The sequence below is a fragment of the Astyanax mexicanus genome, chromosome 3 (genome assembly GCF_023375975.1).
Source record: "Astyanax mexicanus isolate ESR-SI-001 chromosome 3, AstMex3_surface, whole genome shotgun sequence".
Classification (NCBI taxonomy): Eukaryota; Metazoa; Chordata; class Actinopteri; order Characiformes; family Acestrorhamphidae; genus Astyanax; species Astyanax mexicanus.
In genome coordinates this window covers 61,990,206-62,062,294 of record NC_064410.1, presented here as the reverse complement: position 1 = coordinate 62,062,294, position 72,089 = coordinate 61,990,206, and the positions used below count along the sequence as shown (strand labels likewise).

General features: G+C 36.4%; 3 protein-coding genes across 5 annotated transcripts; 2 read left to right on the top strand and 1 right to left on the bottom strand.

Annotated features, from left to right (window-relative positions):
- Positions 1–17,566: 17,566 nt before the first annotated feature.
- Positions 17,567–24,849, bottom strand: fam221a (family with sequence similarity 221 member A). The gene is made up of 7 exons (XM_022665332.2): positions 24,696–24,849; positions 23,421–23,594; positions 22,037–22,227; positions 20,899–21,105; positions 19,633–19,731; positions 19,464–19,523; positions 17,567–18,923 (listed from the first exon to the last, which is right to left on the bottom strand). The coding sequence occupies exons 1-7, from the start codon at positions 24,758–24,760 to the stop codon at positions 18,901–18,903; spliced, it is 819 nt and encodes a 272-aa protein (XP_022521053.2). The 5' UTR covers positions 24,761–24,849; the 3' UTR covers positions 17,567–18,900.
- Positions 24,850–26,699: 1,850 nt separating this feature from the next.
- ccdc126 (coiled-coil domain containing 126) lies at positions 26,700–40,963 on the top strand. The gene is made up of 3 exons (XM_007240681.4): positions 26,700–26,990; positions 31,995–32,441; positions 40,594–40,963. Exons 2-3 carry the CDS (start codon positions 32,207–32,209, stop codon positions 40,830–40,832), a joined length of 474 nt encoding a protein of 157 aa, XP_007240743.3. The 5' UTR covers positions 26,700–26,990; positions 31,995–32,206; the 3' UTR covers positions 40,833–40,963.
- A 9,471-nt stretch (positions 40,964–50,434) lies between these two features.
- On the top strand, positions 50,435–68,998 carry tra2a (transformer 2 alpha homolog). Of its 3 annotated transcripts, none has more exons than XM_015603479.3 (9): positions 50,435–50,628; positions 53,423–53,535; positions 55,199–55,361; positions 57,131–57,181; positions 59,489–59,677; positions 60,620–60,735; positions 65,501–65,656; positions 67,308–67,378; positions 68,460–68,998. In XM_015603479.3, exons 1-9 carry the CDS (start codon positions 50,593–50,595, stop codon positions 68,468–68,470), a joined length of 906 nt encoding a protein of 301 aa, XP_015458965.3. In that variant the 5' UTR covers positions 50,435–50,592; the 3' UTR covers positions 68,471–68,998. The 3 variants fall into 3 exon arrangements, with proteins under 3 accessions (XP_015458965.3, XP_007240739.3, XP_007240738.3); XM_007240677.4 differs by having other exon boundaries at positions 53,402–53,535; positions 55,202–55,361; XM_007240676.4 differs by having other exon boundaries at positions 53,402–53,535.
- Positions 68,999–72,089: the final 3,091 nt, after the last annotated feature.

Sequence of the window (72,089 nt, the reverse complement as noted above, 5' to 3'; positions counted from 1 at the left end):
TCCAGCGTATTGTGAGGACAGCTGATAGGATCATCGGCGTCTCTCTCCCCTCCATCACGGACATTTACACCACCCGCAGCATCCGCAAAGCAACCAGCATTGTGAATGACCCCACCCATCCCTCACACGAACTGTTCTCCCTCCTGCCTTCGGGAAGAAGGTACCGCAGCATCCGGTCCAGCACGACCAGATTCTGCAACAGCTTCTACCCCCAAGCCATCAGACTCCTTAACTGCAGAGACTGAACTGATGGTTTTTCTGTACATGCACACACACTCTTACCCCACTTACCCCAGAAAATGGAAAGCACTAAAAACCCTACTACCTCACTGGACTCTATTGCACACTGTGTAATAGAGGTAATTACTACCTCACTGGTCTTTTTTGCACACTGCATAATTTGCACACTGTCTTGTTATTTATTATTCTTTGTCTGTATTGTGTTGTATTGTCTGTCTGCACTTTTGTACTGTTGCACTTATTGTTCTGTCTACACTGTGTTTATGTGCACCATGGTCCCTGGAGGAACGTCGTTTCGTTTCACTGTGTACTCTGTATATAGCTGAAATGACAATAAAAACCACTTTGACTTTGACTTTGAATTACAATTAAATGTCAGTTTAATATATTAGTAATGGTGTCAATCAATGGGGAGCGTTGACAAACAGCAGGTTTAAGTTTATTTTTACTCTCCTTTCAAAAATTATAACAGTGTACTATCTTTTACTACTCTTTTACTATCGTTTACTAAAGATATGAGCTTTTGAAGATTTAGCATGAGTTAATCCCACAGGTTTAATGCTTGAACACTTAAGAATCGAGACTTGAGACTTACTTGTGGCGTATTCCCACCTGTTCTACAGAATGATTCTCCCATTTAAGTGTGGTGTTAATTACAGCTTTCAGAAACACAACTCTGATCTTAAACTTCAGTGTTACGGTTGTTTTTGGCCTAATTATAGACTTTTATCACAAAAAGCCAAGCTGAACACAAGGTCTTCTGTAGAAAAAAAAACAACTACACTCTTAAAATAAAGGTGCAACAAATCAGTGATGCACATTTCAGTGATGCTATAGAAGATTCACCTTTGATTCCAAAGAAAACCATTTCTTTCATAGATGTGAATTTCTTCGTGAGTGTGAATAAGCTGTTTAAGGATTAAATATCTTCACTTAAAGTAGAATGTCAAGGTTGCATCCATATGATCACCAGGAACTGAAATTGACGTGATGTCATCCCAGTTATATATGGTACAAACACTTCATATAAAGCAGAATTTTACCTACATTCAGCTTTGAATGCGAGAATAGTGTTTATTTTAGCTCCTCACTGCAATCCAATTAATGCCTGAATACTGAAAACAAAGGCCAGCCTGATTCCACATTTCAGCACATTCAGATCCGTTAGCACAGGAGCTAAAAGTAGGCCGGACAGATCCAGCCTCTCTGTTTTATTTCCTCAAACAGAATCAAAGCAGAACGCTGCTAATTCATGCTTTAATTACAAGGTGATTCAACAGCGTAAGACCATTAGCTCTTACTATTGGGACGGGATTAGTTTTATATGAGGTGGTGAGATAACAGAATTGTACCACAGGTTTATGATGTACTAGAGTGGATATTGGATTTATGCAGTGGTGTTGATGTGATGTAAAACTATCAATAGAAACATTCCTCATGTCAGTCAGGGGAATCATATTGACCGTGTTGGTGGGGGAGGGTCTATCAGAGTCTCTCTCACTCTTTTTTTGTTAATGTTTAGTTTTTCAGTGTGTTATATCTCATGGAGTTCCTTCAGCAGTGCTGTTACTCAGTTTGCAGACCCGTCCCAAATCACTCCCTACACCCTGCACTGCTCCTAAAGATTCCACTCTCTGGTGAGGTCTACAACATGCAGTGCTATTGCACAGGAGTTCTACAAGGGCATGCAGTTCCTTCAGCACTCCTGTTACTCAGTTTACGGACCCGTCCCAAATCACTCCCTACACCCTGCACTGCTCCTAAAGATTCCACTCTCTGGTGAGGTCTACAACATGCAGTGCTATTGCACAGCAGTTCTACAAGGGCATGCAGTTCCTTCAGCACTCCTGTTACTCAGTTTACGGACCCGTCCCAAATCACTCCCTACACTCTGCACTGCTCCTAAAGATTCCACTCTCTGGTGAAGTCTACAACATGCAGTGCTATTGCACAGGAGTTCTACAAGGGCATGCAGTTCCTTCAGCACTCCTGTTACTCAGTTTACGGACCCGTCCCAAATCACTCCCTACACCCTGCACTGCTCCTAAAGATTCCACTCTCTGGTGAGGTCTACAACATGCAGTGCTATTGCACAGGAGTTCTACAAGGACATGCAGTTTTAAAGTTTTGCTATTACGGAAGCAAACGTGTTAGTTGAAATATTTAATAAAATTTTCTTTGGCATAGGCCCCATCGCCACCCAGGTCTTAATACATCTGGGACAAGCTAACCCCCTGGACATCCAAACGGGACCAACCTGGAGGCGGTGGGGAGAACAAGGCATCCGTGTCTGAAAGCAGCAAAGGTACTGAATGAGAATTTGTTATTTAAAGGTAGAAGGGAGCAGCTGATTGGATAGGCAATTAGGTAATGTAGCATGAGAGTCTATAGTAGAAATTAAAGGAACACAATTTTAGGAACACAGCCCATTTCTCCATTTACCATTTTTAAGGTGGAACAGAGAATTCATATAAGAATCCAGGTTTAGTTTTATGTGGACTGTTTGTAATGTCTGCACCACATAAGCAGAAATGTATAAAACTCTTAAGCACTGAACATCTACTGCAGACTCAATGTAACATGCACAGTTTTAACCTTTTTAAGGTGGAATTGAAAATGTGAATATCAAGCTACACGCTTCGTACTCTGGTGGCTGTAGTTAGCATAGTGAGGAATTAGTTGCTCATATAGTATACAGGTGCATCTTTAAAAAAATAGAATACCATTGAAAAGTTACTTTATTTCTGTAATTCAGTTCTAAATGTGAAACTCATATATTATATAGATGTATTAAACACACAGAGTGTGATCTATTTTAAGCGTTTATTTATTTTATTGTTGATGATGATTTTGGCTTACAGCCAATAAAAACCCAAAAATATGTGTCTCAGAAAATTAGAATATTATATAATAAGACCAATTGGTAGTTTTGGCAGTACTGTGGGCAGTGTGCCAAGTCCTGCTGGAAAATGAAAACGCATCTCCATAAAAGTTTAGACTTGATAATAAAACACAGTGGATCAACACCAGCAGATGACATGTCTCTCCAAACCATCACTGATTGGTGGAAACTTCACACTAGACCTCGAGCAGTTTGGACTGTGTGTCTCTCCACTCTTCCTCCAGACTCTGCTCCCTTCATTTACTTTAAATGAAATGTAAAATTTACTGATGATCAGTGATGGTTTAATGGAGAGTCATGTCTGTCATCTGCTGGTGTTGATCCACTGTGTTTTATTATCAAGTCTAAAGTCAGTGCAGTTTTGTTTTCCCAGAAAAAAAGCCCTATATCTTAAATCTGAGGCACTTTTAAAACAGATTTTTGGTCAAATCAAACCAATGCATGGTTGGTGTGAAAACACACTAAAATACTCTTTGTACCAATTAATACACTCTAATAAACAGGATGCTGATCATGAGTTTCTTTCTTACTCTCTGCTTAATCAATCTAATCGTCCTCAGAATTAAACTGGATGTCCAAACAGTTTCGATAGGCGAACTGTAACCTGCTCAATCTGCCCCTGATGTTAAAAACACTCCCCATTCACCCAGCTGCTGCTGCCAGACACAGATGACGGAGGAGTGGGCTAATTGAGAACATCAGTTTACTTCATAAAGCAGAAGGACGTCGCTGGAACAGAGAAAACCTGCTCAGAACGAATCCAATCTGATGGGATTCAGAGAGGCTTAGAGTGACTCATCAACACGGAACAAGGAAGGAGCTCCGAACCCAGGTTAAAACGGTTCATCCACGTCATAAAACCATGTAAATATTCATCTAAACACTAATCAGAGACGATCAAAGCATGTTAATACATGTGATAATCCACGTCTATTAAAGCGTGATCAGGTAAAATGGGACGCTTTACGGTAAACATCAGAATATCATATATTATTATATATATATAGAATATTCAAATATATAAAAAGCAATCATCCTACAGACCCATAACTCATGAGATTAACACTTAAAATAGTCCTTCTGATCTTCTGCACTTCTACATTTATTTATTCTGCTGTTTCAATCAGTATTATTATTAATCACAGGTAAATCAAGTCCAGCCCTAGGCTATGCAGTGAGCCTGTACAGGTGAGGTTGTTTGAACTATAATAGACGATAATGAAAAAAAAAAAAAAGAAATAAATAAAATGCTTCTCTGGTGAGCTTTTGTTTACATCCCTCCCCCTGTCTCGCTCTGCTTGACTTTAGTTTCCACACATTCTCATTTTTCCACCCATTCTTGGGCTCCCTATCTCCTTATAAGGGCATTTTTCTTGGCCGTGTCCCAATTCACTAGCCAGGGCAGCGGCTTTTTTTTGTGCTTGATCTTGTTTACCCAACACCTCTGTTAGTAACCCAGCCCTCTCGTTATCTCCTGCGTTTGTGTGTCTTCTTTTCTCTGGTCGTGTGCGTGTTTTTGTTAATTCATGGTCTTTGTGTTTGGGTCTACACTGTGACACATAAAAGTTTATTTGCTTTATTTTCATGGAAATAGATACAAAATTAAAATAAAATGTCACTTTAATATATTAGTAATTGTTCCAATCAATTAAATGGAGAGAGCCGACAGGAAGAGTTGACAAACGGCAGGTTTAAGTTCATTTTTACTCTAAACCATTCAGCAAATATAACACTTGATGCCAATTTACTTTTTAAAAATTCTGCTTTTTGGCTAAAGGTATGAGCTGTTCTCAGGCTACTTGGCTCCTTTCTTCTTGGGTTTACCTGCTTTGAGATCAACTGTTCTGCAATTGGGTTCAACAACCCTCTGGGCTGGAGAGCTACTAGTCTAGTGTAGCACTCCATCACATTACACTTCATTTTACAATTTTTTTTATTTTTTGCCACGTAATGGTTTTAAAAATATCTGGCATATCAGCCGATCATATTTCAGTTATTAATGAAAAAATTTGGTTTAAGGTTTAATGTCGGTTTAATAGGAAGGAACCACTGCAACAGTTCATACACATACATATTCCACCAACAGCTGTGAGTGATTATTATTAACCAGTGGAGGATAGTGAACTATAGATGAGTCATTAACCGTGCAGCTTGATTTAGGGCGTGTCAGTGTGTCTTTGCTATCATAACAACGGGAAAAGTACACCTTTGCTCAAAACACTTGAAACGCACAAAAGGCATGTACTAATTCTCTTAATTAATCGTGGGTGTGTTTAATTTTGGGCGTCATGTGAAATAACCCAATCAGAGTGACACTTGCTCATCATTTCCTTTAAGAGTTAGGTGAGCTCTGACGGATTTGGTGGATTGCTATTTTAACAGTGCAGCTACCTGGACATGTCCAACAAACGTTTCTTCTCAGCAGAGGAAACTGAGCTGCTGGTTGACGCTGTGAAGGAGCTCCAGCAGCTCATTTACGGGAACAGCAATTTATAAGTTATTTTATTTACTATTCTGTTTATTGTTGATGTAAAAGTTGTGTTGCCAAGATAGCGATGAACGTCTGACTGTTGGCGTCTGTCTAGGTTGTATTCAGTCAGTGGAGCTCCTGTGTTTTCTGTTGCCAAGATAAACAAGCAAAACTCCAGAAATGTACCTGAACACACCTCATTTCCAGAACACCACGCCCATCAGTGTAGATATATTCAGAAGCTCTGCGGCTGTTTAAACCAGGCAGGAGGAAGGAGTGAAAACAGACTGTTGTTGGGGTGTAAGATAGCAATGAGCATCTTTTGAGAATGAGAATAGTTTTCTCAGTGTCTTGAAGGAAGGAGTTCCTGGAGGTGCTGAACAATAGTTGCTGCTTTTCCTTCATGCTGTGAAGCTCCAGCTCATCCCAATTAAATCACCTCAAATCACCATCTCAGTTCCTCAGGTTTAGATCAGGGGATTAATGTGGAGCATTAACACTTTTTTACTGTTTACTAACAGTTTTCATGTTTTTCCTATTAATCTATAATAGAACATAAAAATTAAATAAAGAAATAAAGCATAAAAACATTGAATGAAAAGGTATGTCATTACTCCTGACTGGTACTTGTCAGGGTGCGGGGTGCAGGGAGGACGAGGAGGCGGACGCAAATGCAAACAAAAGGGATTTATTAAAGAAAACAAATACAAACTACACCGGGATTATCAACTGAAAACAGGACTGAGGAAACAGGGTAAACATGGAACACTGACAGACGTTAAACTTACAAGGATCGACACCGGGGAAATGGAACACGGACCTTAAATAGAGGTGCACACACACAGGAAACATGAAACACCTGGGACGAAGGGGCGGAGTTACAGAAGAACACAGGTGAGTGGAAAAACACTGGGAATGAAACACAGAGGAGCCGGGTCACATGAGAGACAGACACGAGGAACAGGTAAATAAACATGACACTAGACAGGGCAACAGGGCAAGGACCTTACAGTACTGGACAAGCTGGTGAGTTTATTGGCGTTATATGATCAATAGGCAAATGAATTTAGAGTTTATAATGATGAACTAAAGTCAACATGATTCTAAAATACAAAATAAAGTGTAGAAGTTTGAGAAGTTGCATTAAAAGTCATATATTGGATAAACGGTAATACAACTTTGAGGAAGATTGATTGGAGATAGTGGGAAATTATTAAATAGATTTGAATGTAATACACTTTTAAACATTAAAAAGCTTTTCCATTGGTTAATAAAATCACATTCAAAATTCAAACCCATCCTTAACTGAGAGGAATCAATTATGTCACGCATTAAAAAAAAGATGATCTAAGTTTATATTAGTGCACTATTTTAATTTATTGTGGGCTGAGCTATGAAATCAATAAATTAATACAAATTTGGAAAATAAATATATAATACACATTTAATAATATTTTCTTATCTTTTTAGTTTTCCATCCCCACAGATACAGGTGCCTCTCATAACTCTCTCCAAACAAACCATCACTGATCATCAGTAAATTTTATATTTCATTTGTAAATCAAGGAGCAGAGTCTGGAGGAAGAGTGGAGAGACACACAGTATAGACCTAATATTTCCCTCTGCTACTGACAACTTTTATGGAGATGTGGATTTCATTTTCCAGCAGGACTTGGCACACTGCCCACACTGCTAAAAGTAGCAATAAATCTTATATAATGTTCTAATTTTCTGATACACTGATTTTTGGGGTTTTTTTTGTCAGTAAGCTTCATAATCATCAACAATAAAAGAAATAAACCCTTAAAATAGATCAATCTGTGTTATTAACCCTTGTGTGGTGTTCGAGTCTGTGGGACCCGTTTTCATTTTTCATCAAATGATACTAAAAAAATATTTTTTCTAACTCAAACTCATTGGCATTGGCTCATTTTTTTGTGAAAAAATATATATTAAAACACATTTTCGATAAACACACACTGTACACCCCCCCCCCCCCCCCACACACACACACACACACATTTATATTACATACAGTATGTTTGGCCAAGGGCTAATAAACATTGCTTCATTTGTAAATTCGAAACTAAACAAATTTTCTACTCATATCTTGAGTTTAATTCATTTTCTTTTACATTTTATTAAAAAACTAATAAAAAAAGAGTAGCACTTTTTGAAAGAAATGTAACATAAGAAAGGTAAAGGGCAAATATTAACCATGTAAGCTGTTTATATTGCTTGAAATTTAGGTGAAGCAAGCATGTGTAAAGCATTTTAATGTAAAATTGCTTAATTTTTCTGAATTAAATACAAGTAACAAAGTAAACGAGTAACAAAAATATGAACACCACACAAGGGTTAATGTATCTATATAATATATGAGTTTCAAATTTTCTAATCAATTACTTTTTAATGATATTCAAAATTGTTGAGATGCGCCTGTATATCCAGTCAAAAGTTTGGACACATCTTAAATTCAGTGTTTTTTCATTATTTTAAAATGTTCTGTATTATAGATTGATACCAAACTCATCCAAACTATGAAGAACAATTCATGGGATTATTTATTAAACAAAAAATATATTATAATGTATTCTTTAAAGTATCTCCTCTTGTTTAGATGATCAGTTTTGAACATCTCTGCTGGATTTTCTCAGTCAGCTTTATGAGGTAGAGTCACCTGGAATTCAGGCTTTCAGTTAACAGCTGTGCTGAACTCATCAAGAGTTAATTACTTGAATTTCTTGCCTCTTAATAAAGTGTTTGAGAGCATCAGTTAAAGTAAAGTAGTGAAGAGGTAGAGTTACAGGTTTACAGTGAATAGTGAATATTTGAGTAATGTTCTAATCCAGATTATGAGAAGCGAGAAATACTCAACTAAATAAAGAATACAATTACTTTAAGAAAAAAATTAAGATCAAGAACTTTGAAAGACCATCCAAAAACATAAAAATGATGAAACTGGCACTCATTAGGAAACAAACGTCAACAGCTTCACAGATAAGAGCACCTAAAAGCTTCTTCACAGAGTATTTTATTGGTTTGTTTAACACTGTTTTTAAGTTACTACATGATTCATTATGTGTTCCTCCAGTTTGATAGATCACTTCACTTTTCAATATATTTTCTATGGTACTGTATATAAATAATAAACTGTAAAAATGTAGCAAACTTTCTTTTTTCTTGTATGAAACAGCATTTGCATTTTTATGTGTAGAACAGATGTTCATTATCTATTGTAAATTAGGAGCAATCTCACTCAAACGTATATGTTTTAATTATTTTATTTTTAAGAAAGAGTAATGTGTGCCCAGCTGCCTTCAAACTGCTTTTATATAATAATCCGTCTCTCCACTGCAGAGTTTAGTGCGTTTATATGGTTTTATAATTAATCTGTATCAAGGCAAGGCAAGGCAAGTTTATTTATATAGCACCTTTCATACACAACGGTCATTCAAAGTGCTTTACAAATTAGAAAATACACAGAGAAATAAAAAAAAAAACATGTAAAAGATTAACAGTAAAAATGGAAATAAAAACTAAAATAAGAATAAAGCATGATTGATTAAAACATGATTAAAACAAAGAGAATTAAATTAAAAACATGTAAAAGAACAACAAGGAATTAATAAGAATAAAGCATGAATAAAACATAATATAAAAGTGCCGTTACAGAATAAAAGTGGGCGGAGCTGCAGTGTTTTAAGCTGAGCTGAAAGCCTGATCAAACATGTAGGTTTTCAGTCTGGATTTAAACATGTTTAGTGTTGGAGCTCTTCTAATGCTCTCTGTTAACTGGTTCCATTTAAGAGCAGCGTAGCAGCTAAACGCTAAACGCTGCCTCTCCGTGTTCAGTTTTTACTTTAGGCGGCTCTAACTGACCAGTTCCTGATGATCTGAGAGTTCTGCTCGGCTCATACTGCTGGAGCACATCAGATAAATATGCTGGTCCTGCACCATTAAGACATTTATAGACCAGTAACAGTACCTTAAAGTCTATTCTGTAACAGACTGGTATCCAGTGCAGTGCATCTCTATAGAGCTATAGAGCCATCTCTCAACTGGTGGGTCTGGCCCAAAAAATGGGTCGCGGACATTTAATAAAATAAAATAAAAAAAATATATAAAAATAATTAATGCTAATTTGTTTTTGAATTCGTCCCAAAATAAAAGACCAGTACATTCAGTTTTATTTATTTATTTATACATTTTTACAAGCTGTCTACAACCCGCCCAGAACGTGCCCACAACCCCTGAACCATGAGTTGAGAATCGCTGTTTGAATCCATGTTATGGCATAATTAGTCTTAAATTAAAATTATTAATTTTAAGAATAAATGAAGGTTAGTTAATCCAAAAAGGAGAAGTACTGAAAGTATCCTCAAGTGTCCAACAGTCACCACAAAGACCATCGACAACGTTATGATGGAACTGGCACTCATCAGGACCGCCCCCAAAAATGGGTCTGGGCTCAAATGGGCTGAACAAATGTATTTTATATGTTTTTAAATATGTATTTTTATATTAACACAGATCTGTCTTTGCTTTAAAGCTTTAATCAATTAAGGCCACAAAATTAGGAAATATATTTATTATACATATTCACAAAATATATTTATTTTTAAGTTAATGTAATTTATTTTATGCAGAGATGTGATAGTAGTTGTCATGTTCCTCCTCATTTTTTTTTTAAATTGCTCTTAAATGCATACATACGCATGCATATTTATGTTTAAATGAGTTTTTGTTTAAAATGCTATTTTACAAAACTGAATTTGTATGGTTTGTATCTTTATAAAGTGGGATGCGACTTCTTCAGTACCTGAATCAGTCCTGAACGTTAAGAGATCTGAGCAGAGCTGAACACTTCTTCTCCACATCTGCTTTAGATGACCAGCACGTGTTAAAAACATTAACAAAACACCTCACGCCGATCTCAGCCCGCAATCAGACGCCTATACGATAGCCCACTGTGATAAACACCGCGTAAGTAGGCCTGCTAATTAGAAATTTAACATTTCTCTTAACGATAACGACATGCAAATCAACCAGTCTTCAGCCTCAACAACTGCCAATTAAGCAGATCAGAAAAGTTCAGATGCTGAAAGCTCCTCGGCGTCTCTGCTAATAGCAATCTGCTGCTGCACAGCGCCGCTGAATTAACCTGAAAACAGATGATGTTCAGAAGCAGCGACGACAAACAGGAGCTGGATTGTGATTCAGTGCAGAATAAAACAGAAAAAAAAACATAATTTCAATTAAATTAATATAAATCAAAAGCAATTTGGACAGTATGGAAAATGTAAAGTAATGAAATGCAGTTTCATGCAGTTTCTTACATTTACTTTAACTTTTATTCCATTGCAGGCACCACTTTAAAATCAGGCGTCTTTATAAAAGGTTATAAACAGTTTATAAATGGGTTTATTAATGTTTATTAATTAATCGTTTACCAAATAGTGATCCCACATTCATTTACACTGTCAAACCTCAGAATCGCATTATTTAGTGTTACCATACCTAATAAAACTATATAGTAGAAAGTCAGATTGGTCTTTTAACCTTACAAATATTGTATTTTTAGAGCATTTATTTGCAGAAAATGAGAAATGGCTGAAATAACAAAAAAGGTGCAGAGCTTTCAGACCTCAAATAATGCAAAGAAAACATCATATGTTCATATTCATAAAGTTTTAAGAGTTCAGAAATCAATATTTGGTGGAATAACCCTGGTTTTTAATCACAGTTTTTTTCATGCATCTTGGCATCATGTTCTCCTCCACCAGTCTTACACACTGCTTTTGGATAACTTTATGCCACTCCTGTTCAGTTTCTATTGCAGAGGTTTTCAATTTGGTAAAATCAAAGAAATTCATCATTTTTAAGTACATCTATTTCTGGATTTAGGGTGTGTAGTTGTGTCTTTGGTATTGTGAGAACTCAAAAAAAACACCTTGCGTGGATCAAAAAGTGCAAAAATCATGTACTAAATCTCTTAATCAATCATCGGTGTGGTTAATTTTGGGCGTAATGTGAAATAAACCAATCAGTGTGTCACTTGCTCATCATTCCCTTTAAGAGCCGGGTGAGCTTTGACTTTGGCGCGTTCGTATCTTAACAGCGCATCGCTTTTGCAGCACGTCTCAGCAGAGACAGATACTGAGCTGCTCGTTCACACTGGGAAGATACACCAGCAGTTCATTTAAGGAAACAGTATGTTATTTTATTCTTTATTCTGTTTATTGTTGAGTTAAAAGTCGGGTTTGCGCTCTGCAAAGGAATGGACTGTTGTCAGGGTTTTAATCAGTCAGTGGAGCTCCTGTGTTTCAGAAACATACCAGGAATTTACACACCTTACTTCCAGACGACCATGCTCATCAGTTTTTTTTTTTTGGTTTGTTTGTTTTAAACTATTTCTAATGCTATTAGAATTAAATAAACTGTTGACGGGGTGTAAGATAGCAAAGAGCATCATGATGTGCCTTGAGCAGGTAGTACAATAGGGCCCTTAGTGTCTAATTAAACCACATCTGTAGCCATTTACATATCTGCCTGAGACAGAACTGCATGTTAAGCATATAGCTCAGGTTTATAATCATTGCAAAGAAATAAAATTCATGGTAAATGGTATAAATGCTTCATTTATTTTAGATATTTGCATGGATTTTCTATACTGTCCCGACATTTTCCAATTGGGGTTATACCTTCAGCCTCGAAACAGGGCTACAAACAACACAATCTCAGCAATAAACAAATAAATACACCTGTCTGAGCGTCGCAGTCGGCGGTCTGACCTGGATTCTATTGAAAACTGAAGCACAGCTCCAAACTAATCAACCTACTGACCACAGTCTGAGCGGCTGCACTCAGGGTGAATGGGCAGTAGCTGAAAATTGAGGTTTGCTATACATTGATGGACGCTGGCCACAAACTTATTCAAGCAATAAAATGTTCCAGACAGTTTCAAGTACTGTTCCCAACAGCCTAACAGCCTTTCTCCGGTTCTGTTTGTGTGGTTATCATATAGACAGACAAATACACAGCTCCTGAATTTTTACCAGAAAATAAAGGATTGCTCACAGAAAATTATTGCAATTATTATTATTGGAATTATTGTTAACATGTTTTTGTTATACGCATGTTTTTTTCCTTTGTATTTAATGGAACAAAACAAAAAACTAAAGAAAAAAGCCAAACATGTATACAATTTCACTCAAAAACCCCAAAATGAGCCAGACAAAATAATCGACACATTGCTTGGCAGTTCACTTCTGTGTTATTTGTGCGAATAACTCATCAGTGTTTATATACTTTATCCAGTAATTCAGCTAAGAGCTAAGAAACAAATAGTTAGAATTTGTCTATGAAGGAAAAACGCCACCAGCCAAGTACAATAAAGATATAATATAATATAATATAGGTGTATGTTTAGAACAGTTCTGTTTACACTAGTTGAAAGTAAAATTAATTTTTGGGTGGATTTTTACTTTCTGGACCTGGACTACCCACCTCTGTGTGTAAGTAACTATAGGTTTAAATAGGATCTCCGGTGGATTTGGTGTTTTAAAGAGACTTAGCAGGGCATTATTAGACGTGTTGTAAAGTAACATATGACATTCCAAAGACTGTTATTGGTGCAAAAATCTCTTTATTTTACAACATTTCTAACTGTTGTCTGTCTAGCTGCCTCCTGGTGTTGCAGTGCTGTTAGCCAATCAGAGCCAAAATCCTATCCTATATATATATATATATATATATATATATATATATATATATATGATACTAAAACTGAGGAGCTGTACAGTGTAATCAGTGGCGGACTTAGCAATTTGGGGGCTCAAGGCGAATTTAGCTTGGGGCCCATCAATAAAAAAAAATATTGATCAATAAAATACAAAAAATATTTAAAATGAATAAAAAATAATTAATATAAAATAAAAAATAATTTAAAACACAATCAAAAGCTATCTAATAGTGCGCAGAATAATATCAGTTTCAGTTAGTTTCAGTTTCAAATAATTGAAACAGCTCCTCAAAACCTCAACCTATACTTTATATTTGACAATATTTGATTAACTTTACAGGTCCTCACTCTTAATTTATTTAACTAAACTGAGTTTTCAAATTATTTCTAGCCTCGCGCTGAATTCAGTCCCGCGCTGCCGAAGAGAGAGAGAGAGCGAGAGAGAGAGCGAGAGAGAGAGCGCGCGGGCAGCGCAGTGCAGCGGCGCATTTTGCCTGATTTCTCTTAATTAAATATCAATAAATATGTGAATTTAATATTTTTTTACTACCATATATTTTACTTCACTTGATAGGATCTTATTTATTATTTTTTTTAAATGCAATGCTGCGCGTGCTTTCCATGTGACTGACGCTAAACTGTTTGATCCAGCTGTTATTTTATATTATGTTATATCAATACCATTTTAACGTTTTTCGTTTCTATGTTTTGAAATTCGTTAGATTGTATTTTTGTCAACATTTTGGGTTTATTTTCGTTTGTTATTTTTCTAATAAAAATAATAGAATTTACATAATTTAAAGTAAGTCAATTACTTTTACTAGTTACGTTTATAGTGGGGTAACTCCGTTAGTAACTAGTAAATATAACTGATTTTTCAAAGTAAGGTGCCCAACACTGGTTGACAATGCGCAAGTTTCCCGACCCACAACGAGCAAGGCTTATTCTATTTGCCTGAATAACATGAAATGTTTAAAATTAACACAGACATGTAGAAAAAACGAAGACAAGCTGTAACCTAGATATAAATAATAATATAATAATAATAATAATATAATAATAATAATAAATAATAATATAATAATATGCCAATTAGGCATATTTGTAGCAGTAGGGTATTTTAATTTTCATCCCTGACTCTAATTCATTTAAGTTATATACCTGATTTGATATTTTCCCATACAATCCCTGCTAAAGTTTTAGGTGAAGGAGACCCAAAGAAGGTCAGTGCATGTTTCTGGAAAATCAAAAAAGTGGGGATGGTTCATAAATGAGGATATGGCACCTCCTCGTCCTCCTCCTCCACCAAAACCTTTGGGTCCGGTGGTGCTGACACACTAAAAAAGCTTATCAGTTTTGGAAGAGCATCTGTTTTTAGTTTAGCTTCTTCCTTCTTTTTTCTTTTTTCGCTCACATCCTTGTACACTTAATTTCACCTTAATTCCGTCTTTCACAAGCAGCGCGTTCGCGGTTCACCGGCATGACCACAAGGCATGGATGGAATATTCCATTTTAACGCGAAAGAGAGGGGGTGTGGACGGAATCTGTATTTCTTTGTAATTTATTGTGTTATCTTTGTTTCCATTTTAAACACACAAGAATCACCATTTATGAACTCACTATCTGTGAATTACTGTCCAAAGGGCCCCAATTACCAGCTGTAGGCCTATGGGAATTTGCAGCTAAGTATGGGGCCCCTACAGTGGGCTGCAGTGGGAGGGGCCCAAGGCAGTTGCCTAGCAATGCCTCTATGCAAAGACCGCCTCTGAGTGTAATTCAGAGTAAATCAGTGCAGAGACTCATGGTAGAGTCTCATTATGTTCTTATTCCTCCTGTTTATGATTGTTATATTCAGAAAGCAGGTCATGTGTTTGCAGCAGAGCGGTTTGGTGTTGATTATGTAAACAGCACAGTAACAACTGCTCCATCTATTCAACACTGAAAACCACTTCAGCTGATAACAGACCATTTTACTGCCTTTATTCATCTTCTGGTTACCACATAATTTTTACTGTTTGTCTGTCCCTCTGTCTATCTATCTATCTATCTATCTATCTATCTATCTATCTATCTATCTATCTATCTATCTATCTATCTATCTACTTAGTGATTTATCTATCCGTGTCTGTCTCTTTATTTAATTGTTATATTTTACTTATTTACTGATGTTTACATACAGGGGTTGGACAATGAAACTGAAACAATAATTTTTTGTGGTGACGGACAGTTCTGGTGGAAACAGGAGAGTTGAGGTGCACATTGAATTCTGGGTGATTTGATCAGCCGTGGTTTTATGTTTTTTGGATACAATCCGGGTTAGCACCCGAACATCCCTTTCAGACAGCTTCTTCTTACAGCGTCCACAGTTAATCCTGTTGGATGTGGTTGGTCCTTCTTGGTGGTATGCTGACATTACCCTGGATACCGTGGCTTCACAAAGCATCACAAAGACTTGCTGTCTTGGTCACAGATGCTCCAGCAAGACGTGCACCAACAATTTGTCCTCTTTTAATGTTGTGTGCATTGCAATATTTAGAGCAGAACTGTGCTCTTACCCTGCTAATTGAACCTTCACACTCTGCTCTTACTGGTGCAATGTGCAATTAATGAAGATTGAACACCAGGCTGCTCCAATTTAGCCATGAAACCTAAAATCCCACACTAAAATGATGACAGGTGTTTCACTTTCATTGTCCAACCCCTGTATGTGTGTATCAGTCTGTCTCTCTGTCTGTCTCCTTATTTATTTATCTGTATCTGTGTCTGTCTGTGTTATAAGTGTATTTAATAGGCAAGCCGTTCACCATGCATCTTGATTTATGGTATGTTAATGTGTCTTTTCTGTCATAACGACGGGAAAAGTATGCGTTGTGTAGTGATGTAGTGACTTTGCAGAAAGTTGGTTCCTCTGTTCCTTATTTTACACTGACAGAGCACAGAGTCGCTGTCGTTCTCAGTCTCTTATACTGTGTTATAATATCACTGACAGTTGGCTGTGGAATATTTAGTAGTGAGTAGTGAGATTTTTACGACTGGACTTGACTGTTGCACAGGTGCTGCATCCTATCACACGGTACCACAGTGCTGGAGTTCACTGAGCTCCTGAGAGCCTGAGACCCATTCTTACATTACTAATGTTTGTAGAAGCAGTCCCAGCATGCCGAGCTCCTGCTTTTATTATACAGGTACAAGAAAAGGTATGTGAACCCTTTGGGATTACTTAGATTTCTGCATAAATTGGTCATTAAATGTTTTCTGATTTTTGTCAAAGTCAGCTGACACTCTAGGATTCTTCCTCACCTCATTGATCATTCTGCGCTGCTGTGCTCTTGCAGTCATCTTTACAGGACTTTACCACGCCTAGGGAGAGTAGCAGCAGTGCTGAACTTTCTCCATTTGTAGAGCGTCTGTCTTACCGTGAACACATGAACATTAAGACTTACTTAAAGAGATACTTTTCATGCAAGGTAACAATTCTTGAACGTAAGTCTTCTGAGAGCTTGATCTTTCGTGCGAGGCATGATTTAAATCAAGCAATGCTTCTTAAGAACAGCAAAACCAAACCTGCTGTATGTTTTTTTTATATGGCAGGGCAGCTTTAACCAACACGTCTCAACACAATCTCATCACATCCTTCCTCCAATTAGCTCTTAGAAAAGTCAGTAGTCTAGGGGTTCACATAATTTTTTCCCCCTCACTGTGAATGTTAACATGTTGTGTTCAATAAAACCATGCAAACATATCATTTATTGTGTGGTTTTAGTTTAAGCAGACTGTGTTTGTCTATTGTTGTGACTTAGATGAAGATCAGAACACATTTAATGACCAATTTATGCAGAAATCCAAGTAAATCTCAAATGATTCACATAATTTTTCTTGCAGCTTTATACCTGTGAACTTAGAAGAGATTGGAGGAGTTGTATATTTGTACAGTGCAGATCCAGTACGCTGCAGTATTGCTGGTACTGGTGCGGCTGGTGTGTATTGTAGTGAGCTGCAGGAGTCTGACAGAGTGACAGGGATAAACAATAGAGCAGATTTCTGTCTCTGATAGAGAAATTATAACTCATAAACTGCATTGTTCTGCCTGAACAGCATTCAGAGGAACACAGAGACAAAAGCCTGTATAATGATGGCAGTTATTGGGTAAGAACATCATGTGAGATCGGAAGGAGCCTGTGGATCACTACTGACCTCTTCTGGATGAAAGTATATTTAATTTATTATTTTTATTCTTGTAAAACAATTTATTTATACATTTCATAACATTACACAGAGAAATAACATTTATTTGCAGTTATTTTAGTGCAGTATTTGAGTGTCATCCACACTAGTCCAGTACCTGCAGTGATGTATTACCCATGTAAAAACTGCTTTTATTATTTTATCTTTATCTTTATCAATGACTTTATTACTCTAATTCTAATTCTCTTCTCTGCTGAAACTGAGACTCAGTTCTTAATCATGTTAATCTGAGCTAAAGGCTAAAGCTGCTGTTTCCATGTGGGTCAGCCAAACGTCTTGCCAACAGTGTTGCCAACTCTGATTTACAGGACATTTAATGGTGCATCTTAAAAAATGTGAATATCATTAAAAAGTTACTTTATTTCAGTAATTCAGTTCAAAATGTGGAACTCATATATTATATAGATGTATTAAACACAGAGTGATCTATTTCAAAGCCCAAAAGTCAGAATCTCAGAAAGTGTGAACATTATCCAATTGAATTAGACCTATTGCTACATTCAGCAGTGTGGGCAGTGTGCCAAGTCCTGCTGGAAAATGAAATCCTCATCTCCATAAAAGTTATCAGCAGAGGGAAGCATGAAGTGCTGTAAGATTTTGTGGGAAAACAAAACTGCACTGACTTTAGACTTGATAATAAAACACAGTGGATCAACACCAGCAGATGACAGACATGACTCTCCAAACCATCACTGATCATCAGTAAATTTTACATTTCATTTAAAGTAAATAATGGGATCAGAGTCTGGAGGAAGAGTGGAGAGACACACAGTCCAAACTGCTCGAGGTCTAGTGTGAAGTTTCCACCAATCAGTGATGGTTTGGAGAGACATGTCTGTCATCTGATGGTGTTGATCCACTGTGTTTTATTATCAAGTCTAAAGTCAGTGCAGTTTTGTTTTCCCACAAAATCTTACAGCACTTCATGCTTCCCTCTGCTGCTGACAACTTAGCAGGATTTCATTTTCCAGCAGGACTTGGCACACTGCCCACACTGCCAAAAGTACCAATTGGTCTTATATAATCTAATTTTCTGAAACACTGATTTTTGGGTTTTCATTGGCTGTAATCCATAATCATCAACAATTACAGAAATAAACGCTAAAAATAGATCACTCTGTGTTTAATACATCTAGATAATATATGAGTTTCACATTTTCAACTGAATTACTGAAATAAAATAACTTTTCAAAGATATTCTAATTTTTTGAGATGCACTAGTGTATAAAGCTCTATCAGAGCTGCAGGCTTTTCCCTTCTACCCTTATCAGCGCTCCACTGGACTTCACGTCCTCACGTTTACTGTTCTTCTCTTTTCTGACCTGAAACAGGAAAAAGAGGAGAGCTGGAGAGAAGAGTTTTACACTAAACAATAAAACAGTACCTATAAACAGAAATACAAATATTAAAAATAAATCATGACTCTTAGAAACTAAGAAGAATACTTTATAATATCTCAAACATCAAAAAAACACTTTTTTTAAATGAGACAGGAATTGGATCAAATTATCGTTTTTGTTAGATAAGTGTTGTTGACCATAGATACACACATAATAAGGTAAAACAAAATGTTAGTGTATTGTATAATTCAGATTATAAACCTTAAGTTTTTTTTTTAGTACAGTTTCATTTTTATTAATTAATCAATTCCATTTGTTATCAAAATAAAAATAAATTGTAATTTTAGGATAATAAAACCAATATATTTTGATAAACATTTTTTAAAATCACTGAACAAAATTTTATCCTGGGGGTTGGGCGCCCTCTGTTGGCAATTACAGAAGGATGCACAGTTACTGATATGAGATCCACCCTGTGCATAATATATAATACAGTGTTATATAAAGAGCATGTAGACTTACTCTTTCCTTGGCGTCTCTCATTATAACCCATAACATCTTCACCCGTCTGCTTCAGGTCTTCTGATCCATCACCACCAAACATGAACACAGAAAGACAGATCTTTACTCAGGCTGATCTGATTCATCATTACACAGGTTTAAATAATGATAAATTGAGATGTTTTCTTACTTGAGGTCTCTGATAAAGCTCTATAAGCTCCATAAGCTCCCTCAGGTGCTGTACCCGGCTCAGCTTGGGAAGGTTGTGAGACGTCATGTGGAGAAAGGCCTGTTCACACAAGAAAAATACAATAAAAACAAAAAAGACTGCTTACCCTGTGTGTCAGAGTATTTAAAATAAATGTGCTTTGTCAGTTTGCAAACATCTGCTGTTCTCAGAATCAAAATACTGATCTCTGGTCTTTCCACTGCAGGTGTGGAAGCTATCTGCTCCCAGTGCTATGTGTGGGGTCAAGTGATTGGTTCATTTTGTATTATGACACTTCCACTAATGCTGTTACTTCAATTTCTATCAGTATATCAAATTGTCAGCTTTGATACTGACTGCATGCAGAAACATCTTCTCATACCAGATTGGCTGCTGGTTTGTAGGAGGAGCTCCTAATTGGTGAAATGCTGAACCTCTCAAAAGCTCTGTTCCACAACGCTTGAGTGTTTATATCCAATAACAATAATAAAAAGTAGCACATAACTGAACTTTAGTGAAAATATACAAAAAAAGTTATACATGGAATTATGCAATTGATCCACAGTTCAGAAAATGTTAAATCCTGTGATAATGAGCTCTTCTGGTTCTGGGTGTGGACCTATTTATTCGAGACAAATCTGAAAACATCCTAAGATTCTGTTTCTATGATCTGAAAATCATTGGTTCGAATCCTGGGAAATTATGCTTCTCCATCAGCAGCCAGAGTCAGAGAGAGAGAGAGAGAGAGAGAGAGAGTACTGTAGGTCATGCTGCTTGTCCATCAGCAGCCGGAGTCAGAGAGAGAGAGTACTGTAGGTCATGCTGCTTGTCCATCAGCAGCCGGAGTCAGAGAGAGAGAGTACTGTAGGTCATGCTGCTTCTCCATCAGCAGCCGGAGTCAGAGAGAGAGAGAGAGAGAGAGTACTGTAGGTCATGCTGCTTCTCCATCAGCAGCCGGAGTCAGAGAGAGAGAGAGAGTACTGTAGGTCGTGCTGTTTCTCCATCAGCAGCCAGAGTCTGAGAGAGAGAGAGTACTGTAGGTCATGCTGCTTCTCCATCAGCAGACGGAGTCTGAGAGAGAGAAAGCCTGCCAAAGTATGGTGCATTGATTGGCAGTATTTGGTAGTATTTGTGCTGGTCTTTACCCATCCAAGTGTTGGGGGCATTATTAATAATAGGTGGAGTTTATAGGAATTGAAATTGGGGAGAAAATGAGATAAAATGAGTAATAAATTTGTACTGCATTACCTGAGCCACTGGGGTCCAGTCTCAGGTAGCCTTCTGCTAATGAGCTGAACCCAGTCAGGCCGCCCATAGCTGCGTATGGCATGTCCATGCCCACCGGCAGCCCCCGTGCCTCCCGCTGAGCTCTGGTTTCTACCAGTGTCACGTGGGCGTGGCCCGGTTCTCCACATCCACAGGTGTATGGGCTCAGAAACCCAGTGCAGGTGTTACCTAAAACATTTAGAATACATTTGGGAATTTAGGGGTCAGTAAGAAATGGCAATAATTGTGGAAAAGTATTGGAACATGTGAATGTCAGGTGTGTTTTGTTGGCCAGGTGTGTCTTGATGCATTGATTATTTAAACAATAAAAACAATTGCGCTAAATATCTGAATGCTCAGACTGCAAGAGAATTCTTTGGGTGAAAAACAAGCAACTGTAAAGCTGAGAGAAGATGGAAAAACAATAAGAACCATTAGAGCACAAATATAGTTCATAGCCAGGACAACCGATTGAAATGTCCTGAAGAAGAAAGTCGTCACTGGTGTACTAAGTAACAGATGTTGAACAGGGTGACTTTAGACTTTAACAACCTCCAGAGGGCAGGAATCTTGGACATATTAAACTTTTCTGTTCATTGAAGACTTTAACTATATTTTAACTCTTACGCTGATATATATACAGCTCTGGAAAAAATGAAGAGACCACTTCAGTTTCTGAATTAGTTTCTCTGATTTTACTATTTATAGGTTTATGTTTGAGTAAAATGAACATTGGTGTTTCATTCTATAAACTACAGACAACATTTCTCCCAAATTCCAAAAACAAATATAGTCATTTAGAGCATTTTTAGATTTTTTTAAAAATAATTTTTAGATTTTTAGATGCAGTTTTCATGCATCTTGGCATCATGTTCTCCTCCACCAGTCTTACACACTGCTTTTGGATAATAAAGTTATGTCTTTGCTCCTGGTGGACAAATTTAAGCAGTTCAGTTTGGTGGTTTGATGGCTTGTGATCATCCATCTTCCTCTTGATTATATTCCAGAGGTTTTCAATTTGGTAAAATCAAAGAAACTCATCATTTTTAAGTGCTCTCTTATTTTGTCAGAGCTGTATACAGTATATTCCTGCTAGCAGCCTGATCTATATGAAACTCACACTTCCTGCACAGGTGATGTGCAGCTTCACTGTGATCACTGGGCAGGTGTTTGCAGCGGCAGCGTACGGGCTGGGAGCCGCTGCGGTGGACGTACTGGTAGGATCCACAGCGACAGCCCTGAACTCTGCAGGGTAAAGCGATGGGCGTCTCCTCTGGAAGCTCCTCAAAATCCGTCTGATGCTGTTTAAATCTGTCGGGTAAAAAGTGTAACATCAGAGAAGCTGGAAAAGCAACAGGATGTGTGTGATAACGACTATGTTCAACTCCACAAGACCTCAGAAGATGTCCAGAATTCATTAATGCTCTATTTTAAGCCTTTTAAGCCTTTTCACTACCCGATCCTTTGTTTTTACCGCTGTGCTCCAGCAGAGCATGCACTACAGTAGTGTTCTTTAGGTGTCATTAAATAGAGAGAACATACAGAAATGTAATTTCATTGCAAAACTAAGTATAATAGACATACAGAAACATACTAACTATTACAGTTCCCTCCAAAAGCTCCAAATATTTGAGATTGACATTAAAAGATTGATATAACACAAAAGATCAACATTTCAGTTTTTATTTCCATGTATTTATATCTAGATCTGATACACAGTTCAGGACATAGCACCTTCTATTTGAACCAACACCCCTTTTTTATTATGAGTATAAGTATTGAAACATATTTCTGTCAGGTGTGTTTTATTGCTTAGGTATGTCATGATACATTAATTATTCAAACAATAAATGGCTGAATGTGGGTTTTATCTGTTCAGACTGAGCATTTATAATTACAGGAGTATGAAACATGAAAACCAGAGAGCTATGAAAGTCTATGGGTGAAGCTAAGAGAAGATGGAGAATCAATTAGAGCCATTAGAGCACTAATAATGTTCATGACCAGAACAACTGTTTGAAAAGTTCTGAAGAAGAAAGTCATCACTGGTGTACTAAATAACAGATGTAGATCAAGGAAAAGCGCAGCAGCTGATGAGAGAAACATTGTGAATTCTGTAAAGAAAAAACCTAAAACAACTATTGTGTTTAATTGTGAAGTGGGCGGAGCCTCCACGAGCATAAGTTAGTCTTGGGTACCCATAACCTGGTTCTCCTTCGTTGGACGGCTACTTTCGGTAGGCACTAAAGATTGCATACCGGGAACACTATACAAGACCTACCTGATGCTCTGGAGATGTTCTGATTCAATCATTATCTAGAACCTCACAGTTTGGTTCTAGTTCAAAAACAACATGTGGATCAGCACAAAGCTGCACCTGTGAGCTGATGTATCAGAACCGAGTCATTGCGCTTTCCTCCGAGCGTTAGCGCTGTGATGCTACTCAGCAATGCTGCATCAATGTTTTAATGTTATGGCTGATTAGTGTAAATAAGAATGCCTACCTGTGTGAACAAAAGCAAGGTGTTTCCGGTCCTATAAGCTTGCAGTCTATTTTCCCGGGAACGCCGAAGCTCACATACAGCCGGTTCCTCGCTCTGATCGGTAACACCCTCCTTTTATACTCCTCATATTCAGCCTCGGAGAACAGTTTCCCACCATCATCCTCCCCCACGATTCTTACACAACACAGAATATAACAGGATATTAGGACAAGACCTTTAGTATCAGTGATTCTTACATAAAAAACTAAAGCCTGTATTAATGCATCCGATATCAGCTCTATTAAGCTCAGTTTATCACTCGATCCTTTGTTTTTTGACCGCTGTGCTCTTCCAGAGAATAAACCACATAAGCTAAATCAGAACATGACTCATAGTTTTAGTGTTGTAAATATATATTCAGTTGTATACGAAATTTGCAGAAATACTATATTATTATACAGAATTAAATATACTAAACATAGTGAACTACATTTACAAAATCTTTAAAACTAAATATAAACACATATTAAATAAACTGTACTAAAAATACTAAATATACAGAAATACATCAAATTTACTGTAATAAAAATACTAAATATACAAAAAATACTCTAAATACATAAATACTCTAAATACATAAATATATTAAATATACTGTACTCTAATACCGAATATACATCAAATAAAAATACTAAATATACAGAAATATATTAAATATATTGTACTAAACATATTAAGTGTATTAAAAATACTCAATATACATAAATATGTTCAATATAATGTACAAACCTAAAAAATTAATAAACTAAACATAATAAACCCAATGTACTCTATATAAAGGTTTAAAATACTGAATATAATGTAAGTTTAGTGCAGAGCTCAGTTATTGTTATGTTATTGTAATGTAATGTTATGTAATGTAATGCAGTGTAATTTGAAGTAGTGTAATGTATTGTAATGTAAAGTAATGCAGTGTAATGTAGTTTAATGTCATGTAGTGTAATATAATGTAATGTTATGTTATGTTAAAGCAATGTAATGTAATGTTAATGCAGTGTTAATTTAGTGTAATATAATGTAATGTAACGTTAATGTAAGGTAATGTAGTGTATTGTCAATGTATTATAATGTAGTGTAATGTAATGTAATGTAATGTGATGTAGTGTAGTGTAGGGTAATGTAATGTAGTGTTAATATAATGCAATGTAATGTAATGTTAGCATGCTGTGGCTAATCAGATTAAGTTCAATTAAACTCTGTAATAAATCCTCCTGATTAATAACAGGTGATTAATACCTGCGGTATTCCACATACTGATCTACTGAATCCGCCGCGCTCTGACTGCACCTGATTTTCTCCATTTACAGGGAAACATCAACAGTTAGCAGCTAAGCTAAACTCAGGTGTTTGGGCTTTCAGCGTTGCTAGGCAACAGGCTTTAGCACGTCCTGAAACAGAAGCGAATACACCTAATAAAAGTCTTTAGATAGATAGTTATTTTCATATTGATTTGTATAGAAAACACTCATTTAAATAAATAAAAAAGTAAATAAAAAGTGTAATATACATATATTGTGTTTATCACTCATATGTAGTTATTTATTCACATTAATAAAAACGGGTAGAGACTAAAAAGACTAAATCCTGTATACATTCCTAACAAATTAGTTAAAATGTTTGTAATAATTATTTTTCATCATTTTATGCAATCTTTTTTCCGTTATTCTAGTATCTATATTTGTTACAGATCTACAACATAATAAAAAAGCCAGGAGGAGGGCTTGAATACACCAACTGGATTCTAAGAGCTAGTACAGACTATGGCTTAAAATCCTTTTTATTTTATAATACAGCTTATAATACGCTTTTAAAAAATCTAATATGGTCACATAAATTATGTTTGCCTTTTTCATTGCTACTATCATACATTTGAACGTAAATAATGAAACTCCTATTTGGTGACATGTTAGTTTTATTTAAAAAAAATAGTTTAACATTAGATTTCTTTACAAATAATAAAAAAAATATCATTAAATATATATATAAAAAAACATATTTAATTTTAACTATACATTTCCTAAGAAATATATAGATAATATTTTAGTGTAACTTTAGATTTCTTATAAAATATAAAAAAAGTCTGGATTTGTTTGTTTTACAAATCACCCCGTAACACAAACAAACACCCAACCCAACCGGAATATCAGTGATAAAATAAAAGTCCCCGATTGAGCCTGGGAAAAACACTCATAAATACATGCAAAATATTTTTTAAGCATAAATAAAAATTTAGTGCATAGTTTCATGTTTTATCATTAAAATAACTATACGTTAAAAACTAATTTACCGGACTTTTTCAGTTTACTTAAAACGAGTGACGTTGCTGTCAAGCGGCGCGCAGTAAAGCCGCGTTCAATAACGGGGATGTATCTAATATTATTATACAAGCAGCGTTCATCCATATAGTCCTCCACCATTTAATCACTGAGATTAAATACAGGGCAGATTTTATAATAAATCTTTCTGAATTATTACACAGTAATGTGAAACAAATATTGTATTAATAAATATTAAATGTTTAGTTTACCTTTAGATTCCCTTAGAAACATAACAAAACAAATCAGTGTAACTTTTTGTTAGAAAAAAAAAGAAATAAATGTTTTGTGTAACTTTAGATTTCTTTATAAATATAAAAAAACATTTTAGTGTAACTTTAGATCTTTTTAGAAATATAAAAACACATTTTAGGGTAACTTTAGATCTTTTTAGAAATATAAAAAAACAGTTTAGGGTAACTTAATATATTTTTAGTGATATACATTTGTTTGTGTGTAACTTTAGGTTTGTTTACTAATCTAAACACATTTTAGTGTAACTTTAGATTACTTTAGAAATTAAAAAATATATATGTGTTAGTGTAACTTTAGATTTGTATTACAAATATAACAAAAAAAACATTTCAGTGTAATTTTAGATTTCTTTAGAAATATAAAAAAGTTTAACTTTATACATTTTTCCAAATAGGAAAAACATTTTAGTGTAATTTTTATTTTTTATTTTAATGTATTTTTTTAGAGATATAAAAGAAATCGCATTTTTATTTATTAAATATAAAAATATATATTTTATTGTAACTATAGATTTCTTATTAAATTAATTAATTATTTCAGAGCACATTTTTATTATAAATCCTTTAGAGTTATAACATATTACTGTGAAACAAATGTTAAAAAAAAAAAAAACCCGCACAGAAACGCTGTGCAACAAGTTTGTTGAACGCGGCACGGTCATAAAAGTCCTCCTGCTGCTGCTGCTGCTGGTGGTTGTTTTGTGGAGCTGCTGTGTGGCGGAGGGCCGCTGCTTTACACGTGCTGTTACTGCGGGTTTACTGCGGGTTTAGCGGTTCTGCTGCCGGTTCTGAGAGTCGGTACCGGTTCTGTAGAGCCGTTATACGGTTCTAGATGTCGGTACCGGTTCTGTAGAGCTGTTAGAAGGTGAATTATCGGGTTCTAATGGATCTGTGAGGCGCAGAGAGCGGAGCAGCGTTCACTAACAGATCCTTCACAACTCCAGCTCTGATTATTATTACAGGTAAAAACTCATTTATATCATTTATTTTATTTATTTAATAAGCTGCTACTGTTTTATTACAGTAAATACACCGGTCTGCAGGTGCTTTCAGCTTTAAACACATTTAAACGTCATATAGCTCGTTTAGCTAAACGCTACAGTTTATACTGTCAAACATACCTAACGTATAACTATATACAGCTCTGGAAAAAATAAGATAGCACTTAAAAATGCTGAGTTTCTTTGATTTTACAAAATTGAAAACCTCTGGAATATAATCAAGAGGAAGACGGATGATCACAAGCCATCAAACCACCAAACTGAACTGCTTGAATTTTTGCACCAGGAGTAAAGCAGCATAAAGTTATCCAAAAGCAGTGTGTAAGACTGGTGGAGGAGGAGAACATGGTGCCAAGATGCATGAAAATCAACTGTAATTAAAAACCACCAGGGTTATTCCACCAAATATTGATTATTTCTGAACTCTGAAAACTTTATGAATATGAACTTGTTTTATTTGCATTATTTGAGGTCTGAAAGCTCTGCATCTTTTTTGTTATTTCAGCCATTTCTCATTTTCTGAAAATACATGCTCTAAATGACAATATTTATATTTAAAATTTGGGAGAAATGTTGTCCGTTTTATTCAAACATATACCTACATATTTGTTTATATGCATATACATAGATAGATAGATAGATAGATAGATAGATAGATAGATAGATATAATGTAATGTAATATACAGTGAGAGTGAAAGTATTTATTTACTCCCTACAGATTTTGAAATTATACAAAATATCTGAATAAATTTATAATTTATTTTATTAAATTATTTACATTATTAAAAATATTTTAGTTATGAATTAATTAAATCCAACATAATACAATCAAGAACATTCAAGATAAATTAAAACATACAACCAAAAAGGTTTTACTAGCTAAAGAAAACGGGTATTAGAGGCGTCCAGACCCAGTGTACAGTGTGTGATGATGCGTGTTAAGCAAATCTATTGGGTTACATGATAACAGAGCTGATCATTTATTCAGGATGATGTTCTGAAGCCTGTTTAATTATTAGAATATGGCCATTATTAGTTATGATAATCTGGTGTTCTGTTCAGAAGCCTGGTAGTACCCAGCGCACACCCTGCACCATGCTTCACAGATACAGTGTGAATTATTTGCATTAAGTTCTTCATATTGTTTTTTTTTCTATTTGGTGGTGTGAGTGAACGGCTGAGGTCACGGCGGGGTCAGGCTGGGTCAGTCTGGTCGTATATCTCTCTCTCCTGTATATTTAATGTCCTGCAGGACCACGGACAGCTTCTGATTTGTGGCTGGATGAGAACATCAATATCATGAGATCCTACAATGCTGGAATATTGTGATGCAAAACTTTAGAGGAGGAAAAAGAATCTAAAGTTTTTTTTGCTCAAAATCACTCTTACATAAAGATGAAGATCTCACCAGCTCTATTATTATTATATTTTCAGTCCCGTTCATAATGAGCTGTTAAAGGGCTCTGTCACTTTTATGCAAATAAGCTGATGCTAGCCACTCCCCATGTTTACACTAAGTGTTTGCCACACCTAAATGTTAGTTTGTGCTAAATGGCAAAACAAGAACACGCTAGCACAAAAATAATTTAAAGTTCTTACATCTCTCTTATTTGTTGACCTGCAATGGACAGTAGCTACAGATTCCTCTCTCAAAAGAAGTCTTTTGGCTAATACTGATGTGCACTTTCTGAGGTTGGTTTCCTCAACCAAAACGCTTGGTAGTGTTTATAGGGGTAGTCGAGACAGACCCATGTTAAAATACAAATGCATGCAAAAAGTGATTCATGCAGTATATCTCATTTAATTTCAAGTAATTTTAGATGATTTCTATTTGTCCCATCATAATGAAATTGCGGTGGGCGGGGCAGGGGTTGTGTGGTGGAACGATAGGGTTTCGCCTCTTGCTCATGAATATTCATACATGTAAACATATCGCCTCTGATTGGCTAACAGCACTGCAAGGCAGCAAGATGGACAAGAGTTAGAAATGTTTAAAATAAAGACATTTTTACACTAATAACAGTCTTTACAATGTCGTATGTTACTTTACAATATGTGTAATAATGCCCTGCTATAAGCAGTTCAGCCTATACTGACCTTAGAGTCTCAGAGTCTCTCAGAGTAAAACACCAAATCCACCGGAGATCCTATTTAAACCTATAGTTACTTACACACAGAGGTGGGTAGTCCAGGTCCAGAAGGTAAAAAATTTATTGCGGGGTGGATTTTTACCTTTAACTAGTGTAAACAGAACTGTTCTAAACATACTGTACACCTATCTCTATTTTACTTGGCTGGTGTTTTTCCTCCATAGACTAATTCTAACCATTTGTTTCTTAGCTCTTAATTACTGGGTAAAGTATATAAACACTGATGTGTTATTCGCACAAATAACACAGGAATGAACTGCATGCTCTTCCTAGCACTGTTATTTAGCTCCTATCTGACGAGACAGAGTCGCTGCCCAACTCCAGCTCTAGCTGTGGGCCGTCCCGAGCCGAGGTGGGCGGGGCCACAAATACTAATTCACGGGTTGATGTAGACACGGTGCTTTTCCTGATTGACTCGTTTTACTAGCTGCTGCAGACAGTGGAGGATGAGGAAGAAAGGACAAGAAAAGCGATTTTAGAAGGAGACTTTTAACTTTTAACAAAGCAGTTATTTGACCAGAACTGTAATGAATACATGTAGTTGTTTGTGTGTGTGTGTGTGTGTGTGTGAGATGTAATTGATCAGGTTGAAACAGGGCTGTTGTTTGTAGTTTGATTGATTAGTTTAGTGTCTGAGTGCAGCATCAGCTACCGTCTGCCACCATGCAAACATCCTGCAATCATCACACACACACACACACACACACACACACACACCAGCCTGCAACTGAGACGGGCTGTTCTGTAACCTCAAATAGATGTGAATGCGTGAGAGTGTGTGTGTATTTTGACACTGCCTGAATATAAATTTAATTATATCATCAAGTCAAGTGCTTTTTATTGTCGTTCCTCAATATAACCTGCAAACACATGAACAGAATTATGATGTTATTTCGAGTTATTGAGTAACAGAGTACATCCTCACAGCACACACCACTTCAGAGAGCAGATTACTCAACATTACTCTACATTACTCTACACACACAGGATGTTACATCAATTCAGGATATGAGTGGAGAGATTTTAATGCGGTTTAGAGCTGAACCATGTGACTAAAGCTGGTTATAGCTGTTTTTTATAGTGTTTCTGAGGCCCAATTCCATTTCCTCCATTGGCTCTACCACTTAACCAATCCTACTCTGTTTTGTATTTGGTGTAGGGTGTGCGGATTCTTGTTAGGCTGGAGGGGTAGATTACCCTTAAAACTGATATTTTTCAGACTTACACTCAAATCAGTGGGCTATGAGAATCACTGACAAGATTGTGAAGCACAAGCAACAAAAAGAAACCCAAAATTTTGAGTATTTTCCTGTTAAAAAGGTTGATAACCACTATATTACCATAAAGTTATATGTAGTCTCAGTGTTTTATAGCCATTTCCTTCAAAGCAAACATAAAACAAATGCTAGTATGTCGTCACCGTAGCTAGCTAACTGTCTCGTTCCACCTTAAATCATGGTGAACCATGATTCCTTTAATTTTAGTATTTCTAGATTTAAACATTTTAGTATTGTAACGTTCTCTGTTCTACATTTTATATTTTATATAGTTGTATTTCGTCACAGTAGCTAGCTAACTGTCTCGTTCCACCTTAAATCATGGTGAACCATGATTCTTTTAATCTACTGACGACTTTTATAGAGATGCAGATTTATTTTTCCAGCAGGACTTGGTACACTGCCCACCCTGCCAAAAGTACCAATTGGTCTTTTATAATATTCTAATTTATGAGACACTGAAGTTTTTGAGATGCAAGCATACAAATAAAGATTATAGACCAAATCTCCATTATCGTATATTATTGAGGTAATGTCCATTATTTATTGGACGATAAGTTGATAATATTATTATTGTAACCGGCTTAATTACACTGACCTACTGTATCTCCAATCAGGGATTGTACAGTCATAAAAAAAAAAAACTGAAAAAATCATGGAATTTGAAAATGGCAATTTCCAGGCCTGGATAAATTTTAGAAAAAATAAGAACTCTCAGAAAGTTTGGGAAAATTCATGTTTCAAATTTGGTCTACAAATCTTTGTGTTAAAAAAATACATCAGCTTAGAGTTAATTCTGTAATTTAGCCCAGTTTACACAATACAGCTCTCAGGATCAGACACACATTTTATTATTATTATTATTATTATCAGATTGTGTGTCAACATTTGAATTGGATTCATTTTAGACCTATTATATTATATCAATTTTGATTATTGTTTTAGTTTAGAAGTAATTTTTGCTTTTATTGTCCATGTCTGCAGTGATGTTTTAAAAATTGTATGGTCATGAAAATTTGCCTTGAAACCATGGGTTGGTTTGGGTAGTCGAGTTTAACGCCACATCAGCTCGTCGGCTATTTCGCGGCAGGAAAGGTACTGTCTAATCACAAGGTTCTACGATCTAAGCCATCGCAAGGCAGACAGACACAGACAGACACACAGACACATTCACTCACACACTCACACCTAAGGGGCAACTTCAATCAAGTTCCAATTAGCCTGAACGTGCCGTCTTTGGACTGTGGGAGGAAACCGGAGAACCCGGAGGAAACCCACGCAGACACGGGGAGAACGTGCAAACTCCACACAGAAAGACCCGGGACGCCCCAGCCGGGAATCGAACCCAGGCCGTCTTGCTGTGAGGCGGAAGTGCTACCCACCGCGCCACCGTGCTGCCCCTCCTTGAAACCATGGAAAAGTCATGAAAAAATCTTGGAATTCTATTGGTTAAAACGTGTATGAACCCTGTCCAGTGCTTTAGTTCAATACTAACCCGCTTGTTGTGCTTTGTTTTTGCTGTTTTATCTTCTTCCAGACGATTTGCTGAAGATACAGAGCTGAGTATGAGATCCCAAGACTGATCAGATGACCTGAGCTTGGCTGCAGTCCAAACCCCTCCCTAACCCTTTAACCCTCCCCCCTTTACCCCTGTTCCCTTCACTCAGACTCCTCCCCCTGCTCCTCTAAGCTCCTCCCTCTGCCGGTGCTGGTCGTGGTAGCTCCGGGCGGCGGGGTGGTTGTTCAGGTATGCTGGCGTGCCTGCTGCGCAGGAGCATGTCTCAGAGGCTGAGTGTGTTGCTGCTGCTGTTCGGTCTGGCCTGGTGTCTCCTGCTGCTCCACTACACCGTCTCCCAGCCACGCCGCCAGAGCAGCGCCGAGCTCCGGCAGCAGATCCTGGAGCTCAGCCGCCGCTACGTCAAAGCCCTCAGCGAGGAGAACAACGACCCCTCCAGGTCCCAGGGGCCCTCCATGGCCGGATATGGTAAGACACAGAGGGCCCTATAAGGTGCACTTAAAATTCTTTAATTTTCCCAAAAATCATCAGAGCTTCTTATAATCCAGTTCTTCTTATGTATAAATTCTACCAGTCAGCTATTAAAGAGCAGTAAAGCCACTCTGCTGAAGTACAGAGTTATAGAGTGAAGTTTCTCCAGCACTAAGGCTGGAGCAGCATTAGCATTAGCTGCTAACTGCTATTTTTTCTGTTTAAAGGTGTTATTGGCCTGTAGCCTACTGCTAACCCTGGCTAGCACTTCTGGAGTAGCAATAGCATTAACCACTAACCGCACCAAGTGCTTGTTCTTTAGCCGTTCAGAGGTGAGTATTATCGGCCTGTAGCCTGCTGCTAACCCCGGCTAGCACTGCTGGAGCAGCATTAGCATTCGCCGCAGAAGCTAGTATTTTGGACTATAGTCTGCGTGTTTACCATGTTAAAACAAGCTACATGGGACGAACTAGCTGATATCACCCTGGCTTACCGAAGCACTCAGGGTTCCTCAGTGTAGCGCTGTCAAGCGGTTAGCCGCTAATGCTAATGCTCCACTGCCTTAGTGCTGGAGAAATTTGTGAATCTAAGCCTACTATAAATAATTCTCACCCAAATTAAAAAAAAAAAACTTTTCAGGAGAGAAGTCTTTGTAGATTAACATCCACATAACACTTTTATGACTTTGCTCCTTATAATATGGTGCGCCTTATAGTGCGGAAAATGCTGTATTTACAGCAATGGGCATGGTGATCTGGAAAAGAGGTGTGTTCAGGTCAATTTCTGGTGTATTGCTATCTTGGCAACGAAAAACACAGGGTGCAGAATACTAAAAAACGATCCAGTTCCCAGAAATGAGCTGCTGGAGCTCCTTCTTCACAGCGTCAAACAGCAGCTCAGTTTCTTCTGCTGAGAAGAAACGTTTGTTGGACACGTCCAGGTAGCTGCACCGTTAAAATAGCAATCCACCAAAGTCAGAGCTCACCTGATCTACTCTTAAAGAGAATGATGAGCAAGAGTTACACTGATTGGTTTATTTTACTGTATGCCCCAAATTAACCACACTCCTGATTAACTAATAGAGTTAGTACATGCCTTTTGCGCATTTCGAGATGTGCGAGGTGTACTTTTCCCATGGTTACCATAGCAAAGACATACTGACGCCCTAAATCAAGTTGCACGGTGACGAGCGGTTGACAGCTCTCCTACAGATCCCCTAAGATCAGTAAACTAATGTCCTGATTGTTGGTGTTGGGCATCTTATTAAGAAAGCAAATCATATACACACATACATACATTGAATTTAAATGCACACTTAATTACATTATTTATAATACATGTGCTCTATAAATGCAGGCTGTGAAATCCATTTTTGTTTCTCGCTAAAGACCGTACTTGCTTATCGATTATCATGAAAGTGAGCTATTTCTCTGTATTGTTCTGCTGAAATATAGTGTTTAGTGTGTTTCTAAAAAGAACTGAAATGAAGTCTCTGCAGGTGCTGATTAAACAGGTTTGTTAGTTATGTAACAGCCATAAGTCTACCCTTCAGTGTGCTGGCTTTACTGTGTTGCTCTGTGGTCTTTTCACACTAAAATATCTCCAAACAAATGACCTTTCAATCAAAACATCAGCCTATATCTCCAGCTTAATAAGATTCATGGTGGAGCTGTTGTAGATAGCTTTGTTAGCTAGTTATCTAACTCCAGGCACTCTTTCACATAATATCTTGGGAGGTGCTTGAATAAACTGATTAAACTGGATAAACTGTAGATTGAGCCTTACTTCCAACCCTCAGGACCCTGGATTTACTCGCATTACAAGTAGCTGGGTTGCTCTTTTGCGCTTTTACATTAAAATATCCCCAAAAAAACGATTTTTAGTAAAAGTGGAACTGGAATCCGGATTGGTGCTGTGTCTCATGTTAAAGTTACAGAGGGTTCATGGTACAGCACAAGCTGTAGAGTGGATTCTAGAGTGGATCAGAAAGTGAATGAGCCATGTCTGTCCGATACCGTATTTTATCGCACTATAAGGCGCACTTAAAGTCCTTTAATTTTTCCAAAAATCGTCAGTTCGCCTTATGTATGAATTTTACCAGTCAGGTAGGAGCACTCCGCTAAAGTACAGTGTTATACAGGAGTTTCAGTGGGGTTTCACCAGCAGTATTAGCATTAGCTGCTAACTGCGCTAAACACTAGCTCTTTCACTGTTCAGAGGTGATGTTATAAGCCTGTAGCCTGCTGCTAACCCTGGCTAGCACTGCTGGAGCAGCATTAGCATTAGCGGCTAACTGTGCTAAGCGCTAGCTCTTTCAGTTTTCAGGAGAGAAATCTGTGTAGATTCAGCACTTAAGAATTACAGTTTTGTTTACTTAACTTAGCTGTACTAAACTACGTTATCCCCTACAATTCCCTTATCATCCTGCTGTCCTCTCGGTGTGAAGTGTAGCCAGTTAGCTTCTCACTTTCCCGCCTTAAGGTGGCTGCACTCTAAATGTGCTGCAAAATAATCCGTATATGATGTGTATTTAAAGCCAGAGCTAGCTTTTAACCTGGCACAGATACTCTAGTATGCTCTTTATGTTGCTCTCTCATTTGCTTTTGCTTTTGCTTTAAGCTAGGGTGACCATATTTTTATTTGGGTAAACCAGGACACCTGGCTAAATGACGTCAACACCTAATTTGCATAATACATGTTTTTGAAGCTGTAAAGGATTAAGCTTGTGGGAGTGAAAAAAGTGAGTAAAAACACCCTAAATATGTTAGAAATGATACAAATGAACAACTTCTGTTGCTTTTTAAATAGGCCGTCACCTTTTACAATAACTTTATTTTTACGTGAATTACATAAATGAGTTTTTTGCTGTGTTCTTAAATGTTATTATAAGAGCAGCAGTTAGACTGAACTGTTATTCCACGTTTTTTTAGGGTTTTTGTTTGTTTTATTATTATTTTTTATGTTTTCTTAAGTTTTCTTTATTTTTAAACCTATCATAGATAAATTGTTCAATGGTTCAATAGATATTTAGCTTTTTACAAAGAGCTAGAAGAGCCCCAAGAAGAAGGCTGCTCTCACTGACGCGACTCAGGGATTGTCACACACAGTGCCCTAGTGCCTGTAAATTTAATGGTCCAATGAAGGTAATTTAAAAACCAGGACATTTCCTCACTTTTTGAAAAAAAAAAAAAAACGGGACGCCCGGGACAGGACGTGAAACACGGACATGTCCCGGGAAATACGTACGTTTGGTCACCCTACTTTGAGCTCCCCTTTTGCAGAGGGAAAAATGGTTTCTAGAGGAGATGAGCTGCTCTCCAGTATCAACAACTAAAGTTGCTGTCACTTTTTGCAGTTTAAACATTTCCAGCTTTTGACTAGACAAGCTTTCTCTAGTGTGTAAATATAACGACTCGAGACTGTGATGTAACAGTTTTGGGGTTTTGTAATTGGCCTGTTCTTGGGACATGTGATGAAGGAGAAACAGCAGTGTCTTTAAGGTTGTTTCTTCCATCTACTGAATTTTGCTTATTCAACATGGAAAATGACGTTTTACTGCACCTTACATAACATTTCACACAGGTATCTTATCTGCTCCATCATTAACGTTATGGAATGTTTAAGTAAACTAACATCAAAGGAAAAATCCTCTTAGGGTGTTTATTAATGCAACTGAGCTGCATTCCTCTTTAAGTGGGAGAGAGAAACTGGAAACTGGAGTCTTATAGGCAATCCCTCTGAGTACATATACGCACAGTGGAGCTTAATTACATTTACCAGTCAAAAGTTTGGACACACCTTCTCATTCAGTGTTTTTATGCTTTATTTCTGTATTTAATGTATTTTCTACATTGTGAATTAATATTAAATACATGAAAACGATTAAGGGACACACATGGAATTCTGTAGTAAACAGTAAAAAAGTCTTATTCCTCCACATTAAATCCCTGATCTAAACCTGATGAACTGAGATGCTGATTTGAGGTGATTTAATTGGGATGAGCTGGAGCTTCACAGCGTGAAGGAAAAGCAGCAGCTATTGTTCAGCACCTCCAGAAACTCCTTCCTTCAAGACGCTGAGAAAACTATTCCAGGTGACTCTCCCATATTCTGGTTTATAATTGAAGGTAATTCTGCATGTGTTCCTGTATAGCTTTAATATATTTTTCAATAATAAATGTATAATGTAAAAAAAAAAATCATAAAAAAAATGAATGAGATTGAAGAGATGTGTCCAAACTTTTGACCTCCAGAACTCATGGGACAGGATGGCCAATGATCTCCCATGACTGATTACCCTGGTGGCAATAATGAGGGAGAATCCATAGTGAACCATGGGGGCAAATTTTACTAATTAATCAATAATCAATCAGTAAACCTTTTCTTATTAATCAAAAATACATGGACATGCAAAAAGTCATGGAACAGGAATATGTAAAGTGTCCCATGACTTCTAAACCAGTCACCATCATCACTCACAAGATACCACCTCAAAACGTATACCGGTGTAAGTGTTCCCAAGCTGTTTTACCGCCCCCTGAGAAAACACTTCATGAATACTGGTGCATCTCAAAAAATATATAATTGAAAAGAATATCATTGAAAAGTTACTTTATTTCAGAAATTCAGTTCAAAATGTGAAGCTCATATATTATATAGATGTATTAAACACACAGAGTGATCTATTTTAAACTTTCATTTATTTTATTGTTGATGATTATGAAGCTTACAGCCAATGAAAACCCAAAAATCTAAAAAAAAAAAAAAAAAGTAAAATATTATATAAGACCAATTGGTACTTTTAGCAGTGTGGGCAGTGTGCCAAGTCCTGCTGGAAAATAAAATCTGCATCTCTATAAAAGTTGTCAGTAGCAGAGGGAAGCTGTAAGATATGAAGTGCTGTAAGATTTTGCAGGAAAACAAAACTGCACTGACTTTAGACTTGATGATAATAAAACACAGTGGATCAACACCAGCAGATGGATTTCATTTTCCAGCAGGACTTGGCACACTGCCCACACTGTCAAAAGTAAAAAAAAAAAATGGTCTTATATAAAATTCTCAATTTCTGAGATACTGACTTTTTTGGGGGTTCTGTGTGTTTAATAATATTATAATATGAGTTTCACATTTTGAACTGAATTACTGAAATAAATAAACTTTTCAATGATATTCAGTGATTATTTTTCAGATTTATTAGTTTATTATTTGAGATTTTTAGTTTAAACACATGTCTTATGAATTTTAGGACGGTGTTTTTCTGTAGTAACGCTGCTATATTGAGAATTTTAGCCAGTCTCATAAATTTTTCAGTGTTTAGAGAAGCTCCTCCCTCTATTATAACGCCTCAGGTCGCTCCCTGTTTGAGATAATTCATAAACACAATGCAGTTTGAGTGAACAGGGTGTGAGTGAGCGGTTTGTTCAGAGCTTATTTTGGTGCTGGAAGCTTTTCTTATTGTTGAACTGAATACATTAGCCACGTAGCTGCAGGGTTAATGAGTGACTCAGGCTGCAGGCTGTTTGATTTACAGGACCAAACATTTACAGCATTAGTCTGCTTTAAGTTCCACAACACGACTTTTAGCCCCATTTTAACCCTGATTTTAGTCAGAATAAAAGTTGTATAGTGTATGATGAGCTGAAAATCTTTTGTATACTTTATTTATAAAGTATCACAGAATAACACAACACACATGCTTACAATACCAATATGCAAAGAGATATAAATTGGCACCAGAGCATCTTAAAGAAAAATACAGAAAAGAGAAAAAGGAGGGAGAGGCTCTCAACATCGGTGTTACAAAGACGTAATGACAATAGATTGTGGTGACATGTCACATGAAGTATTAAATATCAAAGTGGGACTGATATTAAACTAGGACCCTTCCGGATTATTCAGAACTGCTCCCCAAACACTCTGGAACCATTTGTATGATTTAGAGTCACTGCAGTGTAACCTGTCCATTTGTATGATAAAAAGAAACCATATTTAACCTAAAAATCCCATCTAATCTTTGTGTAAACTCTTTACCAACTCCATTCTGAACCGAAGCCATCCGCAGCCAATCAAAACGCATCTTTACTGAAGCCTTATCATTTATCAATAACAAAAAAAAAAAAAGAGCACAGTGGTTCACATAAACCCTATCCGGTCGGGATTAGTTTCCTAGGGGGCGTCTGTGAAAAATATATATTTCACACTTCTACTCAGTGACAAAACTCCTGCATCCGGACTGCAATTGAAAAAACAGGAGTTTTTAGGCTTTTTTCGCAGTCAAAACATCAGTAGCTCCTCCTCCACCCTGGGGTGGATTTTTTACGTTCTGGACCTGGACTACCGTCCTTTGTGTGTGTGTAACTATAGGTTTACATAGGATCTCCGGTGAATTTGGCATTTTACAGAGACTCTAAGACTAGGTCAGTGTCTGAACTGCACTTAGCAGGGCATTAAACATGCTGTAAAGTAACATATGACATTTTAAAGATTAGTTATTAGTGTAAAAACGTCTTAATATTAAGACTTAATATTTTAGTAATTTAGATTTGGTCTAGTTTTACCTGCTGTGTGAATGAATCCTAATTGCTGGTATTTTGATACTCGTGAGCTGAAGTGTTGGGTGGTGGTTGGTCTGTACCTCCAGGGCTTCTATATGATCTGTGCCCTGTTTAATACAGTGAAGCTGCAGCAGGGAGGGTCTCTTCAGCTTCATGCTTTGTCCAGACAGAGTGAGATCCTTTATCATCTGATACATCTGACCTCCTGAGGAGCTCCTGAACGCTGCACGACTCCTGTGATGTGCGAGTTTATCAGGTTTACTGTGTGAATACAGAGCCGGTTAAAATAGAGGTACCGTTCAAACCACCAAGCAGCACCATAGCAACCACTAAACAACTCCGAACCAGACCCATCACATCAGACACAATAATACCTGTCTCAGGTGTTTCAATTTTCATTTTGAAAGCAAAAGACCTGCTCTAAATATGAATCAAAACTCTGGAACACTTTACAGATAGATATTCACCAGACACACAAAATAGTAGAAATGGTTTATTTTAAATGTATTTAGATGTTTTCCTTTATAAATGATTGGTTGTTCAGATCAGCAATTTTAGTTAAATATATAATATAGCAGATGAACACAGTGATATTTGATTTTTGGATTTACAGTGTGCAATAATTATTTAAACACAAACAGGCAGGTGCATAAATTTGGGTACCCCAACAGAAAAAATGACATATTAATATTTAGGTGCCCAAACTTTTTCTTACCCTTGTGTATATATTTGTATGTTGTATTCTACATACTCCTGACAGTAGAATAAAAGTCACAAAAAAGAAAAAAAAAATATTGATATACTTTTTAATACGTATCTGTAATATAACTATATCTATAATAAGAACTATGTATATCATTTTTAAATCAATTTTGTGATGAAAGCAAAATTATGTCTTAAAAGTAGTTTTTTGCTATATTGTACTATTTGTGTTATGTTATTTTTATTTTATATAAAATAAGAGTCTTGGTGGCTGATGTTTACAAAGCAAACAATTACATTTTTTGATGTTTTACTACATGTTTAATGTTTTTTTTTTATTTTGATTCTTTTTTTCTTATTTTGTTATTATTCATTTTATAATTTCTTATCATTCTTATCATTTTACTTTACTTTTACTATAATTACCTTTTTATTTATTTTATTCTTTACATTTGTCAATTTTGTTTTGTATGGTCTTTTTAGAATTTTCTATTTTACATATATATTTTATTCATATACTTTAAATATTTTGAAATATTTTAAAATTAGTATTTATTTTATTTATTATTAGTGAAAATAAAGGTTGATTGATTGTTATACTAACGTGATATAAAACTTTTTAGCTTTTTATTTTTTGCACTATAACCTTTTGTTTTTTATTTATTTTTGATTGTATTAGGCACTTTCCCCAATTTTGTTTATTTTATATACACAGGAGAAACTGTAAAAGAAAAGAAAATGATTCTACTGCATATAATTATAATTATTATAATTATTATAATTTTCAGTGTTATTTGTCGCAAAGTATATTATCATAAAAATATTATTTTTTGGCTGTATCTCCTGCCCTTAGTTCTGATTTCTATGTTTTATTTTATTTTCTTCCTCAGCTGATCTGAAGAGGACGATCGCGGTGCTGCTGGATGATATCCTGAACCGCTTGGTGAAGCTGGAGGGTCGGGTGGACGCTGCGGTGAACGCTTCTGCTCACAACAGCTCCCACACTGCAGGGGGCGCCGTCCTCGCCGCCGCCGCCATCATGCATCGACCCACCAAACAGGACAAACCCGGCAGCCACTCGGACCCTCACGGCCCCCGGCCGCAGTCCGCGCCACGCCCAGGAAGCTGAGTCAGTGTTGGGGCGTGGACACACTCGTGCAGAACCCAGAACTCACTACAACACAATCATTGAGACTGAAGCGTAGATATAAATATAAATATATAATATGTGTATAAATATATTTTACCTTTTTTAGGTCAGAGCTGCTTTTCATATTGTTCTTTTGTTTTTTTTTCTTACTATAAGCACATATAGGGGGTTTTAGAATATGCAAACAGCTGCGTTATAGAACCACCTATAGAGGCTTAAGAGGATCCAAACCTGCTTTAAGGGCGTTTTCACACCTGTAGTTGGGTTTACTTGGAGCGTTTCTCCCTCTGTTTGGTTTGTTTTCACACAGGCATAAACCTAAACGCACCAAAATGCGCACCAATAAATCACGCGAGCACATCGTTTCAGAGCTGGTCAGATTGGTCAGAGCTGTCTGGCACGAGAGAAAGAAAGCAAGAAATATAGTGAGAAGATTCTGTGTTTCAGCACATATATCTGTGCTGTGTGAAGCTGCTTTAACACAGACAGGGTTCCCGCAGTCTTAAAACGTCTTAAATTAAAATCTTGATAATTAAGGTCTTAAATTGTGTTAAATTTACTGTAAATTTGCTGTAGGTATTACATTTTTAGATGTTGTGTTTAATGCCAATGGGAAAGCACATGCTAACATTAGCGGCGAGTTACTGGGGAGAGAACTAAGGTTAGAGTAAAGCTAGCTAACATTAGAGGCAAGCTAGCTAACGTTACCGGAGAGAGAACTAAGGTTAGTGGAGTTAATATTAACAGCGAGCTAGCTAACGTTACTGGAGAGAGAGCTAAGGTTAGCGTAAAGCTAGCTAATATTAGTATCGAGCAAGCTAACGTTACTGGGGAGAGAACTAAGGTTTACGCAGTTAACATTAGTGGCGAGCTAGCTAAAATATTAACGTTAGTGGTGAGTTAGCTACATTACTAGGGAGAAAACTAGGGTTAGCGGAGAGCTAGCTAATGTCACTGGGGAGAAAACTAGGGTTAGCGTAAAACTAGCTAACATTAGCGGCGAGTTAACTAACGTTACTGGGGAGAGAACTAAAGTAAACGTAAAGCTAGCTAATATTACTGGAGAGAGAACTAAGGTTAGGGGAGTTAATATTAGCGGCAAGCTAGCTAACATACTAACATTAGTGGTGAGTTAGCTACGTTACTAATTCACATTAGTGGTGAGCTAGCGAACATGCTAACATGTTCTGCATCACAATGGAACGAAAAAGAAAATTGATAACAAATGGGATACGTTAAGTTTTCATTTTCAATGCAATCATTTATTTTCTACTTAAGAATTTATCACTACATTTTTGGGTCTTAAATTCTATTTATTGAGGTCTTAAAAAGCATTAAATTGGACTTTTAGAATGGAGCAAGAACCCTGACAGAACACTAAAAATTTGCAGCTGCACTTTTAAACACAGTGTTTTCAATAGGATGCAGTGCAGGTGTGAGCAGTGAACGCTGCACATACCACGCTCTTAGTGTGTAACAGCATGGAGCAGCAGAGACGGCGTTTGTTCATAGCTGTGGTAATTAGCGTTATCTGTCTAATATATCAGATTAAATAAAAGCAGTATATTTGATAGCTTGGTCGGATCGAGACACAAGAGAACCGCTGTAGAGTTCGTTTGGGGTTGTTTTGATTCGCACCCGAGTGTGATTAGTGTTTTCACACCTGCTCAATCAAGAGTACACTAAGAGTACAAACCAATCAGATTCAATTTTAACCGAATCAAATGTGCTGGTGTGAAAACGCCCTAAGCGGATGGTTTTAAGAGGTTTTGATCCTGCAGTCAGCAGAACTTTCTAATGGAAGTGCATTTCATTACAGACTCTCACCTGAAGTTGCAATAACTGCATCTCCTCATCGGGCGACTAACTTTAAAGTGTGCTATTAGAGGAACATGACCTATAAACAGAGGTGTAATGGTACCACAGTACAACAGAGCAGGTCAAAATACAGGGGTTGGACAATGAAACTGAAACACCTGTCATCATTTTAGTGTGGGATTTTAGGTTTCATGGCTAAATTGGAGCAGCCTGGTGGTCAATCTTCATTAGTTGCACATTATTGCACCAGTAAGAGCAGTAAGAGTGTGAAGGTTCAATTAGCAGGGTAAGAGCACAGTTCTGCTCTAAATACTGCAATGCACACTATAACATTATGGGAGACATACCAGAGTTCAAAAGAGGACAAATTGTTGGTGCACGTCTTGCTGGAGCATCTGTGACCAAGACAGCAAGTCTTTGTGATGCATCAAGAGCCACGGTATCCAGGGTAATGTCAGCATACCACCAAGAAGGACCAACCACATCCAACAGGATTAACTGTGGACGCTGTAAGAGGAAGCTGTCTGAAAGGGATGTTCGGGTGCTAACCCGGATTGTATGCAAAAAACATAAAACCACGGCTGATCAAATCACGCAGAATTCAATGTGCACCTCAACTCTCCTGTTTCCACCAGAACTGTCCGTCACCACAATAAATTATTGTGCTCTAAAACCAGGTGTTTCAATTTCATTGTCCAACCCCTGTATCTTACAGATTAATGCATATACTTCATATAAGTGTACATACCAAACCGTGATGCCCATACTGTACAAATGCGCGTACCGTTACACCCCTACTGTCTGTAACTAATGGGTATAACGTTGTTACATTGGATGATGATGATGATGATGATGATGATGATGATGATGTAGTATTATTATTATTACAGTCTGTTTCAGTGATGTGCTGAATGTGTTCAGCTGCTGAACTGACCGACAGAACTGAAGCAAATCCAAAGAATTTCATGTGTCGCTTAAAGCTTTTTGCACATGCTCGCTGCTTAATGCTGTATTCCCAGAATAACTTTTATACTGTAGAGCTGAACCTCAGTCTAACCAGTGCACAGTCCAGTAGAACCCACCTGACCAGGTGTAGACGTGTTTTAGGGTTAGGCTTAATATTAGGCTTGGGTTTCTCTAAAGGCCCGATCACAGAATTACTGAAATTGGTTTACAGCTCTTGGAGAATGATGGTAAATATACAGTATATGTATGTCTGTTGTACTGGGGCTGCACATTATGGGTGATTAATGCAATATTGTAATTATATTACTGTGTGTGGAGATTGTGATTTATTTTTATTACCTTTTAAGCGTTTAAGCAGGATTGTTTAAGTGTCCTTCAGGAAGGTCCATAGACAATCATCAAATCATCAACATATGATACAGTATAATAAAACTAGCAGTGATATGCTTTGAGAACTGGCCAATAAAACAAAAAGACTGTATAATGTAAAAATGTACTGTATTTTTCGGACTATAGGTGCACTGGATTTTAAGGCACAATAAACAACACTAGTAAGGATGCCTACTTTGAAGTGAGCAAGGCTGACGCCATGTTTCTCTTCTAATGGTGAATTTGGGGAGAGCGCCTAAGTAAACAAAACTGTAATTATTTAAAAAAGAAAATTATTTCGAAGTTAAACAAGTGCTGGATGTTAATCTACACAGATTTCTCTCCTGAAAACTGTTTATTTGGGTGAGTAAAGCGCTTCTGTTTATTTACAATAAGCTTAGATTTAGAGATTAGAGTTTTCAGTGAAGTTTCTCCAGCACTAAGGCTGGGTGCAGCAGCATTAGCATTAGCCACTAACTGCAGCACTAGGAGGGTGCTGGAGAAACTTCACAGAAAACACCCTTATAACTCTGTACTTCAGTGGAGTGGCTTTACTGCTCCTTAATACCTGACTGGTCGAATTCATATATAAGAAGAACTGGATTATAAGACGCACCAAAGATTAAAGGATTTTAAGTGCACCTTATAGTCTGAAAAATACAGTACTCAGATACTCAGATATCACAGTTTATATACATATAAGGAATACTGATACTAGAACTTTGGATTAGACCGAACAAACCTTCATTATTTTACATACAAGCCCTTACACTTTTAATAAAATATTAATTTAAATGTATGATATTATTTACAGGAATGTTAGAAACTGACTAAAGACTGTTTTGAGCAAAAATAAAAACGTGCATTGGTTTAAATTTAATACAGAGACAAATTAAGACCTGAGCAACCAACTAAGATACCATAGATACCAACATACTCAGTAGTGTTGTAAAACATTAGCAGGGATCCATTTCATTCACAGCCTTTATTTGCTGACAGTCCACCTAGAAATACCCTAGCAACATCGTTTGAACCACCTAGAAATACTCTAGCAACACCACTTCAACCACCTATTAACAATACAGCAACACCACTGCAACCACCTATCAATACCACATTAACACAACTGCAACCACCTATTAACACCACAGCAACACTGCTGCAACACCATTAATTAGAAATTAGTACACAATTAGGAGGCACACACTGTGATACCACAGCAACCACCTAGCAACCGAAGCAAGCTTAGCAACCACCTGAGAATGGAAACAACTAAAACAACAGTGCACCCATTCAGCCACCTTTTTTTAGGTTGTTTTAAGTTTTTATTTTATTTGAATTTGAATTTCCAGTAATATAATCCTCTGTTTCCTCTCTGAAACATTTAGAATGAATAGAAATGTTTTTATATATGGTAGAATCACAGGTGTGTGTTGCACAGGTCAATATTGCAATAATAATTAATATTAATTTTAAGTAATAATTGTGGTGATGGGTTGTGCAGCTCTGGTACACAGTTATTATAAAGGAAGGTGCAGCAGCAGCAGGAGGAACTGGGAGCTGTGGGCTGACACTCGGGATTCCTGACTGGGCTTTAGGGTTTCCCAGCGCTAGTGCTCTCCTCACATCATGTGACCATTACAGCATAATAAACACGTGCTGCGGGAGTGTGTGTGTCCCTGCAGTCTGATAACTGACTGTGTGTGTGTGTGTGTGTGTGTGTGTATTTGCTGTGTAAAAACAGTAGCGGCTTTAAATAAACAAGTCATACTTATTACTGCACTTGGCAAAAGTCATGGGACAGGAACCAGTCCTGTTTTTGGACTCATTAATCGTATACTACTTCTACATAAATATTTATAGAATGTTTAAATTAATGTATTTTATTTTAACTGTAATGTGCCAAACATTTAGTTGACATGAAATTTACATTGTTCTTAATTGTTTCTAATGATATGGCTGCCTTGGAAGTTGAGCCTTTATAATGATCAGTGTAATCAGCCAAGAACTGTTTAGCTTTAATTTTTATTTTTATTTTTTTGCTTTCTAATTCTTTTACCATAATTGTGTTTATTTGTGCATTTTTTTAAATATTGCATAACCGTAATGGCATCAGTTGTTTGGATTACCTTAATTATATTATAAAACATCCAACAAAAGTGATTTCACCCCTCATATTTCTGCAAATAATTTATTATATATTTTTGTAGAACAACCAGCTAGAAATACCACAGCAACACCACTGCAATCAGCAAGCAATACCACAGCAACACCACTGCAATCAGCAAGAAATACCACAGCAACACCACTGTAACCCCCTAGAAATACCACAGCAACACCACTGTAACGCCTAGAAATAAAACAGCAACACCACTGCAATCAGCTAGAAATACCACAGCAACACTGATGCAATCACCTATTACACCACAGCAAAACTGCTGTGACCAGCTAGAAATACCACAGCAACACTGATGCAATCACCTATTACACCACAGCAAAACTGCTGTGACCAGCTAGAAATACCACAGCAACACTGATGCAATCACCTATTACACCACAGCAAAACTGCTGTGACCAGCTAGAAATACCACAGCAACACCACTGCAATCAGCTAGAAATACCACAGCAACACCACTGCAGCCACCTAGAAATAACACAGCAACACCACTGTAACCGCCTAGAAATAAAACAGCAACACCACTGCAATCAGCTAGAAATACCACAGCAACACCACTGTAACCGCCTAGAAATAAAACAGCAACACCACTGCAATCAGCTAGAAATACCACAGCAACACCGATGCAATCACCTATTACACCACAGCAAAACTGCTGTGACCAGCTAGAAGTACCACAGCAACACAGATGCAATCACCTATTACACTACAGCAACACTGCTCAACCACCTAGAAATACCACAGCAACACTGCTGCAACCAGCTAGAAATACTCCAGCAACACCAATGCAATTACTTATTACACCACAGCAACACTGCTCTAGGACCAGCTAGAAATAATCCCGTAACACCAATGCAACCATACGGCAAAATACCCTAGCAACACCACTGCAGCCACCTAGAAATACCACAGCAACACCACTGCATCCAGCATGTGCTACTGTACTCTCTCTTGCTGATGGAGAAGCAGCACGACCTGAGACTCAAACTCTTGGTAACTGGGACATAAAGTTAGTTTCTTAGCCTGCTTTTATTAGTTGTGGCTATCATACATTGATTGATACTGAATAATGGAGATAAATTAACAGCTGATAGTGGAATATCTAAAAGGAAGAAAGGTGTGCCTCAATACAGTTGTCCAAATAATGGAGGTAGATTAAGTGTTTCTGATAAACTGGCAGCTCTGTGTAAGGAAAGCAGTGACACTGATACTGAATTACCCCCTAGTGTACATATATATAGTTTGTATTAAACTTTGCTTATATTCTTTTGTAAAAGCCTATACTGGGTTGGTCTCAGAACAATAAAAAATTACTTATTAATATTTTTATGTGTGGGCATCACCTTTTGCCTATAAGCTTTAATTATGAGCCTAAGTTTGACAATTTAAATATGTATAGATGAATAAATTAATGACGCTAAAAGGCACAGTATTCTAATAATACTGACCCAAAAACTCTATTATGGTGGGCGGGGTTTGAGTATGATGGTGGGCGGGGTTTGAGCGCTGGGTGTTCAGCGGGGTTTTTACGGGTGTGCTGTCGAATTGTGCTACCGGGCGATATGTGCTTGTTACCACCAGTGCGCATGCGCCGATCCGCATTGTTAAGAAAGTTTTCATATGTTTTTACGGTAATTCTGCTTTAATTGGGTGCGTTTAACAACCGGATCCCCGCTCTGGAATTAATTTGTATTTTTATTACAAATGTATAAATGGTAGTTAATAGTAAAAAAAAAAAAAAAAAAAGAATACCATAAAAAATACAAAAAAATTTTTTTTAATCCACCAGTTACCATTAACTATGGAAGCCCATTCCCGCCACCTAAAAAATAAAAATACTCCAGCAATTTTTTTTTATTATTATTAAGTAAATTGCTATCTCAATATTTTGAGATACTAAGTCAATATTTTGAGATACTATCTCAATATTTTGAGATACTAAGTCAATATTTTGAGATACTAAGTCAATATTTTGAGATACTAAGTCAATATTTTGAGATACTATCTCAATATTTTGAGATACTAAGTCAATATTTTGAGATACTAAGTCAATATTTTGAGATACTATCTCAATATTTTGAGATACTAAGTCAATATTTTGAGATACTAAGTCAATATTTTGAGATACCTTAAATGCTGGCTGAATATACATGCGGCCACCTGTAGATAATGACCTGGGAATTAGGCCAAAAGTGAGAGCAATAACGTTTTAATTCATATTTAATTTTATTTACATTATATTTCACTCAGAGTTAAACTCTGTCCCTCGCATTGTGTTCTCCCCTTTATTCAGAGCGTTTTCACAGCACTTTGCTTACATGCTGTTTTTTACTGTTAAAATGCGACATCTACAGGCGGCCGCATGAATGTTCAGCCAGCATTTAAGGTGGAACGGAAATCTGAATAAGACACTGGCGAATAAGAAGCTAACTTCAGCCTCGTCCAAGATCCGGAGGCTTATTTTGATATTGTGTGATTCCTCTAAAAGTTCCAATATTTCATGATTTGTGAATCCACGTCTGAAGTAGTCCTCAATGATGGTATCCATTTTGCATCTTTGTCTCACTGTCTCTGTACTATGGAAGCCCATTCCCGCCACCTAAAAAAAATAAATAATCCAGCAAAATGTTTTTTTATTATTATTAAGTAAACTGCTATCTCAATATTTTGAGATACTAAGTCAATATTTTGAGATACTAAGTCAATATTTTGAGATACTAAGTCAATATTTTGAGATACTAAGTCAATATTTTGAGATACTATCTCAATATTTTGAGATACTATCTCAATATTTTGAGATACTAAGTCAATATTTTGAGATACTAAGTCAATATTTTGAGATACTAAGTCAATATTTTGAGATACTAGTAGGCTGTACAGAGACAGAAGCAGGTGAGACAAAGATGCAAAATGGATACTATCATTGAGGACTACTTCAGACGTGGATTCACAAATCATGAAATATTGGAACTTTTAGAGGAATCACACAATATCAAAATAAGCCTCCGGATCTTGGACGAGGCTGAAGTTAGCTTCTTATTCGCCAGTGTCTTATTCAGATTTCCGTTCCACCTTAAATGCTGGCTGAACATTCATGCGGCCGCCTGTAGATGTCGCATTTTAACAGTAAAAAACAGCATGTAAGCAAAGTGCTGTGAAAACGCTCTGAATAAAGGGGAGAACACAATGCGAGGGACAGAGTTTAACTCTGAGTGAAATATAATGTAAATAAAATTAAATATGAATTAAAACGTTATTGCTCTCACTTTTGGCCTAATTCCCAGGTCATTATCTACAGGTGGCCGCATGTATATTCAGCCAGCATTTAAGGTATCTCAAAATATTGACTTAGTATCTCAAAATATTGACTTAGTATCTCAAAATATTGACTTAGTATCTCAAAATATTGAGATAGTATCTCAAAATATTGACTTAGTATCTCAAAATATTGACTTAGTATCTCAAAATATTGACTTAGTATCTCAAAATATTGAGATAGTATCTCAAAATATTGACTTAGTATCTCAAAATATTGAGATAGCAATTTACTTAATAATAATAAAAAAAAATTGCTGGAGTATTTTTATTTTTTAGGTGGCGGGAATGGGCTTCCATACTGTACAGCCTACTAGTATCTCAAAATATTGAGATAGTATCTCAAAATATTGACTTAGTATCTCAAAATATTGAGATACTATCTCAAAATATTGAGATAGTATCTCAAAATATTGAGATAGTATCTCAAAATATTGACTTAGTATCTCAAAATATTGACTTAGTATCTCAAAATATTGAGATACTATCTCAAAATATTGAGATAGTATCTCAAAATATTGACTTAGTATCTCAAAATATTGACTTAGTATCTCAAAATATTGACTTAGTATCTCAAAATATTGAGATAGTATCTCAAAATATTGAGATAGTATCTCAAAATATTGACTTAGTATCTCAAAATATTGACTTAGTATCTCAAAATATTGAGATAGCAGTTTACTTAATAATAATAAAAAAACATTTTGCTGGATTATTTATTTTTTTTAGGTGGCGGGAATGGGCTTCCATAATTAACTGTATATCTGTGCCCTGATATATTGATTCAGGCTTTCCAAAAATCATACCAAAACTTTTGCCAGGAGCATTTTTTTTAATTTAAGGTGCTTTTTCTGGTATTTTTATGTTATATTTTTTAGGTTTGAATACGCACTAGGGTAGCACGGTTTGGCAGGGTAGCGCAACTCGGCGGAACACCGGATCTGGCAACCCGTCCTCAGCCGCAGCCATTACTCTGCTAACGCTAACAGCTAGCTGTCTCTACGACACAGTCTTTAACCTTATCTAACCTGATCTAAACACACAACAGCTTCTCCAGCAGCCGCAGCGCTCTGATTTATCCACAGAGCTGCGAGAATGAGCGACATTGAGGAGGGAAACTTCGCGAGAAGAGTGAGTCTCAGCCTGCTCTATATCTCTACATTTATGTGTATGAACTGTATTACACCCACTGTTTCCCCAGGGCGGCAAATCCAGTTCCAGAGCGTGAAGATCCAGCCCGGGATTTCGCTCCAACTGCACAAGCAGCCCGGCTGCAGCTCAGCTACATACAGCGCTTCTCGAGTGGGTGGAGCGAAATCCTGGACAGGATTTTTGGTTTTGTGGAATTTAATTTAGCACAGCGCTTCCTTCTCCGTGTTTTACCTGCTTTTATTTGCTGATTATGCTCGAATCATTAATCTTACACTATATTTTACTTCACGAGTTGATGGATTAAGCGTTAATTTTATTATTTAACGGGAATTTAAAGTATTTATTAGTGTTTAAATCGTGTTTATCGCTTTAGTTTCGGTTGCAGTCGACGGTGAGTCAGTTAACGCCAGTTAGCTTAGCTTAGCATAGCTTAGTTTAGCATGGCTTAGCTTGCAAAGCTGAGGGAGATTTTAGGTTTTAACCGACGTTGTTTTATATTAAAATAAGCTAAATTTGATGTAAAATTAATCAGTTCTGCTTTTAAACCCGTAGATGACTCTTACAAAACCTTTTTATAACATTCGTGTAGGTTTACTTTGACCATATAAGCTAGAAAAAAGAATAAATAGCTTTATATCAGCTAGTTAGCCTACCTAGTGTTTTTGTAATGCTAAGCTAGTTAGCTGCGTAGCTAACGTTACTTAACTATGGGATTGTTAAACGTTAGCTAACCTAGCTAGCTTACTAGTTAGTTTAGGTTAAGTTTTTAGCTTTTATTTACATTTTAAACATTTTTAAATTAAATATATTACTTAAACCTTTAATTTGAACCCTAAAAGTGTATTATAGTGTATGGCCCTTAACCCTTTAAAGCCTTTTAAAATGTAGATAGCTAGTTAAATAGCTGATATATTTGTTGTATATAATCCAATGTAATTGTGTGAACCTCCTCATTTACTATTGTAATTAGTTAAATAGCTAATTACATGTATTTAAATATTGACTAATATGTACTACGGGTGGGCGATATGGCTCTAAAATAATATCACGGTATTTCACGGTATTTTTGTGATAACGATATACTTGGCGATATAGAAAAACAATTAATTAATTTCAGGAATATAGTCTAAGAGTATAACAGCATAATCATAATGTGGCAAAATAAATAATATAGCATAAAATAATATAATACCGCAAAAAATATTGCAGAATATTTAGTGCATGCATATAAACTGCAAACTAAAACACTTATACAATAAATACAATTAAAGCTTCACAGTAAATAATAGACTACTTTTAAGACAGAACATCTCTATTATCACGATATTGATTTTTAATATCACGGTATTTCTGTGTCACGATATATTGTATACGATCTAATATTGCCCACCCCTAACATGTACATATCAATAACATATTAGACATCAACTACAGTATATAACCTACAGGACCAGTCAAAAGTTTGGACACACCTCTTCAGTCTTAGATAGATAGATAAATAGATAGATAGATAGCACAAATACAGATTTGTTTGACAATACTTAAGTGCCACTCAGAGTATAAGGGGTTAAATCATTTTGTTTTGCAGGGTTTATTTGAAAATAGTCACTTTTACCATGTCCGGTGTAGTGTGCCACGTGCATTTATCTGTGTTAAAATATTGTATTTAGAATAAAAAAAGAAAGAGGAAAATTATTTGTAGACATTATTTGTAGGTTGTTTAATAGTGCATTATTTTATTTATTAGTGATTTTAGATAATTTAATAATGCTGTATCTGTGCAGAAAGCATAATTATTTAACATTGTTTCAGATTTGGCAATACATATATATATATTTTTAACCAAAATTCATTTTAAGCCTGTTGATTAGAAAAGTCATTTATTTTTTCTTCTGTTTCCGAACTCTCTTTCCAATTTCATCCAAGACTTTTTTTTTTTTTTTTTGCCTTATCTCATATTTTATCCTCTGTCCTCTCTGGATCTGAATGTGATTTTCCTGCTAAATTTATTTCTTTATGTATATTGCCATTTTTGTTATTTATCAGGTTTGTTTGTGTGGATTTATAGTATGTAAATCTGTGTTTTATAAGGAGGAGTGTAAGAGCTGAGTAGTTCAGGACTCCATTTTTCCGACTCTCCCATGATCTTAATTGCTCTGAATGTTCTTTTTTCACTAAGGTTATTGGTCGTGAAGGAGTTGAAGAGTTAAGGCCAAGAATGTGGAAGAATATTCAAGATATCAGAAGGCTTTTGAAAATGCGTACAGAGCAGCCGGTTAAATGGGAAGGGGAAAAAAGAACGGAAGATCGGGTCAGATAGAAGCAGCATTATGTGTCTAAGCAGGAAAAGAGGTTTCAAATTTGAAGAAATGAAAAGGAAGGCGCAGAAAAATGAAAACTGAACAGACGAAGACCGAAGAACGATAAAAAGCCCGAAAGAAAGGAATAGCGTTAACAGAAAACAGAAGAATGAATGTGTCCATAGGTTAAGTAAACGTCCAGTATATGTTCCAAGTGTCTGTAAACACACCCTGTTTATTGTTGATGAAATGCATGTTGATTGATTTGTATTTTAGTGACCCAAATCCCAAACGAATTAAGATTATTTCATGTGATTGATTTGATCAGTAATATTAATAGCGTAAATCTGTACAGAGTAACAGCTTTTCTCCGCAGCTGTGTAATGTGTGTGTGATGTGAGGCAGGCTGATTGTGTAGCTCTGTGTTGTAAACTTCATTGCTGTAACGTTAGGATTCCCGCTCTCCTTCCAAGTCGGAGCGGGGCAGTCCGGTCCGCGGGAAGTCCCGCAGCAGGTCTGGATCCCGCAGCCCATCCCGAGCCTCCAAACGCTCCGAGTCCCGCTCACGCTCCAGATCCAAGTCCAGGTCAGTCCTGGCTAAACAGCCTGCTTATTACATCATCTTTATTCTCTTATTTTATAGATTTACCTTTTTATATATCACTGTCTATTCTATATCTGTCTGTATGTCTGTTTATTAGGGGTGGGAATCGATTACTATCTCACGATTCGATTCGATTCCGATTTTGGGGGCCACGATTCGATTCAAAATCGATTTTTGATTCAAAACGATTTGAATTATAAATATTTCTGCTTCTGGCTTATGAATCTTATTGAAAAAAAAACCCTCCATAATATACACTGGTCCTGGAGCAAGTAATGTGTTACAAAAACAATAAAATGTGCAGGAATGTGGGTCCTCAGTGACAGAGGAATCACTGGGATATCACAATGACGTTAATGAACAATAAATACATAAATAAATAACACTGCTTTATTACCAGGCTACTAGCGGTGGTGTGTAGGTGACGCTGCTGGGCTGATGTGATGATAGCAGTGGAGCGCTAAAGTTCAGGAGCAGCTGCTGATTAACTAGTTAATTTAAGGTGGTTGTATTTCTTCAGAAAGGGGGCAGGAGGTGGAGAAATTAATTCATATTGTCCATTCCTTAATTCCTCTGTGATGAGGAGCTGAAATTAGCTCTGATTAGCTTATTGTTATTTTTCCGTTCCGCCTTAAATGCTGCAGCCCGCTGCCACCTGTAGCGTTATTTAAGGTGGAACTGGAAAGTTAGCTAGTTAGCTAGCTAACAGTTACTGAAACTAACTACTAGCGATCTTTTTTATGCTTGTTATGAAGCATTCTGCCATAAAACATTGAAACTACACGTTAATCTAAGGTAATATAGTGCTTGTTCTGCCATCTTACCGGTGATTCTCAAACACCTACGCTCTGTGTGTGTCTGGAAGATCTCCAAAGGGACAAGCGCTATCCCCAGGGTTGCCAGGTCCAACAAAAATACCCAGCCCAAAATCAGTCTAAAACCCGCCCCTCAGAATCGATTTTGGGACATTTTAAATCGATTCTGAATCGTAGTAAATGAGAATCAAGATTCTTATGTGAATCGATTTTTTGGCACACCTCTACTGTTTATGTATCTGTCTTTGTTGCTCTCTATATATCTGTCTGTGTGTCTTTTTCTATTGTATATATCTATTCATCCATCTGCCTATATATTTGTATTAATCTGACCCTCTGTCTATATTTCTGTCTGTATGTTAATTGTTATATTTTTCAATATATCTATAAATATGTGAAAGATGTCTATCTTTCTATGTCTCTATGTATTGGTTGCAGTATCTATCTATCTGTCTGTCTGTCTGTCTGTCTGTCTACATTTTGGTTGCAATATCTATCTAATGGTCTGTCTGTATTTTATCTATCTGTTGATTGATGTCTGTCTGTCTATCTAAATATCTGTACTTGCTCATGTATATGTATCTATTTCCATCTACCCATCAGTGTATCTGTTTTTTCTGTCTATAAATGTTAACCTGTCTATCTGTCTGTCTGTCTGTATGCCTGTCTGTTTTCTCTGTCTGTTTGTCTGTATCTGTTCATCTGTATTTAATTATGTCTACCTGTTTGTCGATCTATCAGTCAGTGTGTCTGCCTGCCTGTCTGTATTTGTGTTTCTGTCTGTCTGTTTGTGTGTATATGGCTCTGAAGAATATTTCCCTTCTCTCCAGCAGGTCTCGCTCTCGCCGTCACTCCAACCGCCGCTACAGCCGCTCTCGCTCTCACTCGCGTCGCAAGAAGTCCCGCTCTCGCTCCTACAGCCCAGAGTACCGGCGCAGGAGGAGCCAGAGCACGTCGCCCATGTCCAACCGCCGACGCCATGCCGGCAGTCGGGTGAGTGAGAGACCTCCACCATTCACACACTTAAATTCACACTTTCACACCTTTTAACACAGTTTCTACATCAGTTTACACCTAGGAATATGATCCAGAACCAAACTCACATCTTACAGTGTAGAAACAAAAATAGCATCAGATTACTGAGAGGTGTGCTGATTTATTAATGCCAGCCAGCACATGTTTACTCCACTCTTTACCTCTCAGTGCCAGGTAAGTAATTATTAGTTATTTGAGACTTGGCGAAGCACATGTTCATACCTGAACCTTACCTGCCAGGAGAGCAGCGTATTAAAGAGCGTCTCGATAAAGCAGCAGTGGGATGGAGACGTTTCTGACTGAAGGATTTGGCTGGTTAGGTACAGACGTACCCAGCGAGTAAACAGTGTGCTGTTGGGATAATATCCTGTAAATATTTTATTTTAAATAATTTAGATTTAATTCTGACTGATCTGGCTCTGGATCAGCTGGATCTGGCCAGTTTGAGAAGCTGATGGAGTAATGTCATCAGAAGTCTGACTTTTTTTTTTTACGTCTTTTAACAGATTGTCTGTAATATAAGATTTACCCAATATCATGGTTTAGGAGGTTTTATGATATAGCACTGACATGCCAAAAGTCATGGGAGAGCATGGCATGGCTTGGGGACACCCACGCTTGTGTAACTCATAGGGCCCTATCTTACCCCCTGTGCAAGGTGCATTGCAGGTCAGTTTCCTCTGCTTAGAAGTGTTGGACACATGCAGGTAGCTGCACTGTTAAAATAGCTATCCACCAAAGTCACTCACCTGACTCTTAAAGGGAATGGCAAGTGACACACTGATTGGTTTATTTTACGTAAAATTAAGAAACTTAGTATATGCGGTTTGCGCATTTTGAGCCAAGCAAAGTTACGATAGCACACTGACGCCCTAGATCAAGTCAGGTAAGAATTGTCCATGTAAACAGAAAAGCGAGGATCCTTAAGTGTGGGCAGGGGATAAAAGAATGAAATGCTGATAGTTATTTTAACTCCTATTCCCACAACATATACATGTGTATACGTTCCTAAGCAATAGAGTTTAGATTCTCTCCCCGACTCGGTTATCTGCCTGACCCGAACATTCCCAACATTTCCATCGGGCTCAAGAAAATAGTCTGTGACGTAGGTCTCTGTTTTTAATGATATTTTTTTATTTTATATAAAGCTATAGTGTGATAATCACAATATAGCAAAGTAACAAATCAAACAGTGTTTTAAAAAAAAGTTGCACAAGTTAAAATGTTAGGTCTATGCTTCTTCAGTGTTGCAATGTTAATTAACTTATCATTGTGAACAGAGTTCAATCATTCAAACAGCCCGAAAATGTTTTAAAAAGCTCAGTTTTAAGTTACTTTAACTACTTACTTAAAGAAATGTGTGGTTTAAATCTGGTTCAGGCCCGTAATGACAGTTTATGTGGCTCGGGCCGGGTTTGGCTCTACCAAGCAGTCCCTTCAGGGAACACTTCGTGATGATAATTGTGTGTACTGCTGTCTTATGACTTTTGGCATTGTCAGTGTATTTCTGTGTACTGTATTATAAGACGTGCAGTCAGTGTCTGATATGTTTATGTAATTGAATTTTTATCATTTTTATTTATTTTAATAGTTTGAGTGAGTGTTTTTTCACACTGAATATATGCAGTATGATGCCATTGGTAAGTTGGCTCCCTGTATAAGAGCAGCAGTATCAGTATCATGAGTGTTTAATAACCCCTTTTACCTCCCTCTGATTATATCAACAGAGCACGTACAGCCATGACAAAAAAGATTCGGTCAGTCATGGTGATGCCAGGGTACGTCAACCTTTTATTACCTGTTTCAGTGTTGGCACTAGACCAGGCTGGTCTCAGTGTTGCAGTGTTTTCTGTAATGGGGCTTAAATGTACTTTACTTACCTGTTTAACGTATTTATGTCTTGCACAACATGAAGTGCAACTAATTTATTATTGTCGTGAGGGAAGATTTAAAGCTCCGAGCCTTTCTTATATTGGGTCAAAGTGTCTGGAAACGCTCCATTACAGTGATTTTGGCTGAATAAAGTTTTTAATTTTTGTATATGTCAGTATCACTATAAAGTATAACTCCTTCAGAAATTGTTTTGTGTTCTGTATCTGAAGGGGTTATTAAATTCTGTTACTAGCAAAGTGGAAGTAAATGCATTTTACACAACAGTCCACCAGAGGGAGCAGCGTGATGTTTAAAAGTTTGTCAAGTTTGGACACACCTCTTCATTCACATCTCATTCAGTGTGCTTTTACTTTCTTTTTATGATATAATAAATAAATTATAAATATATTATATTTTTAAATAATAAAACAGAATATGTTTTATAGCTACTTTAGATTTTTCTTAGTATAACATCTTTACTATCACTATATTTGAGGACAGATCTGCAGACTCTTAGCATTTTAAGTATTTTAATCTCAGTGTCTTCATGAGGGAGAGTCACCTGGAATAGTTTTCTCAGCGTCTTAAAGGAAGGAGTTTCTGGAGGTGCTGAACAATAGTTGGTGCTTTTCCTTCATTTTGCTGTGACGCTCCAGCTCATCCCAATTAAATCACCTCAAATCACCATCTCTGTTCATCAGGTTTAGATCAGGGGATTAATGTGGAGGACTAACACTTTTTTTATTACGTTATATATATATATATATATATATATATATATATATATATATATAATTATTTAATATTAATCTACAATGTAGAATATAAATTAAGTTAAGAAATAAAGAAAATTAATGAATGAGAATGTGTGTCCAAACTTTTCACAATTCAGGGTTTTGTTTTCTGCACTATAGATTAATATTTATGTTAAAATCTTTAAAAGAACACACAATTACTGTATATTAAAAATGTGTAAAATAAGTGAAGAAAAAGAGAAACTGATACCGAACTACAGTCTGTAATTATTATACAACTACAGAGTGTCCTATATGAGTAGTAGAGCTGAAAACAATGGAGTTGACTGGTGTTTAGACTGGTACTGTATATTTTTAGTAAATTATCTTCAGTTATGAGAGATTATTCACAGCCTGAATTACTTGATCAGCTGCAGAAAACCCAGCTCAGCACTTTTGTATCTAAGTAACTGGTAAAACTGGTTTGGATCTTGTAATTTAATATTCCCAGCAAATCTTGAAAAAAAAAAGTTGTGCAGTTAGGATATTTTCTCGCTGACACAAATCCCTTATATCTGCATTTTTATAATTTTTCTCCAAAATGTGAAGCTGACATATTGTGTAAATTGTCGCTGTCCAATGAAAAACACTTATCCCCAAAACAGCAACTTTACAGGAGAGAGAAAAAACCTCGTAACCTTTCAATGGAAGTCAATGTAAAAAGAGTTTATTTCGGGTCATTTTGAAGAGTTTCTTTTGGTCCGTTCATCAAGAAATTTTGGCACAGTGTAAGGGACAGTTTGTCTGTTCAAATTATGTAGTAAACTAAAAATCGACAAAAATAGAGAACTGTTTTTCATTGGACAGCGACAATATATGTATATTCTATCAGAATGTTATAATTCTATGAAATCTTTTTTACATTGACATTTTTACAAACAAAAAAAAAGAATAAGTTGTTGTGGTAACACTAAAAGAAGCTTTTATTTATTTAAATTATTATAACTCATTACAGCTTGTTAATATTAATGTTTGGTAAGCATGATATATATAAACTCCTTAAATTATAAGTGCATTATAATGCACTTACAATTAACTAATGAACAAATTATTATTATTATTATTATTATTATTATTATTATTATAGTTATATGAAATGTTTGTGATATATTCACATGTAAATGTTCCTTTTGTAAAATGTGCTATCACATTTATCATATATTTATACTTAGACTTGTTTTATCAAACATCATCCATTAATTCAGCTCTGAAAACAGGTATGGCTAATCTGCCATTGTTGGCTTCATAATAAAAGCCCCAGGGCAGAAAATATAAATAAAAAGCTGTATACAAAAATCAACCACTGTATTAACTAAAATAATGAAAGAATATCCATATTTATTTTTTTTTATATATATATTTTTATATATAAAAAATCCTAAATCCTGTAATGGTTCTTTACTGTCCTTTTCACTGCAGGCGAATCCAGACCCCAACACGTGTCTGGGTGTGTTCGGGCTGAGTCTGTACACCACAGAGCGGGACCTGAGGGAGGTGTTCTCCCGCTACGGCCCCCTCGCTGGAGTTAACGTGGTGTATGACCAGCGCACCGGACGCTCCCGTGGATTCGCCTTCGTCTACTTCGAGCGGATAGACGACTCCAAAGAGGTACAGCTACATCTCCATATATCCAGGATTAAAGTAAAATAAATGATACTGGGCAAATATAATCTGTCTTTAGTAGATATATAAAGGGGAATGAGAACAGTGTGAATTATTTTTCCCTCTGCTGACAACTTCTATGGAGATGAGGATTTCATTTTCCAGCAGAATTTGGCACACTGCCCACACTTCTAAAAGTACCAATTGGTCTTATATAATATTCTATTTTTCTGAGACACTGATTTTTGGGTTTTCATTGGCTGTAAAATAGATCCCTCTGTGTTTAATACATCTACATAATATGAGTTTTACATTTTCAACTAATTTCTGAAATAAGGTAAGTTTTCAATGATTTTCTGATTTTTTTTTTTAGATAAACCTGTACATTATCTTAATATCTACATCTCAGTTAAAAATATATTTAAGTATCTTAGAATGCCTTGAAAATACCAATATCCACTCTGTGTGAATGTCTCCTATATTTTTCCCTCCTCAAACTAAGCTGTTTTAATTGCACTTTGCATAACATCCATTAAGACTCCCCTAGTTAAAAAAAATAAAATAAAGTTTAAAATTGCTGAAACCATGCTCTGAAACTTATATAATGATATAATTATAAGAATCAATATGTTTTTACTTTAGCAATTGAAAACTCAATCTTTAAGAAAAGCTTAACAAATTACATTATTTGTATCTTGTAAGTGTATTTCAAATGTTAACCAGTCTTAAAACTCAGTATTTGTAGAAGATCTGATGGTCCAGAGAAAGAAAGGCTATTTTAAAGTCTGCTAGTCCAGATTTTGATGCACCTATATCCTTGAAATGTAGGAGAAAAATATTAGAATCAGAGAAGAATGCTTGTTAATAGGAGTTTAGTCTTATTTCCTGCAGTAACATTTAATTTAACATATAATTCTGATTAATTGTATTGTTATCTCTTTAATGCAGGCTATGGAGCGAGCCAATGGGATGGAGCTGGATGGGAGACGCATCAGAGTGGATTACTCCATCACTAAAAGGCCGCACACCCCCACTCCTGGAATCTATATGGGACGCCCCACACAGTGAGTAAAGCTAACAGAACACCAGTATACAGGAGGAAAGGGTTTAACGGGATATATAAGATATAAGTGTGCAGTAGGGCTGCAACGATTAGTCGATATAATCGACAATGTTGATTTATTTAAATTTGTCGACTCATGGTTAATTTGTAACAGTACAGCGTTACACAGAGTGCTGGTGACAGAAACGCAATGGGAGATGGGTAAATGGTTTGCTCAGCCAGTTTACAATCAACTTAGTGTGTGTCTTCAGAGGTGCCCAAACACAACAGATTACATATTAAATCACTAAATATCAGTACTTTACATGTTTAAACAACATTTTAAATATTTAAAATGGCATTTAAATCTAATGTTCTGCTGTTTCTATTGTTTTTAGGGATGGCAGAAATAATCGTTGACTAATCGAAAAAATAATCGTAAGATTAGTCGACTACCAAAATTATCATTAGTTGCAGCTCTAGTATTAGGGCTGGGCGATATGGAAATTTTTTTTATCACGATATAGTTTTCTGTATCAGCCGATATCGATATATATCACTATATAAATCAAATCACTCTCTGCTACACTTTCAATTTGTATTCATAAGTGACAGAATAAGGGAGTTCACTAGCAGCTCAGAGCCTTGTGGACAGACACTAGGATGTTCACATCTTGCCATGTGGGTAAAAGGTGCTCTTAAATTTTGCTCTCAGCTTTTAAATTAATTTTAAAAAGTCATTATACATCAACACAGGTCCAGAACCCTCCACATGTTTGGCCCTTAAAACAAGTACAAGGGGACAAATATATAAACTAAAAAATTCAGACCCTTTACATTATTTGTCTGTTTAATTTAAATTGCAATAGCAATTAATACAATTATATTTAATCAAAGGATTATTTCCCTCCCTGAATGCTGGCAACTACATAAAGCAAAACACAAGAGTATATCACAGTGTTCATTGTGACAGGTGATTTTGATACAGTTTAGTCTTCGTCTTTTAACTAAAATGTATTAGTTTTAGTTACATTTTAGTCTCAGATATTATTAGTTTTAGGCATATTTTGTCATATGAAAAGTATGTATTACATATGTTTTACTGTTTTTCTACTTTATATTTGTTGTTATTTTGAGATTATTTATTGCTAATGTTTATTAAAATAATAGCCTTTAAGTTTTGTTGCATTTAAATTATGCTACATTTAAATATTTTAAAGCAAGTGACCTGTAATGGAGGTGGGACGAATAAAGTCAAGTTTCTGAAATGAAACACTTCTACTGCAGTACAGATTTATACTACCATTACTTGGCTTTCAGTAGACTAGACTTACATTACTTAACAAGTGTATTTAAAACTCATCCAGTTCAGTAACAGCAACAGCGCGCTGCCTGATTCGCCTGTTCGCAGCGCTACTTAAACGGGAAATAGAAAATAAAGTTTATCGAATCCTATCGTCCGGCTTATTGTCGTTATCGCGATATATATTTTCCTCGATAACTATTGTTATCGTTTTATCGCCCAGCACTACCTAGTGTGCAGTATAAACTACAAGTGTGAACACAGGGAACAGTGCTAAAATTCGTCTCGAAGAACTTTGTAATCCAGTCACTTAAATCGATCACATTCTGAGGAGATCAGATGTGTATATGTAGCCCACAATAGTTTAATCACTACAGAACATATGTAATAACTGTGATACCACGCCGCCCACTGCTGTGTGAGTTAACTGAGATTAATAGATTAAAGTAAATGCTCCTCGCTGCTCCTCACAAGCAAAACTAGCTGCTAATCTGTAATTTAACTGAGGATTTTGTCCAAAGAGAACTGAAGTAGTTGCTCCGCCCCCAGCCATGCCTCCAGTGGAAGTGGTATTCAGATATCCGATCGCAATGCGCTCTTTGCACAACTACTTCCGCATTCTCGTCAGTGCTGCTCCAGCGTTTCCTGTTTGGCTTTTCCAATACACTCATTATGGCAGTATTTTCAGCTGGTGTTTACAAGAGTTCTAAAAATGAACCTCAACATATTTTACATTAGCTCACACAGCTCAGCATTAGCTAGTATAGCTAACTAGCTTGCTAGGTGCATTACTGTTAGTTGTTAGTTTCTCCTGTTATTAAATGGAAGTCTAATAAAATGCTAGTAATAATAATAGTGCTAACTATAATAATTATCATAAAAATAATTAGACAAATGCTAGCTTTTTTTTTTTTTTTTTTTTTTTTTTTTTTCTAATTTTTTCCCATTTTCTCCCCAATTTACACGGCCAATTACCCAACCCATTCATTAGGACTCCCCCTATCACTAGTGATACCTCAACACACCAGGAGGGTGAAGACTAGCACATGCTTCCTCCGATACATGTGAAGTCAGCCACCGCTTCTTTTCGAGCTGCTGCTGATGCAGCATTGCCGAGCAGCCAGCGCGCTTGGAGGAAAGCGCAGCGGCTCGGCTCCAGTACATCAGCTCACAGACGCCCTGTGCTGCAGACATCCCCGTAGGAGTGATGTGGGGAGAGAGCGCCATCTACCCACCCAAAGGGAGCAGGGCCAATTTTGCTCCCTCTGACGCCGGCAGCTTGATGGCAAAGCTGCATGAGCTGGGGTTCGAACCGGCGACCTCCTGCTCATAGTGGCAGCGCTTTAGACCGCTGGACCACTCGGCGCCTCAAATGCTAGCTTTAATAATAAAACTGCTAGCTATAATAATGCTAACTATAATAATAACGATAGTAAAAATAATAATGACTATAAAAAGAATCATACAAATGCTAGCAATAATAATATTAATAATAATAAAAGTGCTAGCAATAATAATAATAATGCTAACTATAATAATCCTTATAAAAATAACTATACAAATGCTAGCTATAATAATAGTCAAAAATAAGAATACAAATGCTAGTTACAATACTACTACTACTACTAGTAATAATAATAATAATAATAATGCTAGCTGGTGGATCATTCAGGCAGGTTACTCATACTCGCTGGATACTCATTAGTAAAGATACTCTCGCTAGTAAATATGTTAAGTTTTGCCTATACAGGCGAATGGAAACAATACAACCGGAAACGTCCAAGCCGCATTATTTGAAAATAGAAATGCGTCAGAGCCATGAGTGCAAGCAGCCCATTGCTTACAAGAGACGTATTTAAAATACCAGTTAATACCAGTGAATGTCTATATGCTTTGGCAAAAAGTAAATAAATAAATAAAAATCACCCAAGATGTACGTTACTGCTTAAAAGTTTTAGAACGCCCCTTTCTTTCCCTATATATTTTCTTCTTCTTTTTTCTTTTTTTTTTGCGCAAATCCATTTTCAAATGAATTTTTAAAAATGTCAATTTCTGTAGTAAAGCTATAGTGGAACAGATGGTGTTACTGCTGTTACTCTCTACTGCAGCTGCGTTTACACACTTACAGCACATTCGCACTTTTATCATCATAATAACTAGAAAAAGACACAGAAACTATTAAAAGTAGAAGTTATTTTCTTTAGATTAGAAATTACAGATGAAGTCAGAGAGCTGTGAGGACTGTTTCCTACAACTTCAAAAGAAAAAAAACTGCTACAGGAAGACGTCTGGCTGACCCACATGGAAACAGCAGCTTTAGCCTTTAGCTCAGATTAACATGATTAAGAACTGAGACTCAGTTTCAGCAGAGAAGAGAAGAATTAAAGTTAGACTGACAGGTGAAGAACTGCAGTAATAAAGAATATTATAATATTATATATAACAAAAAATATTAAAGCAGCTTTTGTCAGGGTCATACAGCACTGCAGCTACTGGACTACTTAAGCAGTAATAAACTTGAGGGAGTGCTTTAGAGATGATTTTATTTGGGAATAGTAATGAGGTGCACAGACTAGCGGCCTATCTGGATTCCTGGATCCTAAAATCTAAAGAACTAGTGCGTAATCTTGGTGTACAAATGGACTCCAATCTTACTTTTAACAGTCATGTCAAAGGTGTTTTGCTACTATGCTACTCTTGAATGGAACCAGTTAACAGAGAGCATTAAAAGAGCACCAACTCTAAACACTTTTAAATCCAGACAGAAAACCTTCATGTTTGTTCAGGCCTTCAGCTCAGCTTAAAACACTGCAGCTCCGCCCACTTTTATTCTGTAACGGCACTTTTGTATCATGTTTTATTCATGCTTTATTCTTATTTTAGTTTTATTTACAATGCATTGTTGTTCTTTTACATGTTTTTAATTTAACTTCTCTTTTGTTTTAATCATGTTTGGATCATGCATGCTTTTCTTATTTTAGTTTTTTTTTTTTTTTTTACTTTGTACTTTGTATGAAAGGTGCTATATAAATAAACTTTCCGTGTCTTGCCTTAACGTGTAATATTTTGCCAATATTTTGTTATAGCACTCCTTTTTAATGTATTATTGTGAATATACCACAGTTCCATTATCACTCCGCCAGTTAAAATGTCTCCATTGCTGCTCTGTTTGTAGCTGCGCTGTTTGGCTTGTAAGCGCTGCATCGTTGCTAGGTTACCTGTATGTGGCGGAGTAATACGCGGAGAGCTTCACTTCTGTGAGGAGAGCTTCGGTTAAAGTGCATTACCGGCTGATAACAGCACTCATAGAACGCCTCTCAGCCAATCACATTGCAGGGTCGGAACTAACTGTTGTATAATAAACAATCAGCGTGCTCTAGAGCTTAAAATGCCGGGTGTAAATGGCTTTTGCTAGTTATGCCGAATGGACGCATGTTAACCCCAGGTGTGAACAGGTTCTGATTAATGAGGTTTTATGTTTTAGTAACGGAGGAGGAGGAGGAGGAGGAGGAGGCGGCGGCAGCAGCAGCAGTGGAGGTGGAGGAGGAGGAGGAGGAGGAGGAGGACGCAGGCGAGACTCGTATTATGACCGCGGCTACGACCGATACGACAGATACGACGAGTACGACTACAGATACAGGTAAAGAGAATCCTCACAGCAGTGAACAGGTTTATCCTGATACTATCAAAACATACTCAGAAGATCAGCGATGCTCCAGGCTAGGCTGTACTACAGCTGATTTGCTCAGTGCTGCTGAGATCTGAAGAGCATGATGTGGAGCTGCAGGGGTCTTATCAATGTTTTATTCAGCTGCCTCCCCTGAACTGTCTCTCTGTGCTGGAGAGCACACGACGAGCTGGACACGCTGCTGGATCAGGAGGGAGGATGATGTAATCCTACAGTAGTGCTGTGTGGTGCACGTGTGCATTTATATCACGATATGAAGGAATTATGCTATAACTGTTTTAATTTGTTTAGTAAGTTTGTTTGCTTAAAAAAGAGCTAACAGAATATCTGGTACCAAACTGGTTCATGTGATTTAATTGTCAAATTGCAGAATATGCAATGTTTTGCACAATGTTAAATTACATTTTTCCAAAAAACAAATTCTGCTTAATACAAAAACATTTATATTACAACATCCTAACTTCCAAATCGGCTTAATACCATTTATTTACTGCAATCATTGATGCATATACAGCTCTAAAAAAAAAAAAATTAAGAGACTTCAGTTTCTGAATCAGTTTCTCTGATTTTGCTATTTATAGGTTTATGTTTGAGTAAAATGAACATTGTTTTATTCTATAAACTACAGACAACATTTCTCCCAAATTACAAATAAAAATATTCTCATTTAGAGCATTTATTTACAGAAAATGAAAAACAAATAGCTTAAATAACAAAAAAAAAGATGCCGAGCTTTCAGACTTCAAATAATTTAAAGAAAACAAGTTTATATTCATAAAGTTTTAATAGTTCAGAAATTAATATTTGGTGGAATAAACCTGGTGGTTTTTAATCAAAGTTTTTTCATGCATCTTGGCATCATGTTTTCCTCCACCAGTCTTACACACTTACAACTTTATGCTGCTTTACTCCTGGTGCAAAAATTCAAGCAGTTCAAATCTTCCTCTTTATTATATTCCAACTATTATGCTGCCCAGTTCCTGTTAGAATTAGTCTCCTCAGTGCTGGATGCACTCTATGCTATGCAGCCCCATAGCATGATGCTACCACCACCACCATGCTTAACTGTTAGCAAGGGAGAGTTGCCTTGTTACTCCTCCACACATGCTGGACACCATATGAGCCAAACAAGTTTATCTTGGTCTCAACCAACCACAGGACGTGGTTTCAGTAATTCTTGCACTTGGACTGCTTGACTTCAGTAAACTGTTTGCAGGTTTTCTTGTGCATCATCTTCAGAAGAGGCTGCCTTCTAGAACAGTATCAAGCATACAGAGTTGATGCAGTGTGTGTGGTGTATGATCTGAGCACTGCAGGCTGATCTCCCACTTCTTCAACCTCTGCAGCAATACTGGCAGCTCTCATAACGTCTATTTTTACAGACAACTTTTGTATATTGTTCGTAGAGTTTATATTTGCAACCCAGCTTGACTGTGTATTGTTAGTTTATTAAATTCGAGAAAATATAGTATTACTTAAAACCAATAAATCACACTTGTCCTGTAAGTCTTGTAAAGAACAATTTAGCTGTGACTGCTCATGTTATAATAGACACCTGAGCTGTACTGATTAATCATGTCTTCCTTCTCTTCTTCTTTTGCAGTAGGAGGCGCTCTCCGTCACCGTACTATAGTCGCTACAGGTCCCGTTCACGATCACGCTCCTACAGCCCACGTAAGTATGAGGAATATCAGCTTCTGTATTTGTAGTTTTGTTACTTATCCTAGGTTCTCTTAACCCTTAGAGCCCTATGGATGGATTTTCCGTCCAAAATCTCACATGCATCAGCATTAGCATTAACCGCTAGAGCTAACCGCAGCTAATGCAGCTCAACAATCTACATTCTGTCCTGTATAGCTTTTTTTGACACAGTAAACATGCAGGCTACAGTCCAATATACTCACCTCTGAAAGGCGCTTAAGTGTTTTTTTTTTTGTTTTTTTTTTGTTTTTTAATTTAAGGATTTTTTTATGCACCTTATAATGTGAAAAATATGGTAGATAAGCAAAATCTACAGTGGCTTGCAGAAATATTAATACCCCTTGATCTTTTTCACGTTTTGTCATCTAACAACCCTAAACTTACAGCTTTGAAAAAAAAAACGAGACCCCCTAAAAATAAGATTTTACCAAATTGAAAACCTCTGGAATATAATCAAGAGGAAGATGGATGATCACAAGCCATCAAACCAAACTGAACTGCTTGAATATTTGCACCAGGAGTAAAGCAGCATAAAGTTATCCAAAAGCAGTGTGTAAGACTGGTGGAGGAGAACAGGATGCCAAGATGCATGAATTAAAACTGTGCTTAAAAACCAACCAGGGTTATTCCACCAAATATTGATTTCTGAACTTTATAAATATGAACTGGGGTTTTTTTTTTTTTTTGCATTACTTGCACCTTAATGCATTTTTTTGTTATTTCAGCCATTTCTCATTTTCTGCAAACAAATGCTCTAAATGACAACATTTAATAAATAGCAAAATCCAAAGAAACTGATTCAGAAACTCAAGTGCTCTCTTCATTTTTTTATAAAAGCTGTATATTATTGCAGTTTTAAGTGAAATAAAAATGATACATGGTTTACAAAACTTTAATTTAACTTGGGGAAATTAAAGGATTTTAAGTGCGCCTTATAGTGCAAAAAAAATATGGTAATTCTGTTGTGTTTTTTTTTTTTTTGTGTTTTTTTTTTCTAAATATGTCTACTCTCTAACATCCACTTTTCTTCTTCTTCTTCTCCTTGTTTCTGCAGGACGATACTGAGGTCGTGAACGCTGCGGAGTTGCGGGGAATGGTCCTGGGTGTGAGAACGTTAAATGAAGCTATTACATATCTCAATAATCTCCAGAAATACAGAAATAACAGTGGTTTAAACAGAGCTGCTGTGATTTAGACCCAGATTCGTTTTGGTTTAATAGACGTCTTAATTAGTTCTTTCCGGTGTGACCGTGATGATTTATTCTCTAAAGGAGTTCAGAGGTTCTGGGCATGCACATGATGATTATGATGATGATGATTTTCTTTATTTTTATTTCTCCTTTATTTTGTAGTGCATATGTGTTTGTACATACAGAAGATAGACGGTTCTGAACAGGTATGAATGTGCTGATTGATGTGTGTAGTGTTCAGTGCGTATTTACAATACATGTGTTTTTAAGACGAATGAGAATGTATACGACATTCTAACAGTACGCTTAAACCCTCGGTTGTGTGACGACACCCACTGTTGTATTTTGTCCTTTATTAACGTCTTTTCTTTTTCAAGGAATAAAAAGAAATCCAGTCCTTGTATCTGTTTGGAAGTTGACATGCTCAATTTTAAGATTCGTTTTCTTCTGCTTTTAGAGTCGTGCTCAAAAGTTTAAGTTTCTCAGCATAATTTTTGGTTTTCTGGCCTTTTTTCAGAGAATATGAAGGATAACACAAAAAAATGTTTTTGTCCACTCATGGTTAGTGATTGGGTAAAGCCATTTATTGTCAAACGACTGTATTTTCTCATTTTAAATCATAATGACAACCAAAAACATCCGAATCACATGCCCTGGTGATTTTGGCCTGACACAAATAGGTTTGAATGGCTACTAAAAGTACGTCTTTACATACTTATGTCACACGTACAGCCTCTAAGTTTTACTGAACTCGATCGGCTGGTGGAGCAATGGAGACTTCAGAAGGGGAAACTCAGAGCTCAGTAGATTATTTACTCATAGTAAAACCAAAGAAATGAAGGAGTGAAGTTTCTGACTGAGATCTCTCTCTCTCTCTCTGTTTCTCTCTGACTGAACATAACCTGGAATCGGATTCATCCGCTCTGAAAGGAGACCGCATCACAGCCGCCCAGTTTAAAATGATTCTTCCGCATGCTCAGTGCAATTACCCATTCTCACCAGCCATGTTGGGTGGCATGTTTTCTTGTAATCAGTGTGTGTGCATAATAGGGCTGCAGCTATCGATTATTTTAGTAATCGAGTAATCTACTGAAAAGTCGATTCGAATAATCAAGTAATCGGATAAAACATAAAATAAGAGATTTTGTAAAATAAGACATTTCTCTTAATAATGAACAACCAACTGGTTTAGTTTTTATATTCACAACATACATTTCCACACTGCAAACACAAATAGAAATAAATAAAACACAAAATAGACATAAATACCACAAGTAGTAATTTAATAATTAGTTAAATTATTTCAACTTAGGATTTTTTGTAATTATTAAACATAGGGCATTAATTAATAATAAAGGCATAAACATTGTCTTTGTGTTGTGCATCTTAAAGCTAAATGACAATAATACAGTAAATTCATGGCCAGTTAACTTTAACATGTATTTATTTATATTTAACTCCACATCGCTGAGTTTACTGATTATATAAATCCTGTATTAAATCTAGAACTTGTCTCTGTTGTAATAAATTAATCACACACACATTATACAGTATTAATAATAATAGCACAGCTCTCCACAGCGCTGTCCTTCTGTTATTAAGGTACATTAATGTTAATCTCATTGATTTATTATTATAAGTTAAATTGACCTGCTCTCTCCGCTTCAAAAACCTCCTCCTCCTCCACTTCCTGTTTCCTGTTTGCGGGTGACGTAACGCTAAGAGCGCTGTTTCACATTAAAAGTCCCCGCTAAACTCTGTGCTCTGCGTTTTAAAATTAATTAAACGATTCCTCGAGTCACAGAAAAAAATTTTAATCGAGTAACTCGAATTACTTGAGTAATCGTTTCACCCCTAGTGCATTAAAGCTGAGTGAGTTTCTGGGATCCAGATAGAAAAATCAAAAGAACTGTCAATGAATCTACAAAAAACTCTGCCAGGGTATGTAAACTTTTGAGCACAACTGTATGTTAAGAGTGTTCTTTCAGGGGTCTCTGAGTGATCCACCAGTCTAAAGTGCTGCCACTATGTCTAGGAGATCACCGGTTCGACTCCTGTTCATGCAGCTTGCCATCAGCTGCCGGAGCCCTGAGAGAGCACAGTTGGTCTTGCTCTCTCTGGGTGGGTACAGTACAGTAGATGGCACTCTCTCTTTCCCCTCATCACTCCTAGGGTGATGTGGATCAGCACAAGGCTGCGTCTGTGAGCTGATGTATCAGAACCGAGTCGCTGCGCTGCTTTCTTCCGAGCGTTAGCACTGTGATGCTACTCGGAAATGCTACAGCATCAGCAGAGAACTCCAGACAAACTCTAAATGTTCCAACTAAGCTCCTTTAATATATTTACATTCTACTAAAATACATTCATTAATAATCAGCATATATGCAGCTGAAACACTAGAGAACAGCCAAGTGCAAAATCCCAAATTATATTATCAACATTTATAACATTTTAATATTTTAACATTATAGTCATTATAGCTTTTAGTAAAATGTGTTGTGGGGGGTAGTGCACTATAAGACTCTGTGGGCGTGGCCTAAGCTTTTACTTTCACTTTTATACTTTAAGTTGTTTTGAAACCAGTACCTATTTAAAACACTTTTATGTAAAGAGTAAAAAGCTTGAATTGATTTATTTTATTAAACAATAGTATCTATACTTCTAGCTACAGAGTAGTGCTTTGCACAGTACTGTATATTTTAGGAAAAGTTCAGAATATAATGTCTGTATCTATAAACTCATGGGGAGGGCGGCTGAATTGAGTCCTGTTAGATTATGTAAGCTGTGTAATTCATTTCCACAAATAAAGGTAAATGGTCACCTGTGGTAAAATCTCCTTAACCCTCATCTAATCAGATCATTTATAGGATTAAGGTCTATATCTAATCTGTGATTAAGCTAATTTATTATTTTTAATAAAAATAAAATGTGATTTAGGTCATTTTAATAGCTGTCCAATACTAGACTCCTTCACTGAGCTAATCTCCCTTATTCAGGACTCATCCCCAATTTATTATATTAAAAATGATGAGTTTCTTTGATTTTACCAAATGTAAAACCTCTGGAATATAATCAAGAGGAAGATGGATGATCACAAACCATCAAACCACCAAACTGAACTGCTTGAATTTTTGCACCAGGAGTAAAGCAGCATAAAGTTATCCAAAAGCAGTGTGTAAGACTGGTGGAGGAGAACATGATGACAAGATGCATGAAAAACAAAACTGTGATTAAAAACAGAGCTAATCCTCCAAATATTGATTATTTCTGAACTCTTAAAACTTTATGAATATGAACTTGTTTTCTTTGCATTATTTGAGGTCTGAAAGCTCTGCATCTTTTTTGTTATTTCAGTCATTTCTCATTTTCTGTAAATAAATGCTCTAAATGAGAATATTTTTATTTGTAATTTGGGAGAAATGTTGTCTGTAGTTTATAGAATAAAACAACAATGTTCATTTTACTCAAATATAAACCTATAAATAGCAAAATCA

Excerpts from the sequence above, each read along its gene's own strand:
- tra2a (XM_007240676.4), top strand. The coding sequence starts at position 50,593 with ATGAGCGACATTGAGGAGGGAAACTTCGCGAGAAGA. Across the intron at positions 50,629-53,401 it reads AGGGAAACTTCGCGAGAAGA|GATTCCCGCTCTCCTTCCAA; the intron begins GTGAGTCTCAGC and ends CTGTAACGTTAG. Across the intron at positions 60,736-65,500 it reads TATATGGGACGCCCCACACA|TAACGGAGGAGGAGGAGGAG; the intron begins GTGAGTAAAGCT and ends TTTATGTTTTAG.
- ccdc126 (XM_007240681.4), top strand. The coding sequence starts at position 32,207 with ATGCTGGCGTGCCTGCTGCGCAGGAGCATGTCTCAGAGGCTGAGTGTG. Across the intron at positions 32,442-40,593 it reads GCCCTCCATGGCCGGATATG|CTGATCTGAAGAGGACGATC; the intron begins GTAAGACACAGA and ends TTTCTTCCTCAG.
- fam221a (XM_022665332.2), bottom strand. The coding sequence starts at position 24,760 with ATGGAGAAAATCAGGTGCAGTCAGAGCGCGGCGGATTCAGTAGATCAG. Across the intron at positions 23,595-24,695 it reads CAGTATGTGGAATACCGCAG|AATCGTGGGGGAGGATGATG; the intron begins GTATTAATCACC and ends GTGTTGTGTAAG. Across the intron at positions 19,732-20,898 it reads ACTGGACCCCAGTGGCTCAG|GCCTTTCTCCACATGACGTC; the intron begins GTAATGCAGTAC and ends TTGTGTGAACAG.